Consider the following 72,089-nt stretch of genomic DNA (forward strand, 5'->3'; position numbering starts at 1 on the left):
CCATGGCAAGGGGTGAAGCATAAGTTAACTAACTATCTAGTCAAGTTTAAATGAGGCCGGAAATAACAAACAACAATTTCGGAAACTCCTCATGTGCATATTTTAAGGTTTGGTATTTGATCTGCCCTAAACCATATTTTATAGTTAAACATGCAAGCCAATGTTACCACGTTAAACTATGCATTTTTCCACCCCATTTACATATAAAGTTTATTCAATTTGGGGCTACGGTTAATTAGTTATGAATTAAATCATTTTAGCATGTTATTTAAGCAAATTTAAACAAACAACATTTTAAGCATTTTAAACATGGATGAAAAAGACATATTATGAAACTAGATGAAAAACTAAGCATATTTCATATATAAATTGTTTTAATCCGATGCACGGTTAATTAGTAATTAGATGCACGAAGTCTAGGGGGTTTTCTGCAAAAACTGTTGTCTCTGGAAAAAAATACTAAAAACACAGATCTAAAAAACAGGAACTGGACCGAAACAGGGGCAGCTGGGCGCTCACCATGGGCCTTGGCCCGGAACTATGGAGAGGAGGAGGCAGGCCCGCAGCTGGTCTAACAGATCTAGGCCACGGGGAGGCTTGAGGCCCAGGTGGCTGGCCACGTTGGCGCTTGAACGGGTCAATGATAACCTACAAGTATAGGGGATCGCAACAGTTTTCGATAAGTAAGAGTGTCGAACCCAATGAGGAGCTAAAGGTAGAACAAATATTCCCTCAAGTTCTATCGACCATCAATACAACTCTACGCACGCTTGACGTTTGCTTTACCTAGAACAAGTATGAAACTAGAAGTACTTTGTAGGTGTTTTCGGACAGGCTTGCAAGAAAGTAAAGAGCACGAAAATAAAACTAGGGGCTGTTAAGGTAAAGAAGCAATAAAGTAAATATAGCGAGTGTGGAAAAAGTGGTGGTAGGATTTGCGAAATTGTCCCTTAAGCAATTGACTACATTACTAGACCGATAGCAAGTATTATGTGGGAGAGGCCACTGCTAGCATGTCATCCCTTACTTGGAATTCTATGCACTTATGATTGGAACTATTAGCAAGCATCCGCAACTACTAATGTTCATTAAGGTAAAACCCAACCATAGCATTAAGATATATTGGTCCCCCTTCAATCCCGTATGCATCAATTTCTATGCTAGGTTGAAGCTTTTGTCACTCTTGCCCTCCAATACATAGTCCTATCAACATACAACTAACCCTATGGTGTGATCCACGCGCGCGCTCATATGATGGGCACCAAAGGACAGCAACATAACCACAAGAAAATTAAATCAATCATAGCAATTCATCAACCACCGATAGGACAATGAAAATCTACTCAGACATCATAGGATGGCAACACATCATTGGATAATAATATGAAGCATAAAGCACCATGTTCAAGTAGAGGGTACAGCGGGTTGAGGGAGAGTGGACCGCTGTAGATAGAGGGGGAAGGTGATGGAGATGTTGGTGAAGATGGCGGAGGTGTTGGTGAAGATCGCGCTGATGATGATGGCCACGGCGGCATTCCGGCGCCACCGGAGGAGAGGGGGAGAGGGGGCCCCTTCTTCCTCTTCTTCCTTGACCTCCTCCCTAGATGGGAGAAGGGTTTCCCCTCTGGTCCTTGGCCTCCATGGCATGGGAGGGGCGAGAGCCCCTCCGAGATTAGATCTATCTCTCTGTTTCTCTCTGGTTCTGCGTTCTGTTCTGGCTCTGTTTCACCGTTTTGTATATATATGGAGATCCGTAACTCCGATTGGCCTGAAACCTTCGCCGTGATTTTTTCCGAATATTAGCTTTCTTGCGGCAAAAGAAGAGCGTCAACTGCCTTATGGTCGGCTCACGAGGGTAGGGGACGCGCCCTAAGGGGGGGCCCTGCCTCGTGACCACCTCGGGCACTGGTTCGCGTTGATTTTCCTTCCGAATTTTCCATATTTTCCAAAAATAAGCTCCGTCCGTTTTATCTCGTTTGGACTCTGTTTGATATGGATATTCTGCGAAACCAAAAACATGCAACAGACAGGAACTGGCACTGGGCACTGGATCAATATGTTAGTCCCAAAAATAATATAAAAAGTTTCCAAAAAGTATTTGAAAGTTGAATAATATTGGCATGGAACAATCAAAAATTATAGATACGACGGAGACGTATCAGCATCCCCAAGCTTAATTCCTGCTCGTCCTCGAGTAGGTAAATGATAAAAAAATAATTTTTGATGTGGAATGCTACCTAGCATAATCTTGATCATATGTCTAATCATGACATGAATATTAAGACACGAGTGATTCAAAGCAATAATCTATCTTTTGACATAAAGACAATAATGTCTTATTGAAATAACATAGCCAAAGAAAGCTCATCCCTACAAAATCATATAGTCTGGCTATGCTCCATCTTCACCACACAAAATATTTACATCATGCACAACCCCGATGACAAGCCAAGCAATTGGTTCATACTTTTGACGTTCTCAAACCTTTTCAACTTTCACGCGATACATGAGCGTGAGCCATGGACATAGCACTATAGGTGGAATAGATTATGATGGTGGGGGAGACAAAAAAGGAGAAAGTCTCACATCAACTAGGCATATCAACGGGCTATGGAGATGCCCATTAATAGATATCAATGTGAGGAGTAGAGATTGCCATGCAACGGATGCACTAGAGCTATAAGTATATGAAAGCTCAAACTGAAACTAAGTGGGTGTGCATCCAACTTGCTTGCTCATGAAGACCTAGGGCATTTGAGGAAGCCCATCATTGGAATATACAAGCCAAGTTCTATAATGAAAATTCCCACTAGTATATGAAAGTGATAACTCAAGAGACTCTCTATATGAAGAACATGGTGCTACTTTGAAGCACAAGTGTGGTAAGAAGATAGTAGCACTGCCCCTTCTCTCTTTTTCTCTCATTTTTTTGTTTTTTTTGTTTTTTTTATTTTTTGGTGGGCTTCTTTGGCCTCTTTTATTTTTTTGTAAAGTCCGGAGTCTCATCCCAACTTATGGGGGAATCATAGTATCCATCATCCTTTCCTCACTGGGGCAATGCTCTAATAATGATGATCATCACACTTTTATTTACTTACAACTCGATATTACAACTCGATACTAGAACAAAGAAATGACTCTATATGGATGCCCCCGGCGGTGTACCGGGATGTGCAATGATCTAGCGTAGCAATGATATCAAAAAACGGACAAGCCATGAAAACATCATGATAGCTATCGTACGATCATGCAAAGCAATATGACAATTAATGCTCAAGTCATGTATATGATGATAATGGAAGTTGCATGGTAATATATCTCGGAATGGCTATGGAAATGCCATGATAGGTAGGTATGGTGGCTGTTTTGAGGAAGGTATATGGTGGGTTTAAGGTACCAGAGAAAGTTGCGCGGTACTAGAGAGGCTAGCAATGGTGGAAGGGTGAGAGTGCGTATAATCCATGGACTCAACATTAGTCATAAAGAACTCACATACTTATTGCAAAAATCTATTAGTCATCGAAACAAAGTACTACGCGCATGCTCCTAGGGGGATAGATTGGTAGGAAAAGACCATCGCTCGTCCCCGACCGCCACTCATAAGGAAGACAATCAATAAACACCTCATGCTCCGACTTCGTTACATAACGCTTCACCATACGTGCATGCTACGGGAATCACAAGCCTTAACACAAGTATTTCTCAGTTTCACAATTACTCGACTAGCATGACTCTAATATCACCATCTTTATATCGCAAAACTATTGCAAGGAATCAAACATATCATATTCAGCGATCTACAAGTTTATGTAGGATTTTATGACTAACCATGTGAATGACCAGTTCCTGTCATCTCTCTAAATAGATATAAGTGAAGCAAGAGAGTTTAATTCTTTCTACAAAAGATATGCCCATGCTCTAACAAGTATAAGTGAAGCAAAAGAGCATTCTACAAATGGCGGTTGTCTAAGTGAAGATAAACAGGCAATCCAAACTTCAAATGATATAAGTGAAGCACATGAAGCATTCCATAAAGCCATACTCAAAGAATATAAGTGAAGTACAAAGAGCATTCTATAAAGCCATACTCAAAGAATATATGTGAAGTGCAAAGAGTATTCTATAAATCAACCAAGGACTATCTCATACCAGCATGGTGCAAAAAAAGAAACATGAAAACTAAAGCAAAGGCGCTCCAAGATTGCACATATTGCATGAACGAAACGAATCCGAAAACATACCGATGCTTGTTGAAGAAAGAGGGGATGCCTCCCCAGCATCCCCAAGCTTAGACGCTTGAGTCTCCTTGAATATTTACTTGGGGTGCCTCAGGCATCCCCAAGCTTGAGCTCTTGCCTCTCTTCCTTCTTCTCACATCGAGACCTTCTCGATCATCGAACACTTCATCCACACAAAACTTCAATAGAAAACTCGGTAAGATCCGTTAGTATAATAAAGCAAATCACCACTATTAGTAATGTTGCAAACCAATTCATATTTTTTTGCATTGTGTCTACTGTAGTATAACTTTTTCATGGCTTAATCCACTGATATAAATTGATAGTTTCATCAAAACAAGCAAACTATGCACCAAAGACAGAATCTGTCTAAAACAGAACAGTCTGTAATAATCTGAACATTCACCATACTTATGATACTTGAAAAATTCTTCCAAAATTAGGAAATATAAAAAATTTGTACAGAAAGACAGTGCAAAAAGAATGAGAACCATTTGACGTTCCAGCTAAAAATGTAAAATCGCGCACTACAGCCAAAGTTTCTGTCCTGCACCATACAAACCATCAAGCAAGTGTAAACATCCTAAAGGCAAACCTTGGCACATTATTTTTATAATACAATGAAATTGTACAAGGGGATAATGTAATGCCCCGAGACTGTTGTGCCAGGTGTCTTCGAGTTTTTCGCTGCTGTTGCCATATCTTTGCTTGCGTGTTGCATTTCATCATGTCATCATCCGCATTGCATCTTCGTGTTTTCAAAACTTGCATCCGTCCCGGTCTCCTCGTTCCTTCCGTTGTCCGTTCTGAGTCCAGACACACTTGCATGCGCCCGCGGCATGTCCGGATTATTATTTTATAAGTGGCCGGAAAAGGTTCTCCAAATGAGTTGAAAGTTGGTGTGTGGTCTTATTTTAGTGTAGATAGACCGCCTGTCAAGTTTCATCGCATTTGGAGTCTGTTTGATAGCCCAACGGATACCTATAGCGGCAATATAATCGGTCAAACGTCGGACGTTTTCGGTCTCCAGAAACAGTTGTCGGGCTGCATCTCTCTTCTCTTCTCTCAGCCCAAAGCTTTCTGCACAGCCCGCTGTCAACCGCCAGGCCCCGAAACCCCTCCTTGCATGGTGCACCGACCCCCTCACGTGCGCGTCCGAAACTTCCCCGGACCCGACCCGGGCAGTTGTCACCGATGGACTCAGAACATCCCCAAACATCTACAAAATATCACCGTTTCCATATTTGAGCTACCTAATCTATTTTTCCGGTCCGTCCGATTACGATCGGAGGGACCTTATACCCCCCTAAACCTATCCGGCTTGCTATATATAGTGGCAACCCTAGACTAATCCCTAGATTTTAGCCCGTTTGTCCCATCAATCCATCCGCGCGCCACCTGATGCCCTCCTCCTCCTTGCATTCCATGCCAAGCCTATCAGATCCATCGATCCCCTCCTCTGCTCGCTCGTCCCCGAGCACCTCGATCCACCAGCGCCGCCTTGCCCGAGTACCAAACGCCAACAGCGACTACCACCACCGAACCAGGCCGTGCCCTGCGCCCTTCCTCCCCTGCTCTTTTCCCTTCCTTCTTTCTCTCTCTCTCTTACGCGCAGCTCTCCCCTTGCTCTCTTCTTCTTCACAGGGAACCGACCTGCCATATCCGCCGATTGTCCTCGTCGCCACCCTTCGGATCCATGCCGGATCAGCCTCGCTGCCGCACCACCTCGCGCCATCGTCCTTCGTTTTCTCCAGCCTCCTCGCTCTCTTCATCGACGCAGGGAGACGAGCTCCTTCCGAAGACCAGCAGGAGGCCCCTGCCGCCTTGGACCTCATCGTCGCTGCCCGGATCTCCAAGCCCGCGCTGCGCCAGGTCATCTTGTCACTGGGAATGGATTCCCCAACCCCGGATCTAACGCCTCCCGTCGTCCCCGTCGCCGGAGCCTTCAACAACGCCCCAAGTCCTGCCATGAATGCCCGACCTTGAGCTTCTGCTAGCGAGCCGCTCTACCACTTGATCAGGACGGGGTCAGCCTGGTCCACTCCGTCTAGCGAACCCCGCGCCTTGACGCCATGGATCCGCGCCGAGCCCCGCCATCCCCGCCGCTCCTCTGCTTCACGCCGCCGTTCCCTGAACCCCTCTGTCGCCGTTGTTGTGCATCCATACGAGGAGACGACCAGCAGTCAAGCCCAGCGCCTGCGTTGACCACGCCCCCTCCATCCCCTCATTCGATCCACCAAGGCCGGCCCAGCACAGGCGCCAAGGCCTAGCTCCCTGGAGCGAAGTGAGCAGCGCCCCTCTTTTTTTTCCTCCTGTTGGGTCCAACAATTTTCGGCCCATATTGTTTTTTCCTGGTCCTGTGAATTTTGCCATTTAACCAGAGACTGCATGTTTTACAGAAAACCCCTCATAGTTCATGCATATAATAACTTGATAACTAAGCATCACTTGTAAAAACTTAATATATGAAACTTGCTTAGAATTTTGTGTAGATTAATATTTTGCAACTTTCATCTATGTTTAAAATGTTTAAAATGGCTGTTTGTTTAAATTTCCCCCTATGTCATGTTAAAATGATTTATCTCATAACTAAATAACCGTAGCTCGGTTTCTAATAAATTTTATATGTAAATGGGGTAGAAAAATGCCTAGTTTAACATGGTGGCCTTACTTTGCATGTTTAACAACTCTAAAATATGGTTTAGGGAAGATCAGTACCATAACCAAAATATGCACATGAGGAGTTACCGGAATTGTTGTTTGTTGCTTCCGGCCTCATTTAAACTTGCCTAGATTAGATAGTTTCTTCATGCTTCACCTCTTGCCATGCTAACAACATTTAATATTGTTGGGTACATAAACGAGATCGAACTAAATAACTTGAATGTGGTGTTTCGTCAATATGCAACGGAGTTGCATATTGAGCTCCACTTAAGTTGTAGTGTTGTTTGTTGCACTTTGCCATGCCATGCCATGTATCATTAAATCGGACATGCATCATACTTGGTTGTGCATCATGCCATGTCCATGTGTTGTTTGTTTACTATGTTGTGTGCTTCTTTCTGGTGTTGCTTCTTCGGGTGGGTGCCGATAACGTCGCGTTTGTGAGGACCCGTTTGACTACGTCTGTTTGTCTTCTTCATGGACTCGTTCTTCTTCCTTGCGGGATTTCAGGCAAGATGACCATACCCTCGAAATCACTTCTATCTTTGCTTGCTAGTTGCTCGCTCTTTTGCTATGCCTATGCTGCGATACCTACCACTTGCTTATCATGCCTCCCATATTGTTAAGCCAAGCCTCTAACCACCTTGTCCTAGCAAACCGTTGTTTGGCTATGTTACCGCTTTGCTCAGCCCCTCTTATAGCGTTGTTAGTTGCAGGTGAAGATTGGAGTTTGTTCCTTGTTGGAACATGGATATTTTGTTGGGATATCACAATATCTCTTATTTAATTAATGCATCTATATACTTGGTAAAGGGTGGAAGGCTCGGCCTTATGCCTGGTGTTTTGTTCCACTCTTGCCGCCCTAGTTTCCGTCATATCGGTGTTATGTTCCCGGATTTTGCGTTCCTTACGTGGTTGGGTTATAATGGGAACCCCTTGACAGTTTGCCTTGAATAAAACTCCTCCAGCAATGCCCAACATTGGTTTTACCATTCGCCACCTAGCCTTTTCTTTCCCTTGGGTAGGCCTGTCCAAGGGTCATCTTTATTTAACCCCCCCCCCCCCGGGCCAGTGCTCCTCTGAGTGTTGGTCTGAACTGAGCTGCCTACGGGGCCACCTCGGGGAAACTTGAGGGTTGGTTTTACTCGTAGCTAGTCTCATCTGAGTGTGCCCTGAGAACGAGATATGTGCAGCTCCTATCGGGATTTGTCGGCACATTCAGGCGGTGTTGCTGGACTTGTTTTACCATTGTCGAGGATGTCTTGTAACCTGGATGCCGAGTCTGATCGGATTGTCTTGGGAGAAGGAATATCCTTCGTTGACCGTGAGAGCTTGTGATGGGCTAAGTTGGGACACCCCTGCAGGGATTTGAACTTTCGAAAGCTGTGCCCGCGGTTATGGGCAGATGGGAATTTGTTAATGTCCGGTTGTAGAAAACCTGAAGTTGATCTTAATTAAAATGCACCAACCGCGTGTGTTGCCGTGATGGTCTCTTCTCGGCGGAGTCCGGGAAGTGAACACGATGTTGGAGTTATGTTTGACGTAGGTTGTTCTAGGATCACTTCTTGATCATAGTTGTTCGACCGTGCTTTTGCCTTCTCTTCTCGCTCTCATTTGCATATGTTAGCCACCAAATATGCTAGTCGCTTGCTGCAGCTCCACATCATACCTTTACCTTACCCATAAGCTTAAATAGTCTTGACCGCGAGGGTGCGAGATTGCTGAGTCCCCGTGACTCACAGATACTTCCAAAACCAGCTTGCAGGTGCCGTTGAACCATGCAGATGATGCAACCAAGCTCAAGGAGGAGCTCGATGAAGATCTTGTCCTTTATGTTGTTCCGTTTCCAGTTGATCAGTAGTGGAGCCCAGTCGGGACGATCGGGGATCTCTGTAGCTTTTGGGGTAGTCTTCTTTTATTTTGGTTCCGTAGTCGGACCTTGATTGTATCTGGTTGTTGTAATGCTTTATTCATGTAATTGTGTGAAGTGGCGATTGTAAGCCAACTATGTATCTCTTTCCCTTATGTATTACATGGGTTGTGTGAAGATTACCTCACTTGCGACATTGCTTTCAATGCGGTTATGCCTCTAAGTCATGCTTCGACACGTGGGAGATATAGCCGCATCAAGGGCGTTACAGATAATGATTTTTGTTGAAAAGTTTATGTAATCAAGATTCACAAAGTTGTCGTGAGCATGAACTAAGTTCAAGGAGCTCTCCCACTTCAACAGTGCTTGTCTTTCTCACTTTCACTTTCCTTTTTGAAAAGTTTTGGGTTCCCCTCTTTATTTTTGTTATTTTTAAACTATATGAAAGCACTCGACAGAAATAAATGACTCTCTAAAACTTCCGGGTTGTCTCCCTGTCAGCGCTTTCTTTAAAGCCATTAAGCTAGGCATATAGTGCTCAAGTAGTGAATCCACCCGAATCCCAAGGTATATCAAAGCCAATTTTAATTAACAATGATTTGTAATTTAGTAGTGAGCACAAAGCAATATATATCAAGCAATGAGGAAGTCTAACTCTCTTCCTATGCATCGGCATGTCATAAAAGAACAATTCATGCACACCTAGTAAAGGCCAATGCATAGTATAAACAGTTTCTTGCAATTTTATCATGTTGGAAACATAGAGAGGTGGAGATATAGTTCCTCTCTCATAATAATTGCAAGTAGGAGAAGCAAGCACATTCATATTATATTCATCAAAATCATCATGTGCAAGGGTAAAAGGCAACCCATCAATGTAATCCTTAATAAGTGCAAACTTCTCCGATATAGTGTAGTTGGGAGAATTCAAAAAGATAATAGGACTATCATGCGTGGGTGCAATAGCAACAATTTCAGGTTTAACATAAGCAACTATAGCAAGTTCATCTCCATAAGCATCATTCATATTGGCATCTTGGCCACAAGCATAGCAAGAATCATCAAAAAGGGATATTTCAAGAGAATCAATGGGATCATAACAATCATCATAGCAATCATCCTTCGGTAAGAATGAAGGGGAATTAAACAATGTATGAGTTGAAGAGTTACTCTCATTAGAAGGTGGGCACGGGTGATCAATCCACTCTTCCTCCTTTTGTTCTTCGCTCTCCTCCTCATCTTTTTCATCCAATGAGCTCACAGTGTCATCAATTTCTTCTTCCATAGACTCCTGCAAAATATTAGTCTCTTCTTGGACAGCGGAGTATTCCTCAATATATTGTTTAACATAGGTATTAGAAGCATAATTATCATAGCAATATTTAAGTATAGCAAAAATTTCAGATTTGTGAAAAGTAGCATCGTACTTTTCAATCAAAGAAGCAATTTCATAAGCACCCTCAAAAGCAACAAATTCTTCAATTTGTTGAACATCATAGTAACTATAAACACCTTTAGCATAAGAAGATAAGATTCCATTATCAATAAACTCACATTGGTAGGGAAGGTGTTTCTTAGGGTTTTCAGAACAACAAGTAAAATCATATAATTCACATAAATTCCAAGCATAGCATTGCAAACATTGATTTTGACTCCATAATAATTTCCCTTTTTCAGATATACGGTGTTGCACATAACAAGCATGCTCATCTAAAGATTTGCCCTCAACTAAGCTAGTTGGGGTTTCAGCATGAGCACATAGGGATCGAAGATGATCCAAGTAATAAGCTTCAGCAGTGTGATAGATTTGATTGGTTCTTCAACCATTGGTTCAGTAGGTACAACTAATTTTTTTGGTATTTTGCGTTTCCTACCCATAACTAAAGATAGGAAACAACTAAGAACAGCAAATAAAAATTACTTAGTGATAAAGCAAACAAGCACACACAAGAATATTCACCCCACGCTATTGCTCCCCGGCAACGGCGCCAGAGAAAGGTCTTGATAACCCACAAGTATAGGGGGTTGCAACAGTTTTGATAAGTAAGAGTGTTGAACCCAACGAGGAGCTAAAGGTAGAACAAATATTCCCTCAAGTTCTATCGACCACCGATACAATTCTACGCACGCTTGATGTTCGCTTTACCTAGAACAAATATGAAACTAGAAGTACTTTGTAGGTGTTTTCGGAAAGGCTTGCAAGAAAGTAAAGAGCATGAAAATAAAAGTAGGGGTTGTTAAGGTAAAGAAGCAATAAAGTAAATATAGCGAGTGTGGAAAAGTGGTGGTAGGAGTTGCGAAATTGTCCCTTAAGCAATTGACTACTTTACTAGACCGATAGCAAGTATTATGTGGGAGAGGCCACTGCTAGCATGTCATCCCTTACTTGGAATTCTATGCACTTATGATTGGAACTATTAGCAAGCATCCGCAACTACTAATGTTCATTAAGGTAAAACCCAACCATAGCATTAAGATATATTGGTCCCCCTTCAATCCCGTATGCATCAATTTCTATGCTAGGTTGAAGCTTCTGTCACTCTTGCCCTCCAATACATAGTCCTATCAACATACAACTAACCCTATGGTGTGATCCACGCGTGCGCTCATATGATGGGCACCAAAGGACAGCAACATAACCACAAGAAAATTAAACCAATCATAGCAATTCATCAACCACGGATAGGACAACGAAAATCTACTCAGACATCATAGGATGGCAACACATCATTGGATAATAATATGAAGCATAAAGCACCATGTTCAAGTCGAGGGTACAGCGGGTTTTGGGAGAGTGGACCGTTGTAGATAGACGGGGGAAGGTGATGGAGATGTTGGTGAAGATGGCGGAGGTGTTGGTGAAGATCGCGGTGATGATGATGGCCACGGCAGCGTTCTGGCGCCACCGGAGGAGGGGGGGGAGGGGCCCCCTTTTTCCTCTTCTTCCTTGACCTCCTCCCTAGATGGGAGAAGGGTTTCCCCTCTGGTCCTTGGCCTCCATGGCATGGGAGGGGCGAGAGCCCCTCCGAGATTGGATCTATCTCTCTGTTTCTCTCTGGTTCTGCATTCTATTCTGGCTCTGTTTCACCGTTTCGTATATATATATATATGGAGATCCGTCACTCCAATTGGCCTGAAACCTTCGCCGTGATTTTTTTCCAAATATTAGCTTTCTTGCGGCAAAAGAAGAGCGTCAACCGCCTTACGGTGGGCTCACGAGGGTGGGGCGCGCCCTAAGGGGGGGCGCCCCCCTGCCTCCCGTGACCACCTCGGGCACTGGTTCGCGTTGATTTTCCTTCCGAATTTTCCATATTTTCCAAAAATAAGCTTCGTCCGTTTTTATCCCGTTCTGACTCCGTTTGATATGGATATTCTGCGAAACCAAAATCATGCAACAGACAGGAACTGGCACTAGGCACTGGATCAATATGTTAGTCCCAAAAATAATATAAAAAGTTGCCAAAAAGTATATGAAAGTTGAATAATATTGGCATGGAACAATCAAAAATTATAGATACGGCGGAGACGTATCAGTCAACGGGGAGGCTTGGCCGAAGCAGAGCAGCGCACGACAGGGCCAGCTGGCACAAAGCTGAGCAGCACCCGAGCTCCGGCGAGCGGGCAAGGCGAAGGGAGAAGGGCGCGGTGAGGACCACTCCTACGAGGCAGGTACTTGGCGCGGGGTCTACGAAGGAGTGGCAAGAGAGGTTCGATATGGCAGCAGCGATGCAGGCGATGCTCCCGCATCGCGCTCGCTGGTGCGGTGGCGGAGGCCAGGGCGGAGAGGTCGCCAGGGCCTTGTGCGATGGAGGTCGTCGGAGGGCGAGGTCGCCGGCAGCAGGTCGAGCTCCTTCTCAAGGACGGAGGCGCGCGAGGTGGTGCTTCGGCATAGGAAATCAAGGCGGAGGGGTCGACATGCTCAGGAACGAGGGCGCCATGGGAGGAGCTCGGGGTAGAGAAGAAGCACGGTGTTGGACTTGGCGTCCTGCAGGTCCGGCAGGGACAGCGACGTGAAGGCGTGGAATCGGCGAGGCGGCGGAGTTCCTTCGGTAGCCATGGCGCCTAACATGCTCCCTGTTGCAGCGGTACAGAGAGAAGGGAAGACGCGTGAGAGAGAGAAAAACGATAGAGGAAGAAGAGAGAGGGGCGGGGCCTTGGACCTGTTGGCTCGAGGAGAGGTCAGAGGAGGCCGCGGGGTCTTGCTGGTGCTGCTTCCCATTGCTGGCGGGGACGGCTGGCTCGATCCGCTCGGGGTCGAGGTGAGTGCCTCTGCGGGAGGGTGCGGGAGGCGAGGCTGGGGCGATGGGAGCCTCCTGGGCCGTCGGATCAGAGATCTGGCGGTCCAGATCGAGTGGGAGAAGGCTGCGGTGGTTGGTGGAGTGGATCCGAGGGAGGGGGGAGTGGATCTGGTTGGGTGGCTGAGAAAAACGAGGAAGATGCGGCGGCTACCGAGGGGATGGATCCCGAGGGGGATTTGGAGTGTGGCGGCGGCTGAGGGGGACAAACGACCTAGTTTTTAGGGTTTGGTCTGGTATATATATAGCAAAAGGATTAAAGGAGAGGGATTTGGATCATCGGATCGAAATCCGATGGACGAGAATAAAATAGGTAGGGAGTCCAAAAAGAAAAACGGAGATGTTTTGTAGACGTTTGGGGATGAACTGGAACCAACGGTGACGACTGCCAGGGTCGGGTCCGGGACAACTTTCGGACGCACGCGCGAGGGGGTCTGCGGGCTGACGAGAGAGGTTAGGTTGGACCTGGCGGTAGGTAGTGGGCTGTGTAGACGGTCTCGAGCTGAGAGAAGAGAAGATAGGGAGGCCCGACGACTGTTTCCGGAGACCGAAAACATCCGACGTTTGACCGACTATAATGTCGCTATAGTTATCCGTTGGGCTATCAAACGAACTCCGAATGCGATGAAACTTGACAGGCGGTCTATCTACACTATAATAAGACCACACGTCAACTCTCATCCCATTCCGAGAAAATTTTCCGGTCACTTATAAAATACTATTTTGGACATGCCGAGGGCGCGTGCAAGTGTGGTTGGGCTCAAAACGGACAATGGAGAGAACTAGGAGAACCCAGACGAATGCAAGTTTAAAATATGATGATGCAATGCACAAGATGACATGATAAGATGCGACATGCAAGCAAATGACATGGAAATGACAGTGAATAACTGGAAGACACCTGGCACAATGGTCTTGGGGTGTCACAACACTCCAACACTACGAGAGGATCTCGTCCCGAGATCTAGAATGGCACCGGAGGGAAAACGGAAGAGGAAGAGAAAAGGTAAAACTAAGTTGCTTCTTGGACAAACGAGTGAAACCACGAACCTTGAGAGGTTGAACAAATTGAAAGAAAGAATACAACGAAGATGAACAAAGTTGAAAAACCTCCGTTAGAAAAGAGGAACAAGGAAGAACCAATTCGAGCAGCACTCCGGTTGAAAAGTGATATGAAACTTGATAAGATGGAAAGAACTTGAGCAGAGGACACAACACTCCAGTTAAATGGATAGGCACGAAAAGAAGACGATCCTCACAACTTGAGATGATGAGAGAAGAGAGAAACATCACAATGCCACCGGAAGAAAAGAAAGAATGGATGGAATGAACGGAAGGAAACAAGATCTTGTAAGATCACGCTTACAACAAATGCTGGAGCGGAGTTGTTGGATTATCAACAACGAAAGGATAATCTTGATGTGGGCTTATGGAAGACCTCTCAAAACTATGATGTGAAATTCTGCCACTAACAGAAATGATAGATTGGATTTATATCAACAAGGAGACGAGAAACTTATTCACCAGAAGGATAAAAGAAGAACTTGGGTCCTTTATGAGCACCATAAATAGCAACAATCCTTAGGAAAGGCTTTAGGTGGAATATAACCCAATATAACTCCATGGAAGAAAGTTATGGGTTTCAATACCTCACTGTTGTGAATGAAGAATGATATATTGCCACCTCAAGAGATAAGGGAGAACAATTGCACACCTGATTGCAAGATGAAGAATACTTGAGATACTCTGAAAAGAATATCGATGAACACTTCGAGAAGGAATTAAATCCTTGATGAACCATCATGTAGAACCTCCATGAAGAACTCCAGTAATAAAAGAATGATCAAACGAAATGAAGGATGAAAAGAATAAGGTTGAAGCCTTGCAATGATTAGATGGATCTCCGTGGTGATATAATTGCGAGAGCTTGGAACTCTTGGAAAGGAGAAGATAAAGCATCTCGAACCAAGAATGTGATATGATGAACCACTCCGGAAAGCAGGGAATTAGATCACTTGGATGAAACAATAATAAGAATTATGTTGTGCGTATCCTTCACCAATTAAATTGATGCCGAGCAAACGGATTTGGCATACTACTTATTCTCGTAGAAAGGATTAAGATAGATATAGCGCAAACTTGAGAAGGTCTTCAACGATCCACTGGTAGGATTTGGGAACAACGAATGAATAAATAGAATAGCAATGGAAGAGAAATCTTGAACGAACCACCGTAAAAATTGAAAAAGAAAGAATAAAACATGAAGAAACACCGGGAAGGATTAGCAAATAAACGAAGATGCTTGAGATAATTTAGATACAAATGAAACAATGAGATCATGAGCTGATTAGAGGATATTTTAATGATGCACCCGGTAAGATTTGGAGAACGAGAGCTGAAAGCTGGAATGAATAATTCTGAGATGATTGGCTCTGAAGAATCAAACTGGAAAAGACTCTTGAAATGCTCCGGATGGGTGAAGAGAATTCTCACAATCGAAAACCATCATGAGAGGATAGCAACAAGCTAGAATCACGAATCTTGAAGAGAAGGAAGCAAGATATGGAGGAAAAACTCTTCTTTTGGTCTTCAAATGCGAGAATGATGACGAGAAACACCACCATGAATTGTTGATGCACTCCAGAATTAAAATTTGAAAGGTTGAACCAATGATGAAAATAATTAGAAAGATCTTGGAGAAAGACATATGAGTGATGATAATTCATTCTTACGTCAAACTTTAGAAGATTTGAGAATAGCTCCGAGAAAATAGAAGAGTTAGGTAAGATCCAGGGAAAAGACCTGTGGGTTAGGGCCCACTCAAAAGATACACCGTTGAACAATTTAAAAGGAAAATTGCGCCGGTTGAATTAAATGGCTTAAATGAGATAACAATCTCGAAGTAGCTTGAATGGATTAAGAAATGAAAACACGAATTTTCTGAGATATCTTCAGCACTCCGGAACAAATGTATAGCGGGAAGTGAATGATTAAGAGGTGATCAGTTAAGAGAGTCTTCGGTAAGGACTTCGATCATGGAAAGCATGTGAAACAAAGAAAAAGATATGATCAACACCGAAAGCTAGCATTGAATCCACCGGAGAAGGAAAAGGATGTAGAATATTGAACTTGAAGCTTCGTTAGTATCTTCTTGAGAATCACCGGATAAGAACATTGAAGGAAAAGAATGGAGGGACTTCACATCCATAAAATGGATAACGAATTAAGAAATCCGAGTCCTTGAAGAAAAAGGGTGGGAGGGCAGGAAAACAAAGGCAATTTAGGACGGATGAAGCAAACACCGTTGACGAAAACTGAGATTGGATCTTGCAAATGTTGAAATGATCGGATCCACTTCACGAGAAGCGCGCCGGTTGAAAAGGATTGACATGACAATCTCGATTATCATGAAGGATTAGTATTCACATAGAAATATGAGAACACCACTTAGGAAAAGGTATGGAATCAACACTTGACTTTGAAGCAACTCGAATACCACAACTGAAAACAAAAACAAAGGATTGGCTTGCAAAATAAGCCAGAACAAACATATGCTAGAGATTTCGTCCGAAGTTTTCGTGGTGGGGCCTACACGAGCTCAATCATACAGCACCATCATATACAAGGCAGTGCACATGACATACGAAGCGTCCCTGACTCAGCATAGCCAAGGACTCTTTAAGACACAATGAGACCACTGTAAAATCAACCGTGGATAGGCGGACCACTAGATGTCGAACCCCAATTTCATATCATACATCCGTCGGAAAGATATCCTAAGAGCTACTTGAATTACGAATTATAAACTCCCGAAATTTTCCGGTTATTCAATCAAGTGTTGGGGATACAGGGGAAGCATAAAATCTCACCCAAAACTAACAAATCCTACATCCAGCTGTATCCATCCTTTAACACATAACCAAGAAACCTTCGGAAATCATTTACCTCAACCTTTGAAAAAGCATCCGTTATATGAGTTATGGCAATACTCCCGAACTCCCGCCCCAGTACTGGGTGGCGTCGAGGTTATCTCACCAACAACTGCATAAAAGAGATTTTCGATGTCAGCGAAACTCAGGTATTCCAGGACTGCAATGATAAAATTGTGACGACAACACCTCGGAGCTCAACTCCCCAGGACACTGCCACAACCCCTAAATGTCAGGAGGCACCAAGAACAATGTTCTCGTCACAAAACCATCGGAACGATTCCAAGATACCCCGTGATCCTAAAAATATATAGTGAAATTTGAGAAGAGAAGAGTCAAAACTCTACGTCAGGATGCCTCACCAGAGCGACGAAGGGACTGAGGAGTAAAAAAGAAATCCTACTCTCCGATATATATAATCCTAAATGACTCAAAACATTTTTCTAGACTCAACAACGCCAGCGATTCGATCAAGCAAGGGGCTCCTAAGTCGGGGAAAGCTCTGATTACCAACTTGTAATGCCCTCGATGCGGCTATATCTCCCATGTGTCGACGCACGACTTAGAGGCATAACCGCATTGAAAGCAATGCCGCAAGTGAGGTAATCTTCACACAACCCATGTAATACATAAGGGAAAGAGATACATAGTTGGCTTACAATCGCCACTTCACACAATACATGAATAAAGCATTACATCATCCAGATACACACAAGGTCCGACTATGGAACCCAAAATAAAAGAAGACTACCTCAAAAGCTACACAGATCCCCGATCATCCCAACTGGGCTCCACTACTGATCAACTGGAAATAAACAACATAAAGAACACGATCTTCATCGAGCTCCGCCTTGAGCTCGGTTGCGTCACCTACATGGTTTCATCGGCACCTGCAAACTGGTTTTGGAAGTATCTGTGAGTCACGGGGACTCAGCAATCTCACACCCTCGCGATCAAGACTATTTAAGCTTATAGGTAGGGGTAAAAAGGTATGAGGTGGAGCTGCAGCAAGCGACTAGCATATTTGGTGGCTAACATACGCAAAAGAGAGCGAGAAGATAAGGCAAAGCACGGTCGAACAACTATGATCAAGAAGTGATTCTAGAACAACCTACGTCAAGCATAACTCCAACACCGTGTTCACTTCCCGGACTCCGCCGGAAAGAGACCAAAACGGCTACACACGTGGTTGATGCATTTTAATTAAGTTAAGTGTCGAGTTTTCTACAACCGGACATTAACAAATTCTCATCTGCCCATAACCACGGGCATGACTTTCGAAAGTTCAAATCCTTGCAGGGGTGTCCCAACTTAGCCCATCACAAGCTCTCACGGTCAACGAAGGATATTCCTTCTCCCAGGAAGACCCAATCAGACTCGGAATCCCGGTTACAAGACATCTCGACAATGGTAAAATAAGACCAGCAAAGCCACCTGAATGTGCCGACAAATCCCGATAGGAGCTGCACATATCTCGTTCTCAGGGCACACTGGATTGTCCAAGGTTCCGGTAGGCCAGCCCAGAGTTGCCCCTGGTGGCCACCGGCAGCTGACAGGTTGGACCAACAATCAGAGGAGCACTGGCTTGAGGGGTTTAAATAAAGATGACCCTTGAGTATGCAGAACCCAAGGGAAAGAAAAGCTAGGTGGCAAATGGTAAAACCAATGTTGGACCTTGCTGGAGGAGTTTTATTCAAGGCGAACTGTCAAGGGGTTCCCATTATAACCCAACCATGTAAGGAATGCAAAATCAAGGAACATAACACCGGTATGACGGAAACTAGGGCGGCAAGAGTGGAACAAAACACCAGGCATAAGGCCAAGCCTTCCACCCTTTACCAAGTATATAGATGCATTAATTAAATAAGAGATATTGTGATATCCCAACAAATATCCATGTTCCAACATGGAACAAACTCCATCTTCACCTGCAACTAGCAATGCTATAAGAGGGGCTGAGCAAAGCGGTAACATAGCCAAACAATGGTTTGCTAGGACAAGGTGGGTTAGAGGCTTGCCATGGCAATATGGGAGGCATGATATACCAAGTGGTAGGTATCGCAGCATAGGCATAGCAAAAGAGCGAGCATCTAGCAAGCAAAGATAGAAGTGATTTCGACGGTATGGTCATCTTGCCTGAGATCCCGAAAGGAAGAAGAACGAGTCCGTGAAGAAGACAAATGGACGTAGTCGAACGGATCCTCACACACACGACGTTATCGGAACCAACCCGAAGAAGCAACACCGGAAAGAAGCAAACAACATAGTAAACAACCACCACATAAACATGGCATGATGCACAACCAAGTATGATGCATGTCCGGTTTAATGAGGCATGGCATGGCAAAATGCACAAACAATCCTACAAATTAAATGGAGCTCAATATGCAATGAGTTGCATGTTGACGGAACACCACATGACTTATTTAGTTCTCTCTTGTTTAGGTACCCAACAAAATTAAATGTTGTTAACCATGGCAAGGGGTGAAGCATAAGTTAACTAACTGTCTAGTCAAGTTTAAATGAGGCCGGAAATAACAAACAACAATTCCGGAAACTCCTCATGTGCATATTTTAAGGTTTGGTACTGTTCTGCCCTAAACCATATTTTGTAGTTATTAAACATGCAAAGCAATGTCACCACGTTAAACTAGGCATTTTTTCACCCCATTTACATATAAAGTTTATTCAATTTGGGGCTACAGTTAATTAGTTATGAATTAAATCATTTTAGCATGTTATTTAAGCAAATTTAAACAAACAACATTTTAAGCATTTTAAACATGGATGAAAAAGACATATTATGAAGCTAGATGAAAAACTAAGCATATTTCATATATAAATTGTTTTAATCCGATGCACGGTTAATTAGTAATTAGATGCATGAAGTCTAGGGGGTTTTCTGCAAAAACTGTTGTCTTTGGAAAAAATACTAAAAACGCAGATCTGAAAAAAAAAATAGGAACTGGACCGAAACAGGGGCGGCTGGGCGCTCACCATGGGCCTTGGCCCGGAACTATGGAGAGGAGGAGGCATGCCCGCAACTGGTCTAACAGATCTGGGCCACGGGGAGGCTTGAGGGCCAGGTGGCTGCCCACGCTGGCGCTTGAACGGGTCAACAGGGAGGCTTGGCCGAAGCAGAGCAGCGCACGACAGGGCCAGCTGGCACAAAGCTGAGCAGCGCCCGAGCTCCGGCGAGCGGGCAAGGCGGAGGGAGAAGAGCGGCGGCGAGGATCACTTCGGCGAGGCAAGTACTTGGCGCGGGGTCTATGAAGGAGCGGCAGGAGAGGTTTGAGACGGCAGCAGCGATGCAGGCGGTGCTCCCACGTCACGCTCGCCGCTACGGCGGTGGAGGTCGGGGCGGAGAGGTCGCCGGGGCCCTGGGCGATGGAGGTCGTCGGAGGGCGAGGTCGCCGGTAGCAGGTCGAGCTCCTTCTCAAGGACGGAGGTGCGTGAGGTGGTGCTTCGGCACAGGAAACCAAGGCGGCGGTGTCGGCGTGCTCAGGAACAAGGGCACCGTGGGAGGAGCTCGGGGTAGAGAAGAAGCACGGCGTTGGACTTGGCCTCCTGCAGGTCCGGCAGGGACGGTGACCTGAAGGTGTGGAATCGGCGAGGTGGCGGAGTTCCTTCGGCAGCCATGGCGCCTGACGTGCTCCCTGTTGCAGTGGTACAGAGAGAAGGGAAGACACGTGAGAGAGAGAAGAAACGATAAAGGAAGAAGAGAGAGGGACGGGGCCTTGGACCTGTTGGCTCGAGGAGAGGTCAGAGGAGGCCGCGGGGTCCTGCTGGTGCTGCTTCCCATCGCCGGCGGGGACGGTTGGCTCGATCCGCTTGGGGTCGAGGTGAGTGCCTCTGCGGGAGGGTGCGGGAGGCGAGGCTGGGGCGATGGGAGCCTCCTGGGCCGTCGGATCATAGATCTGGCGGTCCAGATCAAGTGGGAGAAGGCTGCGGTGGTTGGTGGAGTGGATCCGAGGGAGGGGAAGTGGATCTGATTGGGTGGCTGAGAAAAATGAGGAAGATGCGGCGGCTACCGAGGGGATGGATCCCGAGGGGGATTTGGAGTGTGGCGGCGGCTGAGGGGGACAAATGACCTAGTTTTTAGGGTTTGGTCTGTTATATATAGCAAAAGGATTAAAGGAGCGGATTTGGATCATCGGATCAAAATCCGACGGACGAGAATAAAATAGGTAGGGAGTCCAAAAAGAAAAACGGAGATGTTTTGTAGACGTTTGGGGATGAACTGGAACCAACGGTGACGACTGCCCGGGTCGGGTCCGGGACAGCTTCCGGACGCGCGCGCGAGGGGGTCCGCGGGCTGACGAGAGAGGTTAGGTTGGACCTGGCGGTAGGTAGTGGGCTGTGTAGACGGTCTCGAGCTAAGAGAAGAGAAGAGAGGGAGGCCCGATGACTGTTTCCGGAGACCGAAAACGTCCGACGTTTGACCGACTATAATGTCACTATAGTTACCCGTTGGGCTATCAAACGAACTCCGAATGCGATGAAACTTGACACGCGGTCTATCTACACTATAATAAGACCACACGTCAACTCTCATCCCATTCCGAGAACATTTTCCGGCCACTTATAAAATACTATTTCGGACATGCCGCGGGCGCGTGCAAGTGTGGTTGGGCTCAGAACGGACAACGGAGAGAACTCGGAGAACCCGGACGAATGCAAGTTTAAAATATGATGATGCAATGCACAAGATGACATGATAAGATGCGACACGCAAGCAAATGACATGGCAACGACAGCGAATAACTAGAAGACACCTGGCACAACGGTCTCGGGGCGTCACACATACCAACCAAGATCACGATTAACCCATAGGACAAAATGAATCTACTCAAACATCATAGGATAACCATAGATCATTGGGAATATATGGAGTTGAGCACCATGTTTAAGTAGAGATTACATCGGGGGAAGAGGTGTTAAACCACTGCATAGAAGGGGATAAAGTGTTGGGGAACGTAGTAATTTCAAAATTTTCCTACGCACACGCAAGATCATGGTGATGATATAGCAACGAGGGGAGAGTGTTGTCTACGTACCCTCGTAGACCGAAGCGGAAGCGTTGACGCAACGTAGAGGAAGTAGTCGTACGTCCTCCGGTTCAACCGATCCAAGTACCGTTACTTCGCCACCTCCGAGTTCTTGACACGCGTACAGCTCGATGACACACCCTCGATCTCCGATCCAGCAGAGGCGCCGAGGGGGAGTTCCGTCAGCACGACGGCGTGGTGACGATCTTGATGTTCTCCTGTTGCAGGGCTTCGCCTAAGCACCGCTACAATATGACCGAGGTGTAATATCGTGGAGGGGGGCACCGCACACGGCTAAGGAACGATCAATGATCAACTTGTGTGTCCTAGGGTGCCCCCCTACCCCCGTATATAAAGGAGGGAGGGAGGAGGTGGCCGGCCCTAGGGGGGGCGCGCCATGAGGAGGGGGAAGGAAAGAGTACTAGTATTAGGAAGTAGTACTAGTAGTAGTAATAGGAAGAGGGGGAAGGAGAAAGGAAAGGGGGGGCCGGCCCCCTTCCCCAATTCGGATTGGGCTTGGGGGGGCGCGCCCCCTTCCCTTGCTCCTTCTCTCTTCCTCCTACATGGGCCCAATAAGGCCCATATACCTCCCGGGGGGTTCCGGTAACCTCCCGGGGCTCCAAACTTCTCCAGAACCTTTCCGGTGTCCAAATATATCCGTCCAATATATCAATCTTTATGTCTCGACCATTTCGAGACTCCTCGTCATGTCCGTAATCATATCCGGGACTCTGAACAACCTTCGGTACATCAAAATACATAAACTCATAATATAACTGTCATCGAAACCTTAAGCGTGCGGACCCTACGGTTCGAGAACGATGTAGACATGACTGAGACACATCTCTGGTCAATAACCAATAGCGGGACCTGGATGCCCATATTGGTTCCTACATATTCTACGAAGATCTTTATCGGTCAAAACGCATAACAACATACGTTGTTCCCTTTGTCATCAGTATGTTACTTGTCCGAGATTCGATCGTCAGTATCCAATACCTAGTTCAATCTCGTTATCGACAAGTCTCTTTACTCGTTCTGTAATACTTCATCTTATAACTAACTCATTAGTTACATGCTTGCAAGGCTTAGGTGATGAGCATTGCCGAGAGGGCCCAGAGATACCTCTCCGACAATCGGAGTGACAAAACCTAATCTCGAATTATGTTAACTCAACATGTACCTTCGGAGACACCTGTAGTACTCCTTTATAATCACCCAGTTACGTTGTGACGTTTGGTAGTACCCAAAGTGTTCCTCCGGTAAACGGGAGTTACACAATTCTCATAGTTACAGGAACATGTATAAGTCATGAAGGAAGCAATAGCAGAATACTAAACGATCAAGTGCTAAGCTAACGGGATGGGTCATGTCAATCACCTCATTCTCCTAATGATGTGATCCCATTAATCAAATGACAACACATGTCAATGGTTAGGAAACATAACCATCTTTGATTAATGCGCTAGTCAGGTAGAGGCATACTAGTGACTATATGTTTGTCTATGTATTCACACATGTATCATGTTTCCGGTTAATACAATTCTAGCATGAATAATAAACATTTATCATGATATGAGGAAATAAATAATAACTTTATTATTGCCTCTAGGGCATATTTCCTTCAGTCTCCCACTTGCACTAGAGTCAATAATCTAGATTACATAGTAATGATTCTAACACCCATGGAGTCTTGGTGCTGATCATGTTTTGCTCGTGAGAGAGGCTTAGTCAACGGGTCTGCAACATTCAGATCCGTATGTATCTTGCAAATCTCTATGTCTCCCACTTGGACTTGGTCCCGAATGGAATTGAAGCGTCTCTTGATGTGCTTGGTCCTCTTGTGAAATCTGGATTCCTTTGCCAAGGCAATTGCACCAGTATTGTCACAGAAGATCTTCATTGGTCCCGATGCACTAGGTATGACACCTAGATCGGAAATGAACTCCTTCATCCAGACTCCTTCATTTGCTGCTTCAGAAGCAGCTATGTACTCCGCTTCACATGTAGATCCTACCACGACGCTTTGTTTAGAACTGCACCAACTTACAGCTCCACCATTTAATAAAAACACGTATCCGGTCTGCGATTTAGAATCATCCGGATCAGTGTCAAAGCTTGCATCGACGTAACCATTTATGACTAGCTCTTTGTCACCTCCATATACGAGAAACATATCCTTAGTCCTTTTCAGGTATTTCAGGATGTTCTTGACCGCTGTCCAGTGATCCACTCCTGGATTACTTTGGTACCTACCTGCCAAGCTTATTGCTAAGCATACGCCAGGTCTGGTACACAGCATTGCATACATGATAGAGCCTATGGCTGAAGCATAGGGAACATCTTTCATTTTCTCTCTATCTTCTGCTATGGTCGGGCATTGAGTTTGACTCAACTTCACACCTTGTAGCACAGGCAAGAATCCTTTCTTTGCCTGATCCATTTTGAACTTTTTCAAAATTTTGTCAAGGTATGTACTTTGTGAAAGTCCTATTAAGCGTCTTGATCTATCTCTATAGATCTTGATGCCCAATATGTAAGCAGCTTCACCGAGGTCTTTCATAGAAAAACTTTTATTCAAGTATCCCTTTATGCTATCCAGAAATTCTATATCATTTCCAATTAATAATATGTCATCAACATATAAAACTAGAAATGCTACAGAGCTCCCACTCACTTTCTTGTAAATACAGGCTTCTCCAAAAGTCTGTATAAAACCATATGCTTTGATCACACTATCAAAACGTTTATTCCAACTCCGAGATGCTTGCACCAGTCCATAAATGGAACGTTGGAGCTTGCACACTTTGTCAACACCTTTTGGATCAACAAAACCTTCAGGTTGCATCATATACAACTCTTCTTCTAGAAATCCATTCAAGAATGCAGTTTTGACATCCATTTGCCAAATTTCATAATCATGAAATGCAGCAATAGCCAACATGATTCGGACAGACTTAAGCATCGCTACGGGTGAGAAAGTCTCATCGTAGTCAACCCCTTGAACTTGTCGAAAACCTTTTGCAACAAGTCGAGCTTTGTAGACAGTAACATTACCATCAGCGTCAGTCTTCTTCTTAAAGATCCATTTATTCTCAATGGCTTGCCGATCATCGGGCAAGTCAACCAAAGTCCATACTTTGTTTTCATACATGGATCCTATCTCAGATTTCATGGCCTCTAGCCATTTTGCGGAATCTGGGCTCATCATCGCTTCCTCATAGTTCGTAGGTTCATCATGGTCTAGTAACATGACTTCCAGAATAGGATTTCCGTACCACTCTGGTGCGGATCTTACTCTGGTAGACCTACGAGGTTCAGTAGAAACTTGATCTGAAGTTTCATGATTAATATCATTAGCTTCCTCACTAATTGGTGTAGTTGTCACAGGAACCGGTTCTTGTGATGAACTACTTTCCAATAAGGGAGTAGATACAGTTATCTCATCAAGTTCTACTTTCCTCCCACTCACTTCTTTCGAGAGAAACTCCTTCTCTAGAAAGGATCCGATTTTAGCAACGAAAATCTTGCCTTCAGATCTGTGATAGAAGGTGTACCCAATTGTCTCCTTTGGGTATCCTATGAAGACACATTTCTCCGATTTGGGTTCGAGCTTATCTGGTTGAAGTTTCTTCACATAAGCATCGCAGCCCCAAACTTTGAGAAACGACAACTTTGGTTTCTTGCCAAACCACAGTTCATAAGGCGTCGTCTCAACAGATTTTGATGGTGCCCTATTTAACGTGAATGCGGCCGTCTCTAAAGCATAACCCCAAAACGATAGCGGTAAATCGGTAAGAGACATCATAGATCGCACCATATCAAGTAAAGTACGATTACGACATTCGGACACACCATTTCGCTGTGGTGTTCCAGGTGGCGTGAGTTGCGAAACTATTCCACATTGTTTCAAATGTAAACCAAACTCGTAACTCAAATATTCTCCTCCACGATCAGATCGTAGAAACTTTATTTTCTTGTTACGATGATTTTCTACTTCACTCTGAAATTCTTTGAACTTTTCAAATGTTTCAGACTTGTGCTTCATCAAGTAGATATACCCATATCTGCTCAAATCATCTGTGAAGGTGAGGAAATAACGATATCCGCCACGAGCCTCAACATTCATCGGACCACATACATCTGTATGTATGATTTCCAACAAATCTGTTGCTCTCTCCATAGATCCGGAGAACGGTGTTTTGGTCATCTTGCCCATGAGGCACGGTTCGCAAGTACCAAGTGATTCATAATCAAGTGATTCCAGAAGTCCATCAGTATGGAGTTTCTTCATGCGTTTTACACTGATATGACCTAAATGGCAGTGCCACAAATAAGTTGCACTATCATTATTAACTTTGCATCTTTTGGTTTCAATATTATGAATATGTGTATCACTACGATCGAGATCCAATGAACCATTTTCATTGGGTGTGTAACCATATAAGGTTTTATTCATGTAAACAGAACAACAGTTTATTCTCTTACTTAAATGAATAATCGTATTGCAATAAACACGATCAAATCATATTCATGCTCAACGCAAACACCAAATAACATTTATTTAGGTTCAACACTAATCCCGAAAGTATAGGGAGTGTGCGATGATGATCATATCAATCTTGAAACTACTTTCAACACACATCGTCACTTCACCCTTAACTAGTTTCTGTTTATTCTGCAACTCCCGTTTTGAGTTACTACTCTTAGCAACTGAACCAGTACCAATTACTAAGGGGTTGCTATAAACACTAGTAAAGTACACATCAATAACATGTATATCAAATATACCTTTGTTTACTTTGCCATCCTTCTTATCCGCCAAATACTTGGGGTAGTTCCGCTTCCAGTGTCCAGTCTGCTTGCAGTAGAAGCACTCAGTTTCAGGCTTAGGTCCAGACTTGGGTTTCTTCACTTGAGAAGCAACTTGTTTGCCGTTCCTTTTGAAGTTCCCCTTCTTCTTCCCTTTGCCCCTTTTCTTGAAACCAGTGGTCTTGTTGACCATCAACACTTGATGCTCCTTTTTGATTTCTACCTCCGCGGCTTTCAGCATCGCGAAGAGCTCGGGAATAGTCTTGTTCATCCCTTGCATATTATAGTTCATCACAAAGCTCTTGTAGCTTGGTGGCAGTGATTGGAGAATTCTGTCAATGACGCTATCATCCGGAAGATTAACTCCCAGTTGAATCAAGTGATTATTATACCCAGACATTTTGAGTATATGCTCACTGACAGAACTGTTCTCCTCCATCTTGCAGCTGTAGAACTTATTGGAGACTTCATATCTCTCAATTCGGGCATTTGCTTGAAATATTAACTTCAACTCCTGGAACATCTCATATGCCCCATGACGTTCAAAACGTCGTTGAAGACCCGGTTCTAAGCCGTAAAGCATGGCACACTGAACTATAGAGTAGTCATCAGCTTTGCTCTACCAGACGTTCTTAACATCGTCAGTTGCATCAGCAGCAGGCCTGGCACCCAGTGGTGCTTCCAGGACGTAACTCTTCTGTGCAGCAATGAGGATAATCCTCAGGTTACGGACCCAGTCCGTGTAATTGCTACCATCATCTTTCAACTTTGCTTTCTCAAGGAACGCATTAAAATTCAATGGAACAATAGCACGAGCCATCTGTCTACAAACAAACATAGACAAGCAAAATACTATCAGGTACTAAGTTCATGATAAATTTAAGTTCAATTAATCATATTACTAAAGAACTCCCACTTAGACAGACATCTCTCTAGTCATCTAAGTGATTACGTGATCCAAATCGACTAAACCATGTCCGATCATCACGTGAGATGGAGTAGTTTCAATGGTGAACATCTCTATGTTGATCATATCTACTATATGATTCACGCTCGACCTTTCGGTCCCCGTGTTCCGAGGCCATATCTGTATATGCTAGGCTCGTCAAGTATAACCTGAGTATTCCGCGTGTGCAACTGTTTTGCACCCGTTGTATTTGAACGTAGAGCCTATCACACCCGATCATCACGTGGTGTCTCAGCACGAAGAACTTTCGCAACGGTGCATACTCAGGGAGAACACTTCTTGATAATTAGTGAGAGATCATCTTAAAATGCTACCGTCAATCAAATCAAGATAAGATGCATAAAGGATAAACATCACATGCAATCAATATAAGTGATACGATATGGCCATCATCATCTTGTGCTTGTGATCTCCATCTTCGAAGCACCGTCGTGATCACCATCGTCACCGGTGCGACACCTTGATCTCCATCGTAGCATCGTTGTCGTTACGCCATCTATTGCTTCTACGACTATCGCTACCGCTTAGTGATAAAGTAAAGCAATTACAGGGCGTTTGCATTTCATACAATAAAGCGACAACCATATGGCTCCTGCCAGTTGCCGATAACTTCGGTTACAAAACATGATCATCTCATACAATAAAATATAGCATCATGTCTTGGCCATATCACATCACAACATGCCCTGCAAAAACAAGTTAGACGTCCTCTACTTTGTTGTTGCAAATTTTACGTGGCTGCTACGGGCTTAAGCAAGAACCAATCTCACCTACGCATCAAAACCACAACGATAGTTTGTCAAATAGACTCCGTTTTAACCTTCACAAGGACCGGGCGTAGCCACACTCGGTTCAACTAAAGTGAGAGAGACAGACACCCGCCAGCCACCTTTAAGCACGAGTGCTCGTAACGGTGAAACCAGTCTCGCGGAAGCGTACGCGTAATGTCGGTCCGGGCCGCTTCATCTCACAATACCGCTGAACCAAAGTATGACATGCTGGTAGGCAGTATGACTTATATCGTCCACAACTTACTTGTGTTCTACTCGTGCATATAAAATCAACACATAAAACCTAGGCTCGGATGCCACTGTTGGGGAACGTAGTAATTTCAAAATTTTCCTACGCACACGCAAGATCATGGTGATGATATAGCAACGAGGGGAGAGTGTTGTCTACGTACCCTCGTAGACCGAAGCGGAAGCGTTGACGCAACGTAGAGGAAGTAGTCGTACGTCCTCCGGTTCAACCGATCCAAGTACCGTTACTCCGGCACCTCCGAGTTCTTGACACGCGTACAGCTCGATGACACAGCCTCGATCTCCGATCCAGCAGAGGCGCCGAGGGGGAGTTCCGTCAGCACGATGGCATGGTGACGATCTTGATGTTCTCCTGTTGCAGGGCTTCGCCTAAGCACCGCTACAATATGACCGAGGTGTAATATCGTGGAGGGGGGCACCGCACACGGCTAAGGAACGATCAATGATCAACTTGTGTGTCCTAGGGTGCCCCCCTACCCCCGTATATAAAGGAGGGAGGGAGGAGGTGGCCGGCCCTAGGGGGGGCGCGCCATGAGGAGGGGGAAACCTACTCCAAGTAGGTTTCCCTCTTTTTTTCCTTATCTTATTTGGAGGGGGGAGGAAAGAGTACTAGTATTAGGAAGTAGTACTAGTAGTAGTAATAGGAAGAGGGGGAAGGAGAAAGGAAAGGGGGGGCCGGCCCCCTTCCCCAATTCGGATTGGGCTTGGGGGGGCGCGCCCCCTTCCCTTGCTCCTTCTCTCTTCCTCCTACATGGGCCCAATAAGGCCCATATACCTCCCGGGGGGTTCCGGTAACCTCCCGGGGCTCCAAACTTCTCCGGAACCTTTCTGGTGTCCAAATATATCCGTCTAATATATCAATCTTTATGTCTCGACCATTTCGAGACTCCTCGTCATGTCTGTAATCATATCCGGGACTCCGAACAACCTTCGGTACATCAAAATACATAAACTCATAATATAACTGTCATCGAAACCTTAAGCGTGCGGACCCTACGGTTCGAGAACGATGTAGACATGACTGAGACACATCTCTGGTCAATAACCAATAGCGGGACCTGGATGCCCATATTGGTTCCTACATATTCTACGAAGATCTTTATCGGTCAAACCGCATAACAACATACGTTGTTCCCTTTGTCATCGGTATGTTACTTGTCCGAGATTCGATCGTCGGTATCCAATACCTAGTTCAATCTCGTTATCGACAAGTCTCTTTACTCGTTCTGTAATACTTCATCTTATAACTAACTCATTAGTTACATGCTTGCAAGGCTTAGGTGATGAGCATTGCCGAGAGGGCCCAGAGATACCTCTCCGACAATCGGAGTGACAAAACCTAATCTCGAATTATGTTAACTCAACATGTACCTTCGGAGACACCTGTAGTACTCCTTTATAATCACCCAGTTACGTTGTGACGTTTGGTAGTACCCAAAGTGTTCCTCCGGTAAACGGGAGTTACACAATTCTCATAGTTACAGGAACATGTATAAGTCATGAAGGAAGCAATAGCAGAATACTAAACGATCAAGTGCTAAGCTAACGGGATGGGTCATGTCAATCACCTCATTCTCCTAATGATGTGATCCCATTAATCAAATGACAACACATGTCAATGGTTAGGAAACATAACCATCTTTGATTAATGCGCTAGTCAGGTAGAGGAATACTAGTGACTATATGTTTGTCTATGTATTCACACATGTATCATGTTTCCGGTTAATACAATTCTAGCATGAATAATAAACATTTATCATGATATGAGGAAATAAATAATAACTTTATTATTGCCTCTAGGGCATATTTCCTTCATAAAGTTGGTGTTGACGGTAGCAAGATTTTTGATCTAGATCGTTGTCCCGATCGTTGCCCCGGTGGCACTCCGGCGCCATAGGAAGCGAGGGGGAGAGAGCCCCCCTCCTTCATATTCTTCCTTGGCCTCCCCCTAGATGGGAGGAGAGTTCCCCCTCTGGTCCTTGGTCTCCATGGCAGTGGAGGGGTGGGAGCCCCTCCGAGATTGGATCTCCCTCTCTGTTCTCTTCTATTTCGCGTTCCCCAGATCTGGCCGAAAATCGTTTTTTATATTCTAGGAGATTCGTAACACCTATTGCGCTGGGATTTTAACACGATTTTTTCTGGATATAAGCTTCCTTGCGCCCGAAGTAGATCTCCAACTGACGTTCAAGGAGGGCAAAAGAGACCTGGGCGCGCCAAGGGTATCTGGCACGCCCTGGTGGGTTTTGGGCTCTATGGGCCCCCGTTTGCATTGATTCCACCTCCTAAAAATCACACATATTCCAAAATAATTCTCCGTGAAATTTTATTGCATTTGGACTTCGTTTGATATGGATACTCTGCGATACAAAAAACATGCAGAAAACAGGAACTGGCACCAAGCACTAGATCAATTGGTTAGTCCAATAAATCATATAAAAAGTTGCCAAAAGTATGTGAAAGTTGTATAATATTGGCATGAAAAAAAATCAAAAACTATAGATACAACAGAGACGTATCATCTCCTTGGCAGCACTTTCTTTAAAGCCATTAAGCTAGGCATATAGTACTCAAGTAATGGATCCACCCAGATCCCAAGGTATATCAAAGCCAATTTTAATTAACAATGATTTGTGATTTAGTAGTGAGCACAAAGTAACATATATCATGCAACATTGAAATCTAACTCTCTTCCTATGCATCGGCATGTCATAAAAGAACAATTCATGCACACAAAGTAAATGCCAATACATAGCATAAATAGTTTCTTGCAATTTTATTGTATTGGAAACATAGAGAGGCGGAGATATAGTTCCTCTCTCATAATAATTGCAAGTAGGAGCAGCAAGCACATGCATATTATATCTATCAAAATTGTCATGTGCAATAGTAAAATGCAACCCATCAATATAATCCTTAATAAGCGCAAATTTCTCCAATATAGTGTAGTTGGGTGAATTCAAAAAGATAATAGGACTATCATGTGTGGGTGCAATAGCAACAATTTCTTTCATAAAATAAGGAACTATAGCAAGTTCATCTCCATTAGCATCATTCATATTGGCATCTTGGCCACAAGCATAGCAAGCATCAAGTTCATCAAAAAAGGATATTTCAAATGAATCAACGGGATCATAGCAATTATCATAGCAATCATCCTTCGGTAAGCACGAAGGAAATTAAACAATGTATGAGTTGAAGAGTTAATCTCATTAGAAGGTGGGCAAGGGTAGCCAATCCGCTCTTCCTCCTTTTGTTCTTCACTCTCCTCCTCATCTTTTTCATCCAATGAGCTCATACTGTCATCAATTTCTTCTTCCATAGTTTCCTGCAAAATATTAGTCTCTACTTGGATAGTGGAGGCTTTCTTAATAAACTCATCAATATTGACATTATATTCATAATTCTCATAGCAATATTTAAGTATACCAAATTTTTCCGGCCTATAAACATCATCATCAAGAGGTTCATACTTTTCAAACAAAGATTCAATTTCATAAGCACCCTTAAAAGCAATGAATTCTTCTATTCATTCCACATCATAGTAATCATATATACCATTAGCATAAGAAGCCAAGGTTTCATTATCGTTAAATTTGCATGAAAAGGGAAGGTGTGGAGCCTTCATCCTAGAGCAACAAATATAATCATATCTCAAGCATAGTTGTCGAGCATACCAATGCAACATATGAATTTGATCCCATAAGAGTTTCCATTTTCAAGTCAAGCGATAATCCCTAAAGTATTCACGTTGATCCAACGTGTCTCCCATCATATAATTGAATGGGGTTTTCTCAGGATTATTAAAGTAGTGCATAATATCTTTCACATAATGAGCATCGAGGGTTTTAGGAGGTTCCCCATCTCCATGAGTAGAAAGTAAACATATTTTTTTGGTATTTCGTGTTCCATATCCATAACTAAAGATAGATAACAACTTAGAACAGAAAATAAAATCTACTTAGTGATAAAGCAAACAAGCACACACGAGAATATTCACCCCATGTTATTGCTCCCCGGCAACGGCGCTAGAAAAAGGTCTTGATAACCCACAAGTATAGGGGATCAATTGTAGCCTTTCTCGGTAAGTAAGAGTGTCGAACCCAATGAGGATCTAAAGGTAGAACAAATATTCCTTCAAATTCTACCAACCACCGATACAACTCTACGCACACTTAATGTTCGCTTTACCTAGAACAAGTATGAAAATAGAAGTACTTTGTAGGTCTAACGGGATAGATTTTCAAGATAATAAAGAACACGTAAGTAAAAGCTAGGGGCTGTTTAGATAAATAAATAAATAAGTTAGTTTTAGTAGAGAGATTTTTGTCACAAGAAAGTTATTTGTCCCTAGGCAATCGATAACTAGACCGGTAATCATTATTGTAATTTTATATGAGGGAGAGGCATAAGCTAATATACTTTCTCTCCTTGGATCATACACACTTATAATTGGAACTCTAGCAAACATCCGTAACTACTAAATATCATTAAGGTAAAACCCAACCATAGCATTAAAGTATCAAGTCCTCTTTACTCCCATACGCAAACAACCTACTTACTCAGGTTTAATCTTCTGTCACTCTAGCAACCCACCATAAGCAAATCATGAACATATTGGAAACCCTACAGCGGGGAACCCTCATGCTTGCGCGACACGGAGAGCACCATAGGACAACACTAATAATAAAACATGCAACTCAAACAAATCACGATCATCAATCAACCCATAGGACAACACGGATCTACTCAAACATCATAGGATAGCCATACATCACTGGGAAATAATATATAGCGCTGAGAACCATGTTTAAGTAGAGATTACAACGGGGAGAATAGGTGTTACACCGCTGCATAGAGGTGGAGAGAGTTGGTGATGAAGGCGGCGAAGTTGTTGGTGTAGATCACCCTCACGATGATGGCCCCGGCGGCATTCCGGTGCCACCGGGAGAGGGGAGGAGAGACCCCCTCCTTCTTCTTCTTCCTTGGCCTCCCCCTAGATGGGAGGAGGGTTTCCCCTATGGTCCTTAGACTCCATAGCGGCGGAGGGGTGGGAGCACCTCCGAGATTGGATCTCTCTCTCTCTCTCTCTCTCTCTGTGTGTGTGTGTGTGTTTCCTTCTATTTCTGCGCTCCCAGATTCTTGCCTTTCACTATTTCTTAATTTCTCGAAGACCCGTAACTCCAACTGGGATGAAATTTTAACAAGATTTTTATCCGGATATTAGGTTTCTTACGGTGAAAGAAGGGCACCAACCACCTTATGGGGTGGCAACAAGGGCCCAGGGCGCACCCTACCCCCTAGGGCACGCTCCCCTGCCTTCTGGCCCGCTCGGGCATCATCTCAAGTTGATTCTTTTTCCCAAAAATCGCATATATTCCAAAAACAATCTTTGTAAGTTTTTGTCGCATTTGGACTCCGTTTGATATGGATTTTCTGCGAAACAAAAAACATGCAATAAACAGGAACTGGCATTGGGCACTGGATCAATGTGTTAGTCCAAGAAAATGATATAAATTGTTGCCAAAAGTATGTAAAAGTTGTAGAATATTGGCATGGAACAATAAAAAATTATAGATATGACGGAGACGTATCAGGATGCCCTGGAAGGCATCCCCTCTTTCGTCTTCAACACTATCGGTACACCTTACTTGGAGCTATATTTTTATTCATCACATGATATGTGTTTTGCTTGGAGCGTATTTTCATTTTACTTGTTGTTTGAATAAAATCATGGGATCTGAAATCTTGAATGAGAGAGAATCCTCCCATGGCTATTTAACTATTTGACTACTCATTGATCTTCACTTATATCTTTCTGGAGTAGTTTTGTCATTTACTCTCATGCTTCACTTATATCCTATGAGTAAATGGTTGACTGAATTGAATATCATAAATATCAAATTATATATGTTTTATATGCTTATCCCATCGGGAGTAATGAATTCAAATATAAGAAGTATAGGTGGTAAAATTTATTGAAAGTTAGCAAACACCGCATTAGTCACTTGAACAATTCATGAAAGAATATTGAAGGAAGAGAGATTTCACATATAAATATACTATCTTGGACATCTTCTCTGATTGTGAGCCCTATTAATTATTTTCAAACTTGAGCAAATTAGTTGAAGTTGGACAGGGAAGCCAACGAATGAGTTATGTTTGGGTATATTTGTATAGAAGTTATATTGATATGGATCCTCCAACATGTGGTGCTTGCTTAGGATCTTTTGCTAGCCAATTTTTTTACTAAGTAGAGATACTACTTGTGCATCTGAAAACCCTTAAACCCCGTTTCATGCCATGGGTGTCCATCGTATCTACCTATAGATTGAATAAGATCCTTCAAGTAAGTTGTCATCGGTGCGAAAATCAATAAAAATTGCTCCTAAATATGTATGATCTTTTATTGTAAGGGAAAATAAGCATTGCACGAACGTGTGATGGTAAAGAAATAAAAGTGATGGACTACATAATAAAGGTTGCTATCACAAAGGGTAATACAACGTGACGTTCCTTTGCATTAAGGGTTTGCACATCCAAAAATAAAAAGCACATGACAACCTCTGCTTCCCTCTGCGAAGGGCCTATCTTTTACTTTCATGTATCTACTTTTATGCAAGAGTCAATTGTATTCCTTATTATTTCAACCTCAATTATTCTTTAGTTGGTAAGCATCATGTGGCCGGGAAAGATTCAAGCATATATGGCCATTCAAATATATTTGATCATGAATTATTATTGTTGACAATTATCTATATGATAAACAAGTTGGGAGGCGAAACATTAAGCCACTATCTTTCTCTGTGTTCGACGTATGCTATTTGTTCTAAAAATATGCTTTGAGTGTTAGCAATGATGGAAGACTATATGAGAGTTGAGTATGTGGAATTTGCTAAATCAAAGCTCTTACATAGACCCTTCCTGAAAATAAGATGAATTGCAATTGTTTGGTGACTGAAAGCATAGTTTGTTAGTTTTTCAAGAAACTTTATGGTCTATACTTTAACATGTGAATAGCTTGTTACTTGATCATGAGAAGTTTTATGAGATGAGCTATTGTTTATGATATATAATGATACTATACTAAGTGTTTGGAACTATTGTTGATCAAATTTACGCACTATGCTAGCATTCACACTTCATAAATTATTTCTTTTATCATTTGCCTACTCGAGGATGAGCACAAATTAAGCTTGGGGATGCTGATACGTCTCCAACGTATCTCTAATTTATGAAGTATTAATGCCATGTTTACAATAATTTTACATTTTTTGGTATGATTTGATTAGAACTAACCCAGACTGGCGTTGTTTTTAGCAGAACTACCGTGGTGTCGTTTTTTGTGCAGAAATAAAAGTTCTCGGAATGGGCTGAAAAATTACGGTGATTTTTTGTGGACCAAAAGAGACCCCCGAAGCATCGAGGAAGGACCAGAAGCTTCACGAGGAAGCCACAAGCCTCCTATGCTGATATGTCTCCGTCGTATCTATAATTTTTGATTGTTCCATCCCAATATTCTACAACTTTTATATACTTTTGGCAACTTTTTATACTATTTTTGGGAATAACATATTGATCCAGCGCCCAGTGCCAGTTCCTGTTTATTGCATGTTTTTTGTTTCGCAGAAAATCCATATCAAACGGAGTACAAATGGGATAAAAACTGACGGGGATTTTTTTGGAATATATGTGAATTTTGGGAAGTGGAATCAACGCGAGACGATGCCCGAGGGGGCCACGAGGCAAAGGGGCGTGCCCCAGGGGGGCAGGCGCGCCCTTGACCCTCGTGGCCACCCCGTGAGGTGGTTTGTGCCCTTCTTTCGCCGCAAGAAAGCTAATATCCGGATAAAAATCGTGTCCAAATTTCAGCCCAATCGGAGTTACGGATCTCCAGGAATATAAGAAATGGTGAAAGGGCAGAATCTGAAACGCATAAACAGAGGGAGACAAAGAGACAAATCCAATCTCGGAGGGGCTCTCGCCCCTCCCATTCCATGGAGGCCATGGACCAGAGGGGAAACCCTTCTCCCACCTAGGGAGAAGGTCAAGGAAGAATAAGAATAAGGGGGGCTCTCTCTCCCGGTGGCGCCGGAACACCGTTGGGGCCATCATTGCGACAACAATCTACACCAACAACTTCACCGCCGTCATCACCAACTCTTCCCCCTCTATGCAGCAGTGTAACCCCTCTTTTACCCGTTGTAATCTCTACTTAAACATGGTGCTCACCGCTATATATTATTTCCCAATGATGTATGGCTATCCTATGATGTTTGAGTAGATCCGTTTTGTCCTATGGGTTAATTGATGATCGTGATTAGTTTGAGTTGCATGTTTTATTATTGGTGGTGTCCTATGGTGCTCTCTATGTCGCACAAGCGTGAGGGATCCCCGCTGTAAGGTTTGCAATATGTTCATGATTTGCTTATGGTGGGTGGCGTGAGTGGCAGAAGCACAGACCCGAGTAAGTAGGTTGTTTGCGTATGGGAGTAAAGAGGACTTGATGCCTTATAATGATATGGTTGGGTTTTACCTTAATGATCTTTAATAGTTGCGGATGCTTGCTAGAGTTCCAATCATAAGTGCATATGATCCAAGAAGAGAAAGTATGTTAGCTTATGCCTCTCCCTCAAATAAAATTGCAATAATGATTACCGGTCTAGTTATCGATTACCTAGGGACAAATAACTTTCTTATTGAAAAAAGCTTTCCACTTTTATACCTTGCAATTTGTCCGTATTTTTATTCTCGCAAAGTACTCATAGTTTTATCCTTGCAAAATAGTTTCATACTTGTTTCCAATAAAGCAAACGTCAAGCGTGCGTAGAGTTGTATCGATGGTCGATAGAACTTGAGGGAATACTTGTTCTACCTTTAGCTCCTCGTTGGGTTTGACACTCTTACTTATCTAAAGAGGCTAAAATTGATCCCCTATACTTGTGGGTCATCAAGACCTTTTTCTGGCGCCGCTGCCACACGAAATACCAAAAAATTAGGTTTACTTGCTACTCATGGAGATGGGAAATCTCTTAAAACCCTCGATGCTCATTATGTGAAAGATATTATGTACTATTTTATAATCCTGAGAAAACCCCATTCAACTTTATAATGGGAGTAACGTTGGATCAACGTGAATACTTTAGGGATTATCGCTTGACTCAAAAGGGGAAACTATTATGGGATGAAAAAGATGATGAGGAGAGCGAAGAAAAAAAAAAGAGGAAGAGTGGATTAGCTACCCGTTCCCACCTTCTAATGAGAGTAACTCTTGAACTCATACATTGTCTAATTTCCTTTCGTGCTTACCGAAGGATGATTGCTATGATGATTATTATGATCCTGTTGATTCTTTTGAAATGTCCCTTTTTGATGATGCTTGCTATGCGTGTGGCCAAGATGCCAATATGAATTATGCTTATGGAGATGAACTTGCTATAGTTCCTTATGTTAAACATGAAATTGTTGCTATTGCACCCACGCATGATAATCCTATTATCTATTTGAATTCTCTCGACTACACTATATCGGAGGAGTTTGCCCTTATTAAGGATTATATTGATGGGTTGCGTTTCACTACTACACATGATGATTTTGATAGATATAATATGCATGTACTTGCTGCTCCTACTTTCAATTATTATGAGAGGGGAACTACATCTCATCCTCTCCATGTTTCCAATATGATAAAATTGCAAGAAACTGTTTATACTATGCATTGGCCTTTACTATGTGTGCATGAATTGTTCTTTTATGACACTCCAATGCATAGGAAGAGAGTTAGACTTCGTCATTGCATGATATATGTTACTTTGTGCTCACTACTAAATCACAAATCATTGTTAATTAAAATTGGCTTTGATATACCTTGGGATCCGGGTGGATTCATTACTTGAGCACTATATGCCTAGCTTAATGGCTTTAAAGAAAGCGCTGCCAGGGAGACAACCCGGAAGTTTTAGAGAGTCATTTACTTCTGTTGAGTGCTTTTATATAGTTTAAAAACAAAAAAATAAAGAGGGGAACCCAAAACTTTTCATAAAGGAAAGTGAAAGTGAGAGAGACAAGCATTGTTGAAGTGGGGGAGCTCCTTGAACTTTGTTCATGCTCACGAAAACTTTGTGAATCTTGATAACAGAAACTTTTCAACAAAAATAATTATCCCCTTGTACACTTCCATTGTATTATAAAAATAATGTGCCAAGATTTGCCTTTAGAATGTTTACATTGCTTGTTGGTTTGTGCGGTGCAGAACCGAAACTTTGGCTGTAGTGCGCGATTTTACATTTTTTTACTGGAACGTCAAACGGTTTTGAAACTTTTTGCACTGTCTTTCTATACATTTTTTTATTTTTATTTTTTCAGAATTTTTTGAGTACCAGAGATATGATGAATGTTCAGATTACTACAGATTGTCATGTTTAAGACAGATTCTGTTTTTGATGCATAGTTTGCTTGTTTTGATGAAACTATCAATTTCTATCAGCGGATTAAGCCATGAAAAAGTTATATTAAAGTAGCTACAATGAAAAATAAAATATGAATTGGTTTGCGACAGTACTTAGAGTAGTGATTTGCTTTATTATACTAACGGATCTTACCGAGCTTTCTGTTGAGTTTTGTGTCATTGAAGTTTTCAAGTTTTGGGAGAGATCACGATGGATGAAGGAATAAGGAGTGGCAAGAGCCTAAGCTTGGGGATGCCCGAGGCACCCCAAGGAAATATTCAAGGACTCCCAAGCAACCAAGCTTGGGGATGCCCCAGAAGGCATCCCCTCTTTCTTCTAACAATCATCGGTAATTTCACTTGGAGCTATATTTTTATTCGTCACATGATATGCGTAAATCTTGGAGCGTCTTTTGCATTTAGTTTTCAATTTTCTTTGATTCACCATGCTGGTATGAGATAGTCCTTGGTTGATTTATAGAATGCTCATTGCACTTCACTTATATCTTTTGAGTATGCCTTCATAGAATGCTTCATGTGCTTCACTTATATCATTTGAAGTTTGGATTGCATGTTTATCTTCACATAGAAAACCGCCATTTGTAGAATGCTCTTTTGCTTCACTTATATTTGTTAGAGTGTGGGCATATCTTTTGTAGAAAGAATTAAACTCTCTTGCTTCACTTATATCTATTTAGAGAGATGGCAGGAATTGGTCATTCACATGGTTAGTCATAAAATCCTACATAAAACTTGTAGATCACTGAATATGATATGTTTGATTCCTTGCAATAGTTTTGTGATATAAAGATGGTGATATTAGAGTCATGCTAGTCGGTAGTTGTGGATAGTAGAAATACTTGTGTTGAATTTTGTGATTCCCATAGCATGCACGTATGGTGAACCGTTATGTGATGAAGTCGGAGCATGATTTATTTATTGATTGTCTTCCTTATGAGTGGCGGTCAGGGACGAGCGATGGTATTTTCCTACCAATCTATCCCCCTAGGAGCATGCGTGTAGTACTCTGTTTCGATAGCTAATAGACTTTTGCAATAAGTATGTGAGTTCTTTATGATTAATGTTGAGTCCATGGATTATACGCATTCTCACCCTTCCATCATTGCTAGCCTCTTCGGTACCGTGCATTGCCCTTTCTCACCTTGAGAGTCAGTGCAAACTTCACCGGTGCATCCAAACCCCGTGATATGATAAGCTCTATCACACATAAGCCTCCTTATATCTTCCTCAAAACATCCACCATACCTACCTATCATGGCATTTCCATAGCCATTCCGAGATATATTGCCATGCAACTTCCATCATCTCCATATACATGACTTGAGCATTCATTGCCATATTTCTTTGCATGATCGTAAGATAGCTAGCATGATATTTTCATGCCTTGTCCGTTTTTTGATATCTTTGCTATGCTAGATCCTAGCACATCCTGGTACACTGCTAGAGCCATTCATATAGAGTCATATCTTTGTTCTAGTATCGAGTTGTAATATTGTGTTGTAAGTAAATAAAAGTGTGATGATCATCATTATTAGAACATTGTCCCATGTGAGGTTATCAAAATAAAAGAGGCCAAAGAAGCCCAAATAAAAAAGGAGGCCAAAAAAGCCCACCAAAAAAATAAAAAATAAAATAAAAAATAAAAAATGAGAGAAAAGAGAGAAGGGACAATGTTACTATCCTTTTATCACACTTGTGCTTTAGAGTAGCACCATGTTCTTCATATAGAGAGTCTCTTGAGTATCACTTTCATATACTAGTGGGAATTTTCATTATAGAACTTGGCTTGTATATTCCGACGATGGGCTTCCTCAAATGCCCTAGGTCTTCATGAGCAAGCAAGTTGGATGCACACCCACTTAGTTACCAGTTTGAGCTTTCATACACTTATAGCTCTTAGTGCATCCGTTGCATGGCAATCCCTACTCCTCGCATTGACATCAATTGATGGGCATCTCCATAGCCCGTTGATTAGCCGCGTCGATGTGAGACTTTCTCCCTTTTTTGTCTTCTCCACACAACCTCCATCATCATATTCTATTCCACCTATAGTGCTATATCCATGGCTCACACTCATGTATTGCGTGAAAGTTGAAAACGTTTGAGAACATCAAAAGTATAAAACAATTGCTTGGCTTGTCATCGGGGTTGTGCATGATTTGAATGCTTTGTGTGGTGAAGATGGAGCATAGCCAGACCATATGATTTTGTAGGGATAACTTTCTTTAGCCATGTTATTTTGAAAAGACATGATTGCTTTATTAGTATGCTCGAAGTATTATTGTCTTAATGTCAAAAGATAGACTATTGCTTTGAATCACTCGTGTCTTAATATTCATGCCATGATTAGATTACATGATCAAGATTATGCTAGGTAGCATTCCACATCAAAAATTATCTTTTTTATCATTTACCTACTCGAGCAGGAATTAAGCTTGGGGATGCTGATATGTCTCCATCGTATCTATAATTTTTGATTGTTCCATGCCAATATTCTACAACATTCATATACTTTTGGCAACTTTTTATACTATTTTGGGACTAACATATTGATCTAGTGCCTAGTGTCAGTTCTTGTTTGTTGCATGTTTTTTGTTTCGCAAAAAATCCATATCAAACGGAGTCCAAACAGGATAAAAATTGACGGAGATTTTTTTGGAATATATGTTAATTTTGGGAAGTGGAATCAATGTGAGACGATGCCCGAGGGGGCCACGAGGCAGGGGCGCATCCCTAATCGTGGCCAACCCATAAGGAGGTTGGTGCCCTTCTTTCGCCGCAAGAAAGCTAATATCCGGATAAAAATCATGTCCAAATTTCAGCCCAATCGGAGTTACGGATCTCCGGGAATATAAGAAACGGTGAAAGGGCAGAATCTGAAACATAGAAACAGAGAGAGACAGAGAGACAGATCCAATCTTGGAGGGGCTCTCGCCCCTCCCATGCCATGGAGGCCATGGACCAGAGGGGAAACCCTTCTCCCACCTAGGGATAAGGTCAAGGAAGAAGAAGAAGAAGAAGAAGGGGGGCTCTCTCCCCCTCTCTCCCGGTGGCGCCGGAACACCGCCGGGGCCATCATCGCGACAACGATCTACACCAACAACTTCACCGCCGTCATCACGAACTCTTCTCCCTCTATGCAGCGGTGTAACCCCTCTTTTACCCGTTGTAATCTCTACTTAAACATGGTGCTCACCGCTATATATTATTTCCCAATGATGTATGGCTATCCTATGATGTTTGAGTAGATCCGTTTTGTCCTATGGGTTAATTGATGATCATGATTGGTTTTATTATTGGTGCTGTCCTATGGTGCTCTCCGTGTCGCGCAAGCATGAGGGATCCCCGCTGTAGGGTTTGTAATATGTTCATTATTTGCTTATGGTGGGTGGCATGAGTGACAGACGCACAGACCCGAGTAAGTAGGTTGTTTGCATATGGGAGTAAAGAGGACTTGATGCCTTATAATGCAATGTTTGGGTTTTACCTTAATGATCTTTAATAGTTGCGAATGCTTGCTAGAGTTCCAAGCATAAGTGCATATGATCCAAGAAGAGAAAGTATGTTAGCTTTTGCCTCTCCCTCGAATAAAATTGCAATAATGATTACCGGTCTAGTTATCGATTGCCTTGGGACAAATAACTTTCTTATTGACAAAAGCTTTCCACTTTTATTACCTTGCAATTTATCCGTATTTTTATTCTCGCAAAGTACTCATAGTTTTATCCTTGCAAAATAGTTTTGTACTTGTTTCCGGTAAAGCAAACGTCAAGCGTGTATAGAGTTGTATCGGTGGTCGATAGAACTTGAGGGAATATTTGTTCTACCTTTAGCTCCTCGTTGGGTTCGACGCTCTTATCAAAAGAGGCTACAATTGATCCCCTATACTTGTGGGTCATCATATGCGCGCCCCGGGGGGGCCAGAGGGCTTGTGGGCCCCTCGGGCACCTCCTTGATGTGAGACCGACGCCAAAAATTCTTATAAATGCCAAAACCCCCGAAAAGAACCCTAGATCGGACGCTCCACCACCGCAAGCCTCTGTAGCCACGAAAAATCAATCTAGCCCATCTCCGGCACCCTGCCGGAGGGGGCCATCATCACTGAGGGCCATGGAGGAGGAAGAACAAGGGAGAGACCCTCTCCCCCTCTCTGTCTCGGTGGCGCCAGAGTGCCGTCGGGGGAACCATCATCGCGGTGCTTGTCTTCAACAACATCACCATCTTCATCACCTTCCTCATCTCTTTTAAGCGGTCCACTCTCCCGCACCCCGCTGTAATCCCCTACTTGAACATGATGCTTTATGCCACATATTATGATCCAATGATGTGTTGTCATACTATGATGTTTTGAGTAGATTTCTTTTGTCTTATGGGTTGATTAATGATTTAGATTGGTTTGAGTTGTATGTTTTATTTTGGTGCTGTCCTATGGTGCCTTCCGTGTCGCGCAACATGTGAAAGATTCTCTCTGTAGGGTGTTGCAATACGTTCATGATCCACTTATAATGGGTTGTTAGATTGATAGAAGCTTAAACCCGAGTAAGGGGGTTGTTGCGTATGGGATAAAGGGGACTTGATACTTTAATGCTATGGTTGGGTTTTACCTTAATGATCTTTAGTAATTGCGGATGCTTGCTAAAGTTCTAATCATAAGTGCATATGATCCAAGTAGAGAAAGTATGTTAGCTTATGCCTCTCCCTCATATAAAATTACAATAATGATTACCGATCTTGTTAACAATTGCCTAGGATAATACATCGATCCAGCACTATTCCACACCCGCTATTTATAATATATAATAATATATTCTAACTTTATGTTAACAACACCTATTTTAATATTTTAGTTCTCTGATATTATGCAAAGCTATTCTCTTTATACCCATAGCGTAGTTTTATTTCTCGTTTCTAGATGAAAGCAAACGTTCGGTGTATGTGGAGTCGTATCAGTGGAACATAGGACTTGAGAGAAAATTGATATTACCTTTAGCTTCTTATGGGTTCGACACTCCATACATATCACTTCCACCTTTGGAAATTGCTATGATGATTTCTTACACTTGCGAATTATCAGGCTTGACAACCCCTTGCTCGCGTTTGGTTGGAAGTATTTGTTGTTTGTGTTCAGGTGTTGTTCACGAGTCGTTGCTTGGTTCTCCTACTGGATTGATAATCTTGGTTTTATAACTGATGGAAATACTTATCTCTACTGTATCGCATCTTCCTCTCCTCTTCGAGGAAATCCCAAAGCAGCTCACAAGTAGCACGGGTCCATAGCTAGTAGCTAAATGGCTTCTGCTCTCTCTTTAATCTTCTGTACAATGTTCTCCTTGATGTTCTTGGAGATCTATTTAATGTAATGACTTTTTGCGATGTGTTTATCGGGATCCAATGAATTATGAGTTTATGATCAGATTCATCCATGAATATTATTTGAGTTTTCTCTGAACCCCTATATGCGTTATAGCTTCGTATTTCTCTCCAATCTATTGATTTTCTTTGGCCAACTAGATTGATTTATCTTGCAACGAGGGCCCCACAAGGCACCAGGGCGCCCCCTGGTGGCTTGTGAGCCGCCCTTCGTCTTCTGACTCTCTCCCGAATCTTCTAGGGTCTCTTATGTCCAGAAAAAAATCATCAAATTTTTTTGTGGCATTTGGATTTCGTTTGGTACTGATATCTTGGAAAACCAAAAACAGGCAAAACACTGCAACTGGCACTTCGCACTAAGTTAATAAGTTAGTCCCAAAAAATGATATATAATGACATATAGTTGCATATAAAACATCCAAGATTGATATTATAATAGCATGAAACGATAAAAAATTATAGATACATTGAAGACGTATCAATGTCTGTTAGTGTTAGCATTTATATCAGCACGTTATGGCACCTCTCCTGACACACTCTATATAAGATGGAAGAAGGGCAGCCGGCTGAGGTTTGAACTCACTTGTAACCCTACACGCAAGAGCAAGAACACTACACACAGGAGTACAATATTACCTCCTTCGACGAGGGCCCAAACCTGTATTATTCCTTGTGTGTACTCTCATCAATACCTTTCGGTGGACATGACGCTCCTCCAATCACAATCCTATAGGTCTTGTCAGCGAAATATCTATGACAGTTGGCGTCCATCATGGGGCAAGCTTGTATGGAAGCTATGGCGCTGATGGTGTCTTCATCGTCTTCTTTCAACAACATTCGCTCCGGGACCCTCGAGTTCACAGCGGACGAGTCAGTGTGGGAAAGAAGGGAAAAAGAAAGGTGGCTCATCGAAGAGCTCCAACCTGAGCTCAAGGGGACCGGAGGGCAACTGAGCTGGTGGACGGCGATTAAGAGATGCAGACGATGCCAAGGAATAGGAGGCAACCTAGGTGTTGCCGCCTCCGCAATGGACGTAGCCAACATCGGAGAAGAAGAGGGACATGGCTGACACGGCGGCGCGCTGAACGTGGCTCTGCCATGACCCGCGCTAGTAGTCGGTGCCCGCCTCCTGGCACCTTGAACGCAGTGACCCACACCGTGCGCCGGCGATGAACCGAACCTCCCGCGTCATATTACGCACCACCCTCGCCGGGGTCTGGTCGGAAACCACGGGCTGCCGCCACAACACCCGCGCCGAGACATCGCCGAGGGAAAGATAGAGGATCGAGATCCATGCGGATTGATTGATTGGACGGTTGGCGTCATATTTGCTCGGAAATCTTAAGGAACTGGTGCTAGTTCTATAGTAGTATTTCCAAAAAGAAAAAGGTGTACTATGTTATTAGTATCAAAAAGAAAAAGGAAAAGAAAATCTTGTACACAAGTATTGAGAGGGATCAAAGATGAATGGCGAGACTTAACCGCTCCTCCTCCTGGAAGTTACAAACTCGCCTCCGCGTCTCCCGTCCTCCCCCTCACACCGCCCCCCACCTTCGAATCGCCCTCAAAACTCGCAATGCGGGAACGAGAAATCCCAAAATGGAGAGGGAAATTTCTCCTGAGGCGCCTCCCACACGCACACGTCTCCTTCCCCGGGGACCAAACGAGGAGAGAAAACCGGGCGATCCAGGGGGACCGGGCGCCGAGGCTGAGGCGGCGGAGATGGGGACGTACAAGTGCTGCATCTTCTTCACGCGCAGGTTCGCGCCGCCCGACGCGACCACGCCGGAGGATGTGCGCACGCTCTTCTCCCGCTTCTCCGGCGGCACGCCGTACATGGGCGTCGACGAGCTCCGCCGATACCTAGCCGCCACCGGGGAGCTCGACGGCGACGGCGGAATGGACGCGGCGGAGCGGATCGTGGACCGGTTCCTCCAGGGCCGCAGCCGCACCCCGCGATTCGGAAGGCCGGCCCTCACCGTCGACGACTTCCACAACTTTCTCTTCTCCGAGGACCTCAACCCGCCCATCCGTCAGTCAAAGGTAGCAATCAGCATCCTGCGCAGGTTACACGACGAGGTGAATTGGTGGCATTTACGGCCTTACTGATCATCACAGTTTAGAAGGGGACTTGTGCTTGGCAAACTGCTTCGTGGTGAACATGTTATTTGAATATTACCAGCCATTGTCGCTATCACAGGATCATGTGACTATGTCTTGGTATTTCTCGAACCGTAATGCAGATTGCTCTTTTGTAGTTGGATGTGGCAGCCACACTGGTGCCAAATACTACTTAGATGCTGCATTAAGTTATTTATCATAACTGCTACAAAACTTAAAGACATACAAACTCTTTGTGGGATGTGAAGGCATTAGGCATTGCCTTGCCTAAGTGTTCGAATGTAGTGTCATTATCATGATGCATCATGCTCAGCAAGCTGATGGTTGATATATGGAATTACACATACACTTTAGTATAAAGTATAACTAAATCTCTACAAAGCTCTGATGACAAGCTGTATCTGAATGTTCCGTTGGCCATTATCTGCTTTATTTATTTAAGTTTTGGTGTCAACTATCTGCTGTGGATTAGCATGACAAGCTCCGCTTTGAATTTTGATGTAACTTAGAGTGTGGTATTTGGTTTGAGATGTCCGTTGACTGTAAATCTCATGGTTGCCAGGTCCATCATGACATGAATGCACCTTTGTCCCACTACTTCATATACACCGGACACAACTCATATCTTACTGGCAATCAACTTAGCAGTGATTGTAGTGATGCTCCCATAATCAAGGCACTGCAAATAGGTGTTCGTGTAATTGAATTAGACATGTGGCCAAATTCTTCTAAAGATGACATAGATATTCTCCATGGAAGGTACATATGACAAATCCTTCCTTCAAGAAGCTTTCTACAACATTTATTTGTTGCAAGATAACTGTACTGCAAATACAAAGTGCATTCCATATGCTGACTTCATTCTAATTCTTTGACTCTTTGTAGGACACTTACTGCCCCAGTGTCACTTTTGAAATGTTTGACATCCATCAAAGAATATGCCTTTGTCGCATCTCCCTACCCTGTTATTATAACATTAGAAGATCACCTTACATCTGATCTTCAGGCAAAAGTAGCTAAGGTACTGTATTTTCTTTATATAATTTATATCTTGTCTGGATGATTCTCTCGAATGTAGTTCTGAATTCTATTTAGATGGTCCTTGAAGTATTTGGAGATATCCTGTACTATCCTGAATCAAAACATCTTCAAGAATTTCCTTCACCGGAAGCACTAAAGGGGCGTGTAATCCTCTCAACAAAGCCCCCAAAGGAGTACCTTGAAGCAAAGGGTGGTACTATGAAAGATAGAGACATTGAGCCAAAGTTTAGCAAAGGAGAAAATGAAGAATCAGCATGGGGTATAGAAGTCCCCGATATTCAGGATGAGTTGCAAGATGCCAACAAGGTAATTGGTTCAAAGTTAAGCAAAACGTTTCTACCTTTTTTTTCGTACATCATCTTTATGTCGAGATTTACTAATCACCATCAGGACGATATGTCATACCCCGAAAGAGGTGTAGATGAAGATGATGAACAGATAGTGCGCAAGAATGCACCACTGGAGTATAAACACCTTATTACTATTAAAGCAGGAAAACCGAAGGGTTCTCTTGTTGACGCCTTGAACAGTGACCCGGAGAAAGTTAGGCGCCTCAGTTTGAGTGAGCAAGAACTTGCAAAAGTGGCGGCATGTCATGGTCCGAAGATAGTGAGGTTCGCTTAGTAAATTTATTAAATTGACCAGGAAACAATGTAGGGACACAGTCATATCATTCCCTTTTCTGTGAATCAAAACTGTTAGGATCCACTTCTCTTTGTCTTACTGAAGTTTTCATCCTGTTTGTTACAAGCAGCTTTACACAAAGAAATCTACTGAGAATATACCCAAAGGGGACCCGCTTCAATTCATCCAACTACAACCCATTTCTTGGCTGGGTGCATGGTGCTCAAATGGTGGCGTTCAATATGCAGGTGCAGTTGTGATTTTAGCAAGATATTATATTGTGTTTGGATACCTACTGTTTACAGATCTCCAGTTACAGGATGTGAATTGCCTTGATTAGTTGCGTTATGGTGCATGTTTTTTTTTGGTTGACAATTTATCTCTGCTACGGGTTGTGCTATGTTCGTTATCCATGCGCTCTTCAGTTGTTGCTAACATAAGGCCTGCCATTTTATTTTTGCAGGGGTACGGCAGAGCCCTTTGGTTAATGAATGGATTTTACAAAGCCAATGGAGGCTGTGGCTATGTGAAGAAACCAGATTTCTTAATGCAAACTTGTCCGGATGGAAAGGTTTTCGATTCGACAGCAGACTTACCTGTAAAGAAAACACTGAAGGTGCATAATGCATTCCTTCCTTTCCTTTTTCGTTTCTGAAATTCAGAAACGGGTTTCACGTGCCTACTGGTTCTCAGGTCAAAGTGTACATGGGCGATGGTTGGCAGCAGGATTTTAAGCAGACACATTTCGATTCATATTCCCCTCCAGATTTTTATGCAAAGGTATTGCCAGAATCACTGTGTTTCATCATCAAAATGATAAGTAGAATCCGAAAAGAAGTGCCAGAAACATTGGAAATCAGCGTGCAATGTATACAAGTGAACGCCAACTGAAGCAAGAACTGAAATTTGAATGCCGCCCAACGAGCAGGTGGGCATAGCCGGAGTTCCGTCGGACTCGGTGATGAGGAAGACTAGAGTCGTGGAGGATAGCTGGGTCCCGATGTGGGAAGATGGGTTCACCTTCCCGCTGACCGTGCCGGAGATCGCTGTGCTGCGTGTGGAGGTGCACGAGTACGATGTGAACGAGGACGACTTCGGCGGGCAGACCGTCCTTCCTGTGTCGGAGCTGTGGCCGGGGATCCGCACCGTGCCGCTCTTCGACCACAAGGGGATGAAGTTCAAGAGCGTGAAGCTTCTCATGAGCTTCGAGTTTGTCTAGTCACCTCTTGGCCGGCAGACTAGGAGTGCGTGTGTTGCATTGCACATGTGTTGTAGTGTATCATGCGTGTCATATGATAGCTAGCTGGAGTAGATTAGATTGATTTGTCGCAGATGTAAGACCTTTTGGCGGCTGGTAGAACCGTGAAAAAACTTTTGAGTTGCTTCCCGTCACCGCCTGATCTGTTAGGAGTGATCGTGCGATCAGGAATGTAAGAGGCCCGCTGTGTCGACGGTGCTGATTGAACCTAAGAAAATCATAGTGGATAAGAGACCTGGAAACGTATCCTTCCATGGTTCCCTGGCAAGGGCAAGGGGACGACGAGCCAATCGCCAGAGCACGGAGCTGAAGAAACTAAGCACGAGCGGGCGGAATCCATGGCCATGGGTGCTGCGACGACCGCGGCCGCCTGCTTCTCCTCTGCATCCTCGGGCGTGTCTCGCTCTCGCATCAGGGCGCAGGCGACGTCGTGGGCAGGAGGGGCGGAGGAGCTGGTGCGGTCGGGCGCGGTGAAAGCCGTCCGGCCGAGGGACGCGGTGGAGGTCATGGGCTCAGAGGGGTTCCAGCTGCTGGATGTCCGGCCGGCCTGGGAGCACGACCGCGCCGCCGTTCGGGGGTCCGTGCACGTGCCGCTGTTCATGGCCGACGACGACATGGGCCCAGTGACGCTGCTCAAGAAGTGGGTCCACCTGGGCTACATCGGGCTCTGGACCGGGCATTCCTTCACCAAGATGAACGACCGCTTCCTCGACGACGTCGCCGCCGCCGTCGCCGGGAAGGACGCCAAGCTGCTCGTCGCATGCGGCGAAGGCCTCAGGTAATTAGTAGACTATATATACTTTGCTGCGGTGACAAACGGATGATTAAGTGGCATGCCTGTACTGTCCACGTTGACTGATGTGGATAAAGCTTTTGGCTGGGCTGTTAATCAATTCAAGGTCGCTGATTGCGGTGAGGATGCTGCACGACGACGGGTACAAGAACGTGGCATGGCTCGCCGGGGGTTTTAGCAAGTCCGTTGACGATGACTTCGCCGAGCTGGAGGGGGAGAGCAAGCTCCGGTACGCCACCATCGGGGGAGTATCCTACATCTTCCTTCAGATCTTGCTGCTGCTACGGGTGGTGCAGTGAAAATCGAACGGAATGCAATGGTGGTATGGAATGGCGCGCCCTCTGCTCCAAGTTAGCCTCTCAATCCAGTTCTGCTCTCGGCCTTTTGATTTGCTTAATTTTGCTTCAGCCAAGTGTTGTATGGTAGATCGAACGATAGTTACAAAGTAATTCAGATTCAGCCGCGCTCCCCTTTGTCAACATCTTGTACTACATAGCCCTTCTTGGTAGCTGCATGTAGTAGTTTTTTTAAAATGATCTAATAAAACCATGTTTCATATTTAAAGCCGGTTGACCTCTGTGCTTCTCTCTCTCATGGCACAGAGCCCCCTTTCTCCTCGGTCCACAGAAAAAAAATGTATGACTTGTGCCGACAGTTCATGGAAGAAAGAACTCACAAAACTAAGATAGTTAACTAATAGTACTACTAACTAATACATATATATAAATTGTCAAAAAAAAACTAGTACTAATATATAGAAATAGATATCTAGAAATAGAAACGAACTAATATATAGATAATCAAAATTGAGAACTAATACTAATATATAGATATTGATATCTTGAAATAGAAATGAACTAATATATAGATAATCAAAATTGAAAAGGACTATCTTTTCCGTATACTTTCCCCGTTCAATTGCTACATAAAAGTTCACTGCAGGCACCTTAAACATAATAAAAATTACATATAGATTCCCATAGCACCAAATGACCACTACCATCGCCAGAATGAGCTGATGATGCGTCGCAATTGCCGCTTCCCTGTCGGGACTGGTTTGACCTTGTCTATGACAGCCATGAAGTCTTCGTGCATGTGCCCCTAAGAACCAACACCGTGGAGCGGTAGCCCTCGTTGAAGAATAGATTTGAATCACCTGACACCAAATCTCGCCCCACGATAAGAAACCCTAATTTCACCGTCCCAAGGAGAGGTCATGAATCTACATTGGAACTCCATCCAGTATGTCCAAACGGACAAACTCAATGAAGATCGAAGCCCGGAAGACAAACTCGAAGAAGAAATGCCTTCATCCTCTTGAGAGCCACACTTGTGAGCATCAGCATCTCCAGGATTACGGCAAGCCCCAGGCCACCTTCGAGCACTATAGCTACAGGCAATGAAGGAATCCATCTTCACACCCCATGCTGCCTAGGGCCTGTCTCCACCGCTGCTTGTGAAGATTAAGAACCCTAACCTAAACTACTAACTGGAGCGGAGGTGTCAGGATTGTCCTCCACAACATCGGCCGCCGAAGAGAAATGCAGAGGGGAGGTGAATCAATGAGCTCATCAGCGAAGTTTTGAGGGGGGAGTCTGCCTTGGCCGCTAAGGGATAGGGGAAGAAACCCTAGTAGTAGTAGTTCTTCTGACGAATCCATGAGCTATTTTTTCAAATCCGCCAACATTTTTTCAAATCCATGAACATTTTTTGAACCCACTAATATTCTTCAAATTTGTGTTTTTTACAAATTGACAAAAAATAAGCAGTTTTTTTTCTGAGACAAAGATGAGCAGCTATAGAAAAAATCTGTGAAAGAAATAGCGTTTGAGTAGAGACGAGTGAACGGGCGAGCGAGGACAAAGGGCTTATTGGGCTGCCACCATGCATTGCGCCCTGTGCGTCGTAGGAGCCAATAACCCTTCATAAGAGCGCGAACGAAGAGCTTATTGGGCGCTTAACATCGGATTAGGAGATCTTTCGTAGGAGAGCTCCCAACCAGGAGTCCCTAATCAATGATGTTGGCCGCCGGTTCCCGATCCCGGCACTCACGCGGGCACGATCATGGGCCGGCCTAGATCGCTTGATCATCCTGGCCAGTTCGCCCCCACCCCCCCACTTGTTTGCTTGATCGTTTTTGCACTGGTCGCGGTTGAACAGTTGATTGGTCAATTCCATAAAGGAAATGGAAAAAATTGCAATTTTTTTTTAAATTGTGAATTCAAAATCGTTCATGGATTTTGGAAAAATTTCACAAACATCAAAAGGTTGACAAATTTGAAAAGAAGTTCGTCGAAAAAAAGTCATCAAATTCGGAAAAAATCACAATTTTGAATAAAATTCAACAAATTTGGAAAAAGGTCAAAAAATTATCGATTTTCAAAAAGTTCATCAAAAATACAAAAAATCAACGGAAAAGGGAAAAAGTTCATCGATGTGAAGAAAAAAGTTCATCGATTTTCAAAAATTATTACCAAAAATAAAAAAATCATCGGTTTGATTTTTTTAAGAATTTGAACAGTTTTCATGAATTAAGGAAGAAGAATTTAAAAAACAAAAAATGACAAAGGGAAAAAGGAAAAATAAAAGAACAATGAAAGAGACATGAAAAAAGTTGTACCTTATCAGATCCGCCTAAGTCGCCGTGTGGTTAGCGCAGCCTCCCTTGAAGCGGGAGGTCACCGGTTCAATTCCCTCAACGGGCGTCCTTTTTTTGCGTTTTCCAAATCAGATAAGCAGATGGGGTTGGGCCGACCTAGCGCGGAGGACTGTAGGCGCCCGTTTGCAAAATGTATACAAACGGATGCCTGAAGTGCCAAATAGGATCTGCCTTCCCAATCGGGAGAGGCCCTATAAGCGTCTTAAGCGCCAACTTACTATGTGATGCAAGCAGGCTTTGGCCCAACTTCATTCTAGCTGCTTGCTTCGCCCGGTCTCGCTCGGCCCATTCATTTTTTTTCGTTTATTGTGTTGTTGGTCATGTAGAGAAAAAACCGGCTGGTTTTATAATACTGTTGAAAAAGTGTGAAATCAAAAAAGAATTGGAGCATTGAAAAGTTCATCGATTGGTGAAAAGTTCGTGAATTTGGAAAAAAGATTGAGAGTTTGAAAAGGTCATAAAAATATGAAAAAGTTTACAAAGATATAAAAAATGCGCATTTGAGAAAAAGTTCATGAATTTGAAAAAATATCATGAATTTGATCTTTTCATGAATTCAAAATTTCAGCAATTTGATTTTTTTGTAGTGAAATTTGCAAAAATTCACGAAATTTGAATATATGTTCATGCATTTCAAAAAATTCTTGACATTTGATAAAAGTTCTTGAAAAATGAAAAAAGTTCATTTATTTTTCCTAAATAAGTTCACAAACTTGAAAAAAATTCATCGATTTTGAAAAAACCCCCAGAAAATTTCATGAAATTTGAAAATAAGTTCATGAATTTCATAAAATTTATTTTTTAAGAAAAATGTTCATGACTATTGATAGAAGTTCATGAAAAATGGGAAAAAGTTCACAAATCTTGAAAAAAATCAGGAATTAGTAAAAGTTCATTGATTTTGGAAAAAAATCATAAAACTGAGAAAAGTGTATTGATTTTGAATACTTAAAAACTGAAATGAGTTTCTGTATTTTAAAAACATTCGTACAATTAAAAAATTGACGGATTCGGTAAAAAATGTGAATTTAAGAAAAAAGTTCATATATTGAAAAGAAGTAGAAAATAAAAAAGTAATACAAAAAGTAGCCTAAGGAAAAGAATGCGAGTCTTTTCCAATTGGCTATTGAGGGTTGTACTGAATTTGCAAGGTTGGGTGTTCGAATTTCTCGCCCGCACCCATTTTTTGAAGGTTAAGGAAAACGAAATGGCCCAAGCCTAGGATGGAAGGTGAGTGTTCGTCGGCTTGTACAATAGGCAATAACCGGTGGGCGACCTATGTCTTGCTCGACTCGGTGAAGGCGTGAGCGACATAGGCCAGCCCATGCGCGTGGGAAGCCAGAGCCTTGTTTTTTTTGTCCTTTCTCATGTTTTTTCCTTATTTTGATTTCGTTTATAATTCCAAATATTCTAAGAAATATAATACAAAAACACTTTACATAAAACATAGAAAAAATATTGACCAAGCATTTGAAAAATATTAAAATGTATAAAAAATGTGTGTGAATACTTTGATCATATATCTAAAAATGTTCAATGTGTACTGAAAAAGTTAGCATGTGTTCAACCAAGAAGAACCCAATGAAATTGACAAGAAAATGAAGAAAACCCAATAAAAACAAAAACAAAACTAAGAAAATGAAAAACCAAATAAACCAATTCAAATGAATGAAAACTGAGAAACTTTGAGAAAGAAACAAAGAAAACCAATGAAAACCAAGAAAGAAATGAGAGACCAAAAGAATGACGCCCTCAAGAAGAGAACGACTCAGGAGCGTCGCCATCATCTGATCAACTAATCAACTAATCAAAGGTTTCCCCGGAGGTAGCAGGAGAAGTTGAGAGCTTCACCTCGATGATGCCTTCTTGAAGAAAACGATGCCAAGGGCGTCAACATCACCGGCTCCGGCCACCGGCCGAAGACCAGGTTTTCACCTGGATCTATCCTAACAACATCCACCAACAACCTGTGCATCGTCCAGACCGCCTTCAAAGCCTCAGAACTTGCCGCCCAGATCCGATGACCATCCACAGCAGCATTGCCACCGTGAGAGCCCTGGCACATCGACCACTGCCTGTGTGTGTGCCACCACTGGATCATGGGAGGAGAGCCGCCACCCCACCTAGCCAAACCATGAGAGCGCTCGAGAGGAACTCCGCGTGCTCGTCACCGTCTCTGATCCGAACCAATCCGGAGCGAAAGCCACCAGATGGCCGGCACAGATTCACTTTGGACAAGGACAACACCACGCCATGCCGCCGCGGAAAATCAAGCTTCACCCGCCACCATCTTCCAGTGCCGCAGCCCCAGGATCCAGGTCAAACGTCGCCGCCGCCGAACTATGCGTGCGCGATGTCGCAAGGACGCAACCGCCGTAAGCCTCCGCCATCATGCCGCCGAGTCCCACGCCCGCGCGAGCCGCTACCAGGACAGGCCGCCCCGCATCAGCCATTCCCGAGCAGTAGAGAAAAGGGGCCCCACCGCCGGCCATCGTGAGGGGATTTGCCCCGGCGGCTCCGGCCGGCAGTGAGGGTGGGGAGGGGAGGGAGGTGCGCGCCGCCGCCCGAGTCGGCTGCGGGAGGGACGCCGCGGGGGCTCATATGCGATCTGGGAGGAGGTAAAAGGAACTTGTATACACGTCCACAACCAATCTTATCCAGTGTTGATTTTAGCCGTATATTTTTTGAAAAACCAAATGCGGACAAGTAGGATGTAATTTGGCAACAATGACCGTGCCAACGGATGAGCTATCTTGGGTTTTCATCGCATCGATGCTATGAATGCTATTTTTGTTTGCCCAAATTAAAGAAGAGCCATTTGCTGATTAGCCAGAACGAAAATACTAGACAGACGACACTCCATGCACGATGCACGCACGATTTACAATCAGATGGATGTGAAGCACTTTATTCCCTGATTCAATGGCTAGATGTGGAGCGTCGTTCATGCATCGTCCAAAAACGTCATGTGTATAGCAGCTCTCTAGCCAGAAACAGAGTAGACCAGATCGTAGTGGCGGTGAAAGCTGCGGCACAATCCAAGTGATCGATCGAGCACTGCAGTGCACTATATGCCCAACACGTTGCAGAACCAAATAAAAGGTAGAGATCACGTCACCATGTGAACAACTTGCACCAGCGCGATCAATTTGATCGAAATCAGACGGTGGTGCTAGCCAAAGCATGGACCAGCTGTGATTTACACGTCCAATTGGATCGATGTTAGTGCTGTCAAAGCGATTTCTCACCACTCAAATTGCAACGATTATTTCGAATAAATGGAGGGGAAAACTTTTTTTTGGGTCTGATGGCGACGAGAGAATCGAAACGACAAAGAAAACAATTATTATACGGGAAAGGGAAATGAAAGCTGGAATTAGCGGACGAACACTCAAACGTCTCTGTCGCCCACGTGCCTGATTTGGGCAAGTAAGAGGAGGTCAGAGGACCATCCCGTACCTTAACATCAACTTTGTTGGGACTCGATGTGTGATCGGATTCCCTGTAAACGTACACGGTATGGCCACTCATAGCTATTGTTAAGAGAGTATCTATACGACGTCTCAAACTGGCTTCAAACGACTGGATGACATGGCCATTGACCAATAAAAAAAAGAGAGACCTAGACAGGCTTCTCATACCATCACTAAACGTCCACGGGTATGAGGAGACCTGAGCGCGTCCGCTACCTTGGACCAAGCAACGTGGCCTTACGATAAATTAACCAAATTCCCCAAGTCCAACAAACCCACCACCCTTCTCCCGCGTGCCTGCATCATTTCACGCGTCCAAGCCGACGCCATCGTCCACCCTTGTTTCCCCATCCTCGCCGCCGACCCCCATCCGTCGTCGTAGATGTCGACCAGCCCATCCCACACCGCCGCCATGGTGGCTTCTTCGGCGTCGTCCGTGGGTCTCTCGTCCTTGGAGAACGTCGCCTTGAGGGACCGGCGAAGGAGGCAATGGGAGAGGGAAGCGGCGTCGCAGGGAGAGGATGTGGACCTCGAGGAGTAGCGCCACCCCCAACCCCACCGCGCCGGGGACAATAACCCCATCCATCCATCTGCCAACAATGATTACGCCGTCTGACCCGGTCAGGTCAGAGGACGATTCGGCGGCCGGTTGGGAGGGTATTTCGGAGTGTTTTCCACCAATGCAGAGGGCGATGGATGAAGTCTTTCAGTCGCCACAGCTCCAACGTGCACGGACAAGATGCACACAATGTATTTGTCTTGCACCATTAGCCTCTCTCGCATGCTCAGTATGCACACGCATTCTCTGCATAGGTTTGATTTCTCTGAATATTTGACACACACAGCCCCCCACCCCTCCGAGCACACTATCCATCCCCATCCAAGGTTATATAGCGACAACTTTCACTTGTGCTCATCTGCACCCCCACATGCACACCACCTTGATCTTCAAGGAGGGCATCGGGAAGAATGAAGACGACTAGACCGCACTAGAGACTGCGGGGCCATTTGGAAGAAGGATGATGTGACGACGGCTAAGTAACTCCTCCCCCCTCTCTCTCCCTCACCCTCCCTCCCGCACAAAATTATCAATCCCTCGGCCCACAAGATTCCCCTCTAGTCCACGTTCTTTTGAGCTCTCTCGTCAAACCTATTGTCTCTTCTCCTCCCACATGTACAAAATCTCGATAAACTTGGTCAAACTTTAGGAAGTCTGGCTTCAGTAAACCTAATATGCAGAGTAAATAAAAACAGAGGGATCACAATACTCCTAGCTGCTCAGCCCAATCACTCAACACGCCAGACGGGGAGTAGGGAGTAGTACAGTGTTACAAATTTTCAGGTCGGCCGCAAAATCTCCCGCCTCCTTCGAGATCTCCCGCGACTCAGATTCGTCCAATGCAAAGTTAATTACCATCATACCCTTGGCTGAAACAGGCCGACGGATACTGGTTGCTCAGGGGCTCTTTTGGTAACTTCACGTTCACCCCGCCCATCCATCCCCACCCCGGCACCCAGAGTACTCATTACTCCCCATTTTCTATCCCCACCGCAAAATAGACTTCTCTACGGTACCGTAGCACCTTCGTGTCCCTCCCCTTCTTCATCGGCACACTCGTCCACCGCAGCACATCTGCCTCATCGACGGCGTCGTACGCCGCACTGGAGCCAGTCTGCCATCGCCGTCGTACACGGAGCCGCTTCCCCGACGCCGTCTTCCACGGTCTCGGATGTACTTTCTGGAAGCCGATGGCAAGTCGCAGCAGCACCACCGTCGTCGACAATGAACTGACTCTTGTTGCCGACCATGATGCACATACGCCGCCGTGACCTTCGTACTCCTCCTCGATTGGTAATGTGTATATTGATTCTCTTAGCAGTACATGTGCATTTCTGATTATGTTCATACCTACCCTTCAAATTTCCTGGCTGCTATTGTTTCGGTAAATGTAATTGGTTATAGCTTGCATTTGTTGGGGAACGTAGTAATTTCAAAAAAATTCCTACGCACACGCAAGATCATGGTGATGCACAACAATGAAAGGGGAGAGAATCGTCTATGTACCCTCGTAGACCATAAGCGGAAGCATTATGAGAACACGTTTGATGTAGTCGTACGTCTTCACGATCCGACCGATCCAAGTACCGAACGCACGGCACCTCCGAGTTCAGCACACGTCCAGCTCGATGACATCCCACGAACTCCGATCCAGCAGAGCTTCACGGGAGAGTTCCGTCAGCACGATGGCGTGATGATGGTGATGATGTTGCTACCGACACAGGGCTTCGCCTAAGCACCGCTGCGATATGATCGAGGTGGATTATGGTGGAGGGGGGGGGGGTACCGCACACGGCTTGGAGCAATCAACTTGTGTGTCCTAGGGTGCCCCCTGCCCCCGTATATAAAGGAGCAAGGGCGGAGGCCGGCCGGCCCTTGCAGGGCATGCTAGGAGGAGGAGTCCTCCTCCTAGTAGGAGTAGGACTCCCCTTTCCTACTCCTACTAGGAGGGGGAAATGAAGGAGGAGAGGGAGAAGGAAGGAGAGGGAGGAAAGGAGGAAAGGGGGGCCAGCCCCTTAGTCCAATTCGGTTTGGGCTAGGGGGGGCCGCGCGCCTTGCCTCCTCTCTTCCACCACTTGGCCCATGAGGCCCAATACTTCTTCCCCGTATTCCCGTAACTCCCCGGTACTTCGAAAAATACCCAAATCACTCGGAACCTTCCCGATGTCCGAATATAGTCGTCCAATATATCGATCTTTGTGTCTCGACCATTTCGAGACTCCTCGTCATGTCCCTGATCTCATCCGGGACTCCAAACTACCTTCGGTACATCAAATCACTTAAACTCATAATACCGATCATCACCGAACGTTAAACGTGCGGACCCTACGGGTTCGAGAACTATGTAGACATGACCGAGACACGTCTCCGATCAATAACCAATAGCGGAACCTGGATGTTCATATTGGCTCCTACATATTCTACGAAGATCTTTACCGGTCAAACCGCATAACAACACACTTTGTTCCCTTTGTCATCGGTACGTTACTTGCCCGAGATTCGATCGCCGGTATCTCAATATCTAGTCCAATCTCGTTACCGGCAAGTCTCTTTACTCGTTCCATAATGCTACATCCCGTAACTAACTCATTAGCTACATTGCTTGCAAGGCTTATTGTGATGTACATTACCGAGAGGGCCCAGAGATACCTCTCCGACAATTGGAGTGAATAATCCTAATCTTGATCCATGCCAACTCAACAAACACCATTGGAGACACCTGTAGGCACCTTTATAATCACCTAGTTACATTGTGACATTTGGTAGCACACAAAGTGTTCCTCCGGTATTTGGGAGTTGCATGATCTCATAGTCATAGGAACATGTATAGTTATGGAGAAAGCAATAGCAACAAACTAAACGATCATCGTGCTATGCTAACGGATGGTTAGGAAACATAACCATCATTGATTCAACGAGCTAGTCAAGTAGAGGCAAACTAGTGACACTCTATTTGTCTATGTATTCACACATGTACTAAGTTTCCGGTTAATACAATTCTAGCATGAATAATAAACATTTATCATGATATAAGGAAATATAAATAACAACTTTATTATTGCCTCTAGGGCATATTTCCTTCAGCATTGTCCAACAGAATATCATCTTGTAATTGTGCGTCGCTCCTATATTGCGCTGTGCTTGGGTAGGTTCTTCATCTGTGACCAGTAGTGTTGAAAATGATGGAAAGTTTTTCAGAATAGCAGGGAGGTGATCCCCCTGTTTTACCCACTCAAAATGAAACCAAAACGTATTTCTAACAAAGTTGAAGAGCCACATAGTAGGATATTAAAAATCACTCGTGCTAACATGGCAGATGAGTGCTTTAATGTTGCCCACAAGATGCGTGTGCATTACTATATTTTTCTAGCCATGTTGTGATTTTAAAACTACGAGTGCGAACATGCACAGGGGCAATGAAGACCAAATACGGGATGTTAGGGGCATCTTCAGGGAACATCTCAAGTTAAGGAGGAGCTGCACCGAACCAGCAAAACGAGCTTTGGTAAGTAGTAACAACCTTTCAATTACTCTGACATTGAGAACCTAACTAGCAATGGTGGATGTTTTGTGTGTCCTTGATGGTTTCTTTAATGAAATCGGAGGGAGCCCCCTCTTTTGATCATTTTTAAAAACTTTGACACGGTATGTGTCTGGCGGCAGAAGTGAACACAGGACCAAGCCAGGCCCTGGGCAAGCCCGGATCCCAAATAACATCAAACCATGTTGTCTGCTTGGCTAGGGTTCTTGCCATGCAATCCAGTAGTGTGGTAGATTATTAAACAATAATAGGCGAGACAAACAATTTCCTGTACACTTGGTTAGGCTCTCAATCATTTGTAGGACCTCAATTTACTTAGTGGAGCCACCATGCCTTAGGATGAATCTTTTTTAATTTAGTGTTGAAGCTAGTCTGTCAAACGCGCCTACAGACGCCCTGGAGATCATCTGGTTGCCAGTTGTTTTGATGCAGCAACCATTGGCTTAGTGCACCCCTCTGCTGGTTTTTCTATTTCTCTTAGCATTGTGTTCTTCGATGTATATGTCATAGTTTCTATAAGCTGGCTCTGCTTGATATGTAATAAGCACAATCTTAATCATCCTAATGCTTTCCTGTTCAGCTTGATGTAGGAAGTGGGTGTTCTCACATTGCAGTCTGTTTTTATATTTCTCCTTTTGAATTCACTTCTCCCAGTCATGTTTATCGGGCTTCTACTTAATGGATCTGGGGAGCTCTGACTATTGGTTTAAAAAAGAAGTAACTTCTTCATGTCAGGAAGCAGTTCCTGCGAGGAGGGAAGTATGGTCAACCTTGAGACCATGTTCCAAAAATGAGGCAATATTACACACAAGGTCCCATTTCCCTAATGATGCCGGATTAGACACAAGGTGCAAATTCCCAGATGATACTGGATTACCCACAAGCCAGGTAGAGTCGTCAACTGTTCGTGTCCTCGTTGCTCTAGTAAAGGCTGAAAGAAAGCGTAGAGTTCCTGAAGAAGCGAAAAGAGCAATCAGATGCTCTCTTCACCAAAGCCAAAGAAGAGATGAAAGAAGCCAGAAAGAAGCTAGCAGAGGCAGAGCAATCTAGGCGTCTCCTGCTATCTAAAACTATTGTCAATACATTTTTTCATTTATAATAGCTAGGTTCAAATGTTTATCCAATCAGCATGCCTGTTGTGATGTCCGCACATCTACTGAGATGTATGTAAGACTGTGATGCCGAGATGTGGCACAGAATATTTTTTTCCTGGTCATGTAATAACAGCCATTACTTTTCGAACAATAATAGAGGAACCATTGGACATGGTATAGTTCACACACAAGCCCAACATTCCAAGTTCAACTTCCACATCAAACTCATGTTCACAGATATCTTCACATTCATAGATAATGTCCACAATCATGATTCACTTCAAAGCCAAAAAAAAGTCGGGGAGGGTTATAAATAAAGAAAAATATCTAGTCTTACTACCAGTGCGAGCACAAAAAACAAGACCATACGAAACGAAATTAATTATACTTTGGACATTTTTTTCACTAAACACGAATAACTTCCGAAAGTAGGTATAATTTCTAATGCCAGCCGCGGCTGGGGTCCATGATGTTTTGAGCCAAACCGGGCAACACACCAGGTGTCTATGCTAGCGATGCGGTGGTCATAACCTTCATAGGTTCCGAGCGGCAGCGGCTCCCATGGTTTACTATTCCTCATTGTTGGCGGTGGCTGCAGACGTGTTGGCCACCTCTGCCGGCATGCCGCGGTTCCGCCAACGTTTGCGTCGGATGGCGCGGCCAGCCATGGTGCACTGGACGTCGTGGTCCCCCGTGTGCCGGGGTGTAGCAACTGGCCACTCCTCTGCGAGCAGGCTTGGAGCGTCGAGTTGATGCACCAGGGGCCAGCTTGGAGCGGTGGCTTGCTCCTCCTCTTGCCCGCCTGTAGCCTCGCCCATGGTACTGACGGCCTGGGTGGGGAGGGAGGTGGGGCAGCGAGTTGCTTGGCTCATCAGGGCACCCAGCTGGCTTTTATGCTAGAGAACTCATCTTCCAGCTCACCGGATGCTATGGAGAGTGTGGAGAAAATGGTGCAAGGAGGATATGGGGAGCAGCGGTGTGGTGCGGTTCTTGCCAGGCATCTGGCCTCGTTTAAATAGCGGGTGGACGAGAGGAGCCAACCGTCGTTGTGTTCTAAAATGCCGTCCGGCTCGCGGAAGGACGTGTTGCAGGCACACGCGCGGATTCAATGGAGGTAGGTGGGGCAGTCTAAAGCTGGTTGAATGCGGCGAGGAGGCGTGTTTAGCTTGGCGTGCAGTGAGTGGGGCCCTCTTGGCTGGCGCGCCGATTCAATGCCTGCGCCAATGAGAGGTCGCATCCGTGTGAGAGTAATCACTCCCTTCAGTACTTTTTTGTTTGGGTATAAGAAAATCTCATTTTGCATTAACATTTTACAAATAAAATTCGTGGGCAAACTTTGACCCAAAATATGATGGGGACTAGTAAACCAGGGCAGAGGTAGTAGTGATGAATTCCATTTTAGCTCCATACCAATCATTCTAAAAAATAGTATAATGCGCCATTGAAAATCGAAACTCTTACCCCACTAAAAATGATATTTTAAACGTGGCAACTCGATCAGTGGCGACTGGCGAGCCACCGCCTCCAGGTTGTTCACCTGTAGTCCCCAACCATCAACTCCTACGGATCAAATTATCACGCGAGCTGACTATTCCTACAAAGGTGTGCTCCACCATGTACCCGGTACCTGCGCATGTAGCAATCATGTACCTATGGGTTTATTTATTTACCATACCCTACGTAACTCTCATGTGTGTGAGACAGCGAGAGACAAACTGTGTGCGTGCACCTCTTCTCTCCGTATATGTACTCTAGCGTTTGTCTGGTGTCCAAAAAATAATACATTAAGGTAATGTGCCAATGCATTGCAACACATCCAAAGTAGAGTAATACATATTCAACAATTTGATAGAAAACAGTCTAGTTTTGATATACACTAGCAAGAGGCCCATGCGTTGCACAGAACATCAAGATGCATTTATACGAGTTTTTTATCTTGTGGGAGACAAAGATGAACGAGGGAAGGCCTTATCTTCAAATGTGGAGAGGGTTGCATGTATTTTTGCAAAATTGCCATAGTTTGCTTTCTATCTGTCAGATATAGATCGAACGGTCTATATTGCAGGATGGCAGGCACACCATCATCACCAACTCAGTTTTTATAAGAGTAGAGAAAAAATATTTTGATATACATATATCACTAAAAATATCTTATGTTTCACTCAAAATATATTCCTTTGGCTTTTTTGGTGAGATAAGGGAGGAATGTGGTAGGTTTAAATATTCGAGAAGTGGGACATTGTTGCAAAACACCCATGTTTGTGTGAGAGAAAGAGGGAGAGAGGAGGAGGAAAGAGTGCGTGTGTGACGAAGACACGAAGTGCGAGAGGTATTACCATAAACTAGCAAGATGCCCGTGCATTGCACGGAACATCAATATGCATTTTTTATAATACACCTATTGTGATTGACCCATGTGAGAGTAATCCCATGTGTAAAAACTAATGATATCCTGAGAAAGAGGAGATATAAGGTGAGGAGGAGTGGGGCGTGGTGGTGATTGGTGGTCGGACTGAGCGGGGGCATGGGGATGGACGACGCCGGTAGGAGCCACACCATGCCAGATTGTTCTAGAGGCTTCCTTTTTTAATTACTAAACAATGAGGTTGTGGGAGATAAGGATGAACGAGGGAAGTCCTTATCTGCAAATGTGGAGAGAGGTGCAGGTTGATGTCTGCTAGAACTATGTCGGTATTTCCCCAAAGAGGAAGGGATGATGCAACATAGCGACGGTAGGTATTTCCCTCAGTGATGAGACCAAGGTTATCGAACCAGTAGGAGAACCAAGCAACACTATGTAAAAAACACCTGCACAAAAATAACAAATACTCGCAACCCGACGTGTTAAAGGGGTTATCAATCCCTTTCGGGTAACACCGCCAAAAATTGGCAAACATACATGATAAAAATATGATAGATGGGATAAATAGATCTCAAATAAAATAAATTACAGAAAGGTATTTTTGTATTTTTGGGTTTAGTAGATCTGAAAATAAAAGTAAAGGAAAATAGATCGCAAAGGCAAATTTATTAAAGAACCCGGGGGCCGTAGTTTTCACTAGTGGCTTCTCTCGAGAAAAATAGCAAACGGTGGGTAAACGAATTACTGTTGGGAAATTGATAGAACTTCAAATAATCATGACGATATCCAGGCAATGATCATTATATAGGCATCACATCCAAGATTAGTACACCAACTCCTACTTGCATCTACTACTATTACTCCACACATCGACCGTTATCCAGCATGCATCTAGTGTATTAAGTGAAGGAAATATGCCCCAACGGAAATAATAAAGTTTTTATTTATATTTCCTTATACCATGATAAATGTTTATTATTCATGCTAGAATTATATTAACCAGAAACTTAGTACATGTGTGAATACATAGACAAACAAAGTGTCCCTAGTATGCCTCTACTAGACTAGCTCGTTAATCAAAGATGGTTAAGTTTCCTGACCATAGACATGTGTTGTCATTTGATGAACGGGATCATATCATTATAGAATGATGTGATGGACAAGACCCATCTGTTAGCTTAGCATAATGATCGTTTAGTTTTATTGCTATTGCTTTCTTCATGACTTATACATGTTCCTCTGACTATGAGATTATGCAACTCCTGAATACCGGAGGAACACCTTGTGTGCTATCAAATGTCACAATTTAACTGGGTGATTATAAAGATGCTCTACAGGTGTCTCCAATGGTGTTTGTTGAGTTCGCATAGATCGAGATTAGGATTTATCACTCAGTGTATCGGAGAGGTATCTTTGGGCCCTCTCGGTAATGCACATCACTATGAGCCTTGCAAGCAATGTGACTAATGAGTTAGTTACGGGACGGCGCATTACAGAACGAGTAAAGAGACTTGTCGGTAATGAGATTGAACTAGGTATGATGATACCGATGATCGAATCTCGAGCAAGTAACATACCGATGGCAAAGGGAACAACGTATGTTGTTATGTGGTTTGATCGATAAAGATCTTCGTAGAATATGTAGGAGCCAATATGAGCATCCAGGTTCCTCTATTGGTTATTGACTGGAGATGTGTCTCGGTCATGTCTACATAGTTCTCGCACCCGTAGGGTCGGCACACTTAACGTTCGATAAAGATTTATATTATGAGTTATGTGATTTGATGACCGAAGTTTGTTCGGAGTCCCGGATGAGATCTCAGAGATGATGAGGAGTCTCGAAATGGTCGAGAGGTAAAGATTCATATATCGGAAGGTAGCATTCGGACACCGGAATGGTTTCGGGAAGTTTCGGAGTACCGTGGATTATCGGAACCCCCCCGGGAAGTTAATGGGCCTTCATGGGCCTTAGTGGAAAAGAGAGGAGGGCCGCAAGGAAGGCCGCCCCCCCCCATGGCCAGTCCGAATTGGACTAGGGAGGGGGCGGCGCCCCCTCTTTCCTTCTCCCTTCCTCCTCCTTCCCTCTCTCCCTCTCTTGGAAAGGAAAGGGACTCCAACTAGGATTGGGAATCCTAGTTGGACTCCCCTATGGCACGCGCCCCCCTATGGCCGGCCTCCTCTCCTCCCCCTTTATATACGGAGGCGGGGGTTCACCCCAAAGGCACAACAGACATCTGTTAGCCGTGTGCGGTGCCCCCCTCCATAGTTTACCACCTCGGTCATATTGTCGTAGTGCTTAGGCGAAGCCCTGTGCCGGTAACTTCATCATCACCGTCGCCACGCCATTGTGCTGATGGAACTCTCCCTCGTCCTCAACTGGATCAAGAGCTCGAGGGACGTCATCGTGCTAAACATGTGCTGAACATGGAGGTGTCGTACGTTTGGTGCTAGGATCGGTTGGATCGTGAAGACGTTCGACTACATCAACCGCGTTACTAAACAGTTCCTCTTTCGATCTACGAGGGTACGTGGACACACTCTCCCCTATCGTTGCTATGCATCTCCTAGATAGATCTTGCGTGATCGTAGGATTTTTTTTTGAAATATCGCGTTCCCCAACAATGGCATCCGAGCCAGGTCTATGCGTAGATGTTATATATGCACGAGTAGAACACAAAGAGTTGTGGGTGATGATAGTCATACTACTTACCACCAATGTCTTACTTTTATTCGGCGGTATTGTTGGATGAAGCAGCCCAGACCGACATTACATGACCGCGTTCATGAGACTGGTTCTACCGATGTGCTTCGCACATAGGTGGCTGGTGGGTGTCTGTTTCTCCAACTTTAGTTGAATCGAATTTGACTACGGTCGGTCCTTGTTGAAGGTTAAAACAACACACTTGATGAAAAATCATTGTGGTTTTAATGCGTAGGTAAGAATGGTTCTTGCTAGAAGCCCGTAGCAGCCACGTAAAACTTGCAACAACAAAGTAGAGGACGTCTAACTTGTTTTTGCAGGGCATGTTGTGATGTGATATGGTCAAGACATGATGAGATATAAATTGTTGTATGAGATGATCATGTTTTGTAAAAGTTACCGGCAACTGGCAGGAGCCTTACGGTTGTCGCTTTATTGTATGAAATGCAATCGCCATGTAATTTCTTTACTTTATCACTAAGCGGTAGAGATAGTCATAGAAGCAATAGTTGGCGAGACGATAATGATGCTACGGTGGAGATCAAGGTGTCAAGCTGGTGACGATGGTGATCATGACGGTGCCTTGGAGATGGAGATCAAAGGCACAAGATGATGATGGCCATATCATATCACTTATTTTGATTGCATGTGATGTTTGTCTTTTATGCATCTTATTTTTCTTAGTACAGCGGTAGCATTATAAGATGATCCCTCACTAAATTTCAAGGTATAAGTGTTCTCCCTAAGTATGCACCATTGCTACAGTTCGTCGTGCTGAGACACCACGTGATGATCGGGTGTGATAACCTCTACGTTCACATACAACGGGTGCAAGCCGGTTTTGCACGTGTAGAATACTTGGGTTAAACTTGACGAGCCTAGCATATGCAAATATGTCCTCGGAACACTGAGACCGAAAGGTCGAACGTGAATCATATAGTAGATATGATCAACATAGTGATGTTCACCATTGAAAACTACTCCATCTCACGTGATGATCGGACATGGTTTAGTTGATATGGATCACGTGATCATTTGGATGACTAGAGGGATGTCTATCTAAGTGGGAGTTCTTAAGCAATATGATTAATTGAACTTTAATTTATCATGAACTTAGTACCTGGTAGTATTTGCATGTCTATGTTGTTGTAGATCAATGTCCCGTGCTACCGTTCCCTTGAATTTTAATGCGTTCCTAGAGAAAGCTAAGTTGAAAGATGATGGTAGCAACTACACGGATTGGGTCCCTAACTAGAGGATTATCCTCATTGCTGCACAGAAGAATTACATCCTGGAAGCACTGCTAGGTGCAAGACCCGCTGCAGGAGCAACTCCGGACGTTATGAACGTCTGGCAGAGCAAAACTGATGACTACTCGATAGTTCAGTGTGCCATACTTTACGGCTTAGAATCGGGACTTCAAAGACGTTTTGAACGTCATGTAGCATATGAGATGTTCCAATAGTTGAAGTTAATATTTCAAGCAAATGCCCAAGTTGAGAGATACGAAGTCTCCAACAAGTTCTATAGCTGCAAAATGGAGGAGAGTAGTTCTGTCAGTGAACACATACTCAGAATGTCTAGGTACCACTACCACTTGACTCAGCTGGGAGTTAATCTTCCTGATGATAGTCTCATTGACAGAGTTCTTCAATCACTGCCACCAAGCTATAAAGGCTTCATGGTGAACTATAATATGCAAGGGATGGAAAGGACAATTCCCGAGCTCTTCACAATGCTAAAGGCTGTGGAGGTAGAAATCAAGAAGGAGCATCAAGTGTTGATGGTTAACAAGACCACTAGTTTCAAGAAAAAGGGCAAATGGAAGAAGGGGAACTTCAAGAAGAATAGCAAGACAGTTGCTTCTCAAGGGAAGAATCCCATGTCTAGACCTAAGCTTGAGACTGAGTGCTTCTACTACAAAGGGACTGGTCACTGGAAGCGGAACTGCCCCAAGTATTTGGCGGATAAGAAGGATGGCAAAGTGAAAGGTATATTTGATATACATGTTATTGATGTGTACCTTACTAATGCTCGTAGTAGCGCCTGGGTATTTGATACTAATTCTGTTGCTCATATTTGGAACTCGAAACAGGGGCTACGGATTAAACGAAGATTGGCTAAGGACGAGGTGATGATGCGCTTGGGAAATGGTTCCAAAGTCGATGTGATTGCCGTTGGCATGCTACCTCTACATCTACAGTCGGGATTAGTTTTCGACCTAAATAATTGTTATTTGGTGCCAGCGTTGAGCGTGAACATTATATCTGGATATTGTTTGATGTGAGACGATTATTCATTTAAATTAGAGAATAATGGTTGTTCTATTTATATGGGTAATATCTTTTATGGTCATGCACCCTTGATGAATGGTCTATTTTTGTTCAATCTCGATTGTAGTGATACACATATTCATAATATTGAAGCCAAAAGATGCAAGATTAACAATGATAGTGCAACTTATTTGTGGAACTGCCATTTAGGTCATTGATAACCCACAAGTATAGGGGATCACAACAGTTTTCGAGGGTAGAGTATTCAAACCAAATTTATTGATTTGACACAAGGGGAGCCAAAGAATATTCTCAAGTATTAGAAGCTGAGTTGTCAATTCAACCACACCTGGAAACTTAATATCTGCAGCAAGGTATTTAGTACCAAAGTAATATGATAGTAGTGGTAACGGTAGCAAAAGTAATGTTTTTGGTATTTTTAAATGATTATAACAATATCAACGGAAAAGTAAATAAGCGAAGAACAATATATGGAAAGCTCATAGGCAATGGATCGGTGATAGAGAATTATGCCGGATGCGGTTCATCATGTAACAGTCATAACCTAGGGTGACACAGAACTAGCTGCAGTTCATCAATGTAATGTAGGCATGTATTCCAAATATAGTCATACATGCTTATGGAAAAGAACTTGCATGACATCTTTTATCCTACCCTCCCGTGGCAGCGGGGTCCTAGCAGAAACTAAGGGATATTAAGGCCTCCTTTTAATAGAGTACCGAACCAAAGCATTAACACATAGTGAATACATGAACTCCTCAAACTACGGTCATCACCGTAAGTGGTCCCGATTATTGTCACTTCGGGGTTGCCGGATCATAACACATAGTAGGTGACTATAGACTTGCAAGATAGGATCAAGAACTCACATATATTCATGAAAACATAATAGGTTTAGATCTGAAATCATGGCACTCGGGCCCTAGTGACAAGCATTAAGCATAGCAAAGTCATAGCAACATCAATCTCAGAACATAGTGGATACTAGGGATCAAACCCTAACAAAACTAACTCAATTACATGATAAATCTCATCCAACCCATCACCGTCCAGCAAGCCTACGATGGAATTACTCACGCACAGAGGTGAGCATCATGAAATTGGTGATGGAGGATGGTTGATGATGATGACGGCGAAGGATTCCCCTCTCCCAAGCCCCGAACGGACTCCAGATCAGCCCTCCCGAGAGAGTTTAGGGCTTGGCGGCGGCTCCGTATCGTAAAACGCGATGAATCTTTCTCCTTGATTTTTTTTCTCTCCGAACACGAATATATAGAGTTGGAGTTGAGGTCGGAGGAGCTCCAGGGGGCCCACGAGGTAGGGGCGCGCGCCCAGGGGGGGCACGCGCGCCCCCACCCTCGTGGCTAGGGTGTGGGGCCCCTGGTCTTGATCTTTTGCCAGGATTTTTTATTAATTCCAAAAATAGTCTCCGTGAAGTTTCAGGTCATTCCGAGAACTTTTGTTTCTGCACATAAATAACACCATGGCAATTCTGCTGAAAACAATACCAGTCCGGGTTAGTTCCATTCAAATCATGCAAGTTAGAGTCCAAAACAAGGGCAAAAGTGTTTGGAAAAGTAGATACGACGGAGACGTATCAACTCCCCCAAACTTAAACCTTTGCTTGTCCTCAAGCATTTCAGTTGACAAACTGAAAGTGATAAAGATAAACATTTACAAACTCTGTTTGCTCTTGTTGTTGTAAATATGTAAATCCAGCATTGAAGTTTTCAGCAAAGATTATAAACTAACCATATTCACAATAACGCTTAGGTCTCATGTTTACTAATATCAATGGCATAATCAACTAGCGAGCAATAATAATAAATCTCGGGTGACAACACTTTCTCAAAACAATCATAATATGATATAACAAGATGGTATCTCGCTAGCCCTTTATGAGACCCCAAAACATAAATGCAGAGCACCTTTAAAGATCAAGGACTGCCTAGGCATTGTAATTCATGGTAAAAGAGATCCAGTCAAGTCATACTCGATGTAATCTAATCAGTAATGAATGCAAATGACAAAGGTGCTCTCCAGCGGGTGCTTTTTAATAAGAGGAGGATGACTCAACATAAAAGTAAATAGGTAGGCCCTTCGTAGAGGGAAGTAGGGATTTGTAGAGGTGCCAGAGCTCGGTTTTGAAATAGAGATGAATAATATTTTGAGCGGTATACTTTCATTGTCAACATAAAAATCAAGAGATGGCGATATCTTCCATGCTACACACATTATAGGCGGTTCCCAAACAGAATGGTAAAGTTTATACTCCCCCTCCACCAACAAGCATCAATCCATGGCTTGCTCGAAACAACGAGTGCCTCCAACTAACAAGAGTCCTAGGGGGAGTTTTGTTTGCAATTATTTTGATTTGATTTGCATAAAGCATGGGACTGGGCATCCCTGTGACCAGCCATTTTCTCGTGAGTGAGGAGCGGAGTCCACTCCTCTTAAGAATAACCCGCCTAACATGGAAGATACAGACAGCCCTAGTTGATACATGAGCTATTCGAGCATACAAAACAGAATGTTTATTTGAAGGTTTAGAGTTTGGCACATACAAATTTACTTGGAACGGCAGGTAGATACCGTATATAGGTAGGTATGGTGGACTCATATGGAATAACTTTGGGGTTTATGGGATTGAATGCACAAGCAGCATTCCCTCTTACTACAAGTGAAGGCTAGCAAAAGACTAGGAAGTGACCAACTAGAGAGCGACAACAGCCATGAACATGCATTAAAGTTAATGAACATTGAGTGCAAGCATGAGTAGGATATAATCCACCATGAACATAAATATCGTGAAGGCTATGTTGATTTTGTTTCAACTACATGCGTGAACATGTGCCATGTCAAGTCACTTAA

The 72,089-nt window shown here is 43.8% G+C and overlaps 2 protein-coding genes across 2 annotated transcripts; both read left to right on the forward strand.

Moving 5' to 3' along the window:
* The first annotated feature begins 46,199 nt into the window (after positions 1-46,199).
* Positions 46,200-49,735, forward strand: LOC119285389 (phosphoinositide phospholipase C 2-like). The gene is made up of 9 exons (XM_037564654.1): positions 46,200-46,741; positions 47,382-47,578; positions 47,705-47,840; positions 47,915-48,166; positions 48,251-48,474; positions 48,615-48,732; positions 48,948-49,100; positions 49,178-49,264; positions 49,413-49,735. The coding sequence occupies exons 1-9, from the start codon at positions 46,298-46,300 to the stop codon at positions 49,701-49,703; spliced, it is 1,902 nt and encodes a 633-aa protein (XP_037420551.1). The 5' UTR covers positions 46,200-46,297; the 3' UTR covers positions 49,704-49,735.
* A 311-nt stretch (positions 49,736-50,046) lies between these two features.
* LOC119285390 (rhodanese-like domain-containing protein 10) lies at positions 50,047-51,093 on the forward strand. Its single transcript, XM_037564655.1, has 2 exons — positions 50,047-50,520; positions 50,642-51,093. Exons 1-2 carry the CDS (start codon positions 50,081-50,083, stop codon positions 50,832-50,834), a joined length of 633 nt encoding a protein of 210 aa, XP_037420552.1. The 5' UTR covers positions 50,047-50,080; the 3' UTR covers positions 50,835-51,093.
* Positions 51,094-72,089: the final 20,996 nt, after the last annotated feature.

This window comes from Triticum dicoccoides, chromosome 4A (genome assembly GCF_002162155.2).
Source record: "Triticum dicoccoides isolate Atlit2015 ecotype Zavitan chromosome 4A, WEW_v2.0, whole genome shotgun sequence".
Classification (NCBI taxonomy): Eukaryota; Viridiplantae; Streptophyta; class Magnoliopsida; order Poales; family Poaceae; genus Triticum; species Triticum dicoccoides.

What these genes read in the sequence shown, in the direction of transcription:
- LOC119285389 (XM_037564654.1), top strand. Translation starts at nt 46,298, where the DNA reads ATGGAGAGGGAAATTTCTCCTGAGGCGCCTCCCACACGCACACGTCTC. An exon ending in TGGTGGCGTTCAATATGCAG is followed by an intron (nt 48,733 to 48,947) that starts GTGCAGTTGTGA and finishes TTATTTTTGCAG; the next exon opens with GGGTACGGCAGAGCCCTTTG. An exon ending in CTCCAGATTTTTATGCAAAG is followed by an intron (nt 49,265 to 49,412) that starts GTATTGCCAGAA and finishes CCCAACGAGCAG; the next exon opens with GTGGGCATAGCCGGAGTTCC.
- LOC119285390 (XM_037564655.1), top strand. Translation starts at nt 50,081, where the DNA reads ATGGCCATGGGTGCTGCGACGACCGCGGCCGCCTGCTTCTCCTCTGCA. An exon ending in GCATGCGGCGAAGGCCTCAG is followed by an intron (nt 50,521 to 50,641) that starts GTAATTAGTAGA and finishes AATCAATTCAAG; the next exon opens with GTCGCTGATTGCGGTGAGGA.